The 72089-nt window shown below is 36.8% G+C and overlaps 5 protein-coding genes across 6 annotated transcripts; 2 read left to right on the forward strand and 3 right to left on the reverse strand.

The window, feature by feature from the left end:
• Positions 1-3038: 3038 nt before the first annotated feature.
• LOC139902438 (putative 1-phosphatidylinositol-3-phosphate 5-kinase FAB1C) lies at positions 3039-10240 on the forward strand. The gene is made up of 11 exons (XM_071885064.1): positions 3039-4049; positions 4192-4923; positions 5217-5370; positions 5498-5842; positions 6202-6732; positions 6826-7157; positions 7238-7364; positions 7447-7590; positions 7684-8976; positions 9052-9309; positions 9695-10240. Exons 1-11 carry the CDS (start codon positions 3595-3597, stop codon positions 9947-9949), a joined length of 4626 nt encoding a protein of 1541 aa, XP_071741165.1. The 5' UTR covers positions 3039-3594; the 3' UTR covers positions 9950-10240.
• A 1758-nt stretch (positions 10241-11998) lies between these two features.
• LOC139896852 (uncharacterized) lies at positions 11999-14556 on the reverse strand. Its single transcript, XM_071879496.1, has 9 exons — positions 14368-14556; positions 14141-14275; positions 13760-13876; positions 13535-13663; positions 13276-13452; positions 12968-13108; positions 12668-12850; positions 12492-12563; positions 11999-12390 (listed from the first exon to the last, which is right to left on the reverse strand). The coding sequence occupies exons 1-9, from the start codon at positions 14506-14508 to the stop codon at positions 12226-12228; spliced, it is 1260 nt and encodes a 419-aa protein (XP_071735597.1). The 5' UTR covers positions 14509-14556; the 3' UTR covers positions 11999-12225.
• Positions 14557-15186: 630 nt separating this feature from the next.
• Positions 15187-16845, reverse strand: LOC139896854 (heavy metal-associated isoprenylated plant protein 37-like). The gene is made up of 3 exons (XM_071879497.1): positions 16779-16845; positions 16609-16684; positions 15187-16043 (listed from the first exon to the last, which is right to left on the reverse strand). Exons 1-3 carry the CDS (start codon positions 16815-16817, stop codon positions 15187-15189), a joined length of 972 nt encoding a protein of 323 aa, XP_071735598.1. The 5' UTR covers positions 16818-16845.
• Positions 16846-31693: 14848 nt separating this feature from the next.
• On the reverse strand, positions 31694-35082 carry LOC139896855 (eukaryotic translation initiation factor 6-2). The gene is made up of 8 exons (XM_071879498.1): positions 34954-35082; positions 34363-34413; positions 33761-33857; positions 33538-33623; positions 33207-33251; positions 32835-32965; positions 32449-32559; positions 31694-32101 (listed from the first exon to the last, which is right to left on the reverse strand). The coding sequence occupies exons 2-8, from the start codon at positions 34370-34372 to the stop codon at positions 31844-31846; spliced, it is 738 nt and encodes a 245-aa protein (XP_071735599.1). The 5' UTR covers positions 34373-34413; positions 34954-35082; the 3' UTR covers positions 31694-31843.
• Positions 35083-36058: 976 nt separating this feature from the next.
• LOC139896856 (putative transcription elongation factor SPT5 homolog 1) lies at positions 36059-40720 on the forward strand. Of its 2 annotated transcripts, none has more exons than XM_071879499.1 (15): positions 36059-36557; positions 37117-37373; positions 37501-37647; positions 37782-37943; positions 38045-38128; positions 38278-38348; positions 38438-38819; positions 38948-39106; positions 39231-39305; positions 39446-39527; positions 39663-39809; positions 39947-40004; positions 40101-40168; positions 40307-40373; positions 40479-40720. In XM_071879499.1, exons 1-15 carry the CDS (start codon positions 36260-36262, stop codon positions 40498-40500), a joined length of 2079 nt encoding a protein of 692 aa, XP_071735600.1. In that variant the 5' UTR covers positions 36059-36259; the 3' UTR covers positions 40501-40720. The 2 variants fall into 2 exon arrangements, with proteins under 2 accessions (XP_071735600.1, XP_071735601.1); XM_071879500.1 differs by having other exon boundaries at positions 38951-39106.
• Positions 40721-72089: the final 31369 nt, after the last annotated feature.

The raw sequence follows: 72089 nt of genomic DNA on the forward strand, positions 1-72089 counted from the left end.
GACTTATGTCTCGGTTCCGGTTTTTCGAATGTCCTTTCGTACGCTGAGAAAACTTGTACATTACATTTTGGGACACGTACCTTAGTCAAAATATAGCCTTAAATTATCCCTAAATTATATCACTCGAAATATAACTTATACATTTGAGTGTTTTGGTCATTTAAAGTTACTGTAGCAAAGTCAATTTTTTACTGTAGCAATTCATTGTAGCAAATAGTGATTTTTACTGTAGCAATTCACTGTAGCAAATAGTGATTTTCGAAAACACTGTAGCATTTTGGGTACTGTAGCAATTTGAAAATACTGTAGCAAATTAGTGTTTTAGTGGTTCATCTTAAACGCTTTAGTTAACTTATCTAAATATCAATCGAATCAATAAACGAATGTTACTATCGTTTACTAAATAACTTGAAATTATATATATATGTATATATCTTTTTAATATACATAAATCAGTTTTTAAATACACATTGGAAGTTATTTATAAATAAATTTTAATAATAAATATTTCAACTTATCATATATATTCAAATAGATATTTAAACCAATAAGTTTAATGTACGGTATCAAACAATTAATACATTGTTACCTTTTCAAGTTATAGTATATATGTATCTATTTACATATAATTGTTCGCGAAACGTCGAAAACAACCGAAGGGTATTTAAATATATAAAAGTAGTTCAAAAATTTTGAGATTCAACTTCATAGACTTTGCTTATCGTGTCAGAAACGTTAAAGATTAAGTTTAAATTTGGTAAAAAATTTCCGGGTCATCACATTGTACATATGATCCAAGGACCTCATTCTAGCGCACCACACATTCCATCTTCCGAAGAAAATTTAAAGACAAAAAGCCCTTCGAATTCATCATTGCTTTTTCCAAACCATATTTCTTCCAAACATGTAAAACAAAATTTTCCATAACTAGATATCCAATATGTTTACCCAGAAAATACTCATATAGTGTGTATTTATACCTTTCAATAGCCTTTAGAAACGACTATAAAGGAATCTCTACATTAACATCCACTTCTAGTGAGGTAGTCGATTCATAGTATCCAAAGTTTACTGTGTTATTAATCTGTTCACCATGCATTTTAAACGCAAATGAAGGCTTCACTGTAAATAAATGAGTATCGTCCCTATTCATCAAATCTTGGCCTCGGGGAGAGGAAATATTCTCAACAGTTGTTGGATATTGGCTGCCGCCCCTTTCATGACCATCCTCTTCCTTATTAATGCTCAATGGTGACGTCTGATGCGAACGAATAGAGTCCTCATCGTTGTATTTAACGTTATCATCCCCACCAATAGCCTGACTACGTAAAACCCTGGCTTGGGTTATCGGTGTGTGCTTCTTTTTTCCGTCCGAGTTTTTTTCCATCAAACGCATACCACGTGAATAGTAAAAATCAATTAAAGTGCAAGAACAATTATTGAGGCTCGATCAATCGTTTGAAGAAACATGTTATCGCCGTATTCAGCATAGAAACTCAGAATAAAAAGTTGGACAACTATTAGTATTTTAGCTCTTCCATGAAAAAACTCAGACTTGATTAATGAATGGTAATTAAAAGAGATCATTTATATCTCTTAAGAATCTTTATTTATAATTTTATATTATTTTTTTTCTTGGGGTTGTAGGTATTTTGTTTATTGACGTTTATGACGACTTAACCTTTATAATATTTATAATATATTATTGAAATCTAAAATCTTTATTTTCTTTAGATGGAAATTTCTAATTGTAGTGTTTTGCCTTTATCAATTATATGAGAATTATTATATTGTTGACTTTTTTTATGCGAAAAGACGAGAACTATATAAACGAGAATTTTCTAAAAAAGAGAAAATAACTAAACGAAGATTTCTTGCACTAAGCGATCCGGCTCACAAGTATTAAACACCAAACAAGCTACACAAACTAACCAAACAAAACAAAAAGAGCCGAGATGCTAAAAGCTATACCTCTAAAAAGACCACACCGATACATAAGAGATAATTACAAAACAACAAGCTAACTAACCAAAAACACCTAATCAAGTAACGAAATAACGAATTACACCACCAAAGACTTACCCTTGAGAGATTTTGAACCCGGGGAGACAGTCGATCCATCACCCTTGTTGTCAATGACCGGGTATTTATACTGTTGATGTGATTTTTATATACTATTTATTTATATTTATGATTTTAATTAACCTTTATTGAGAAAGTATACTTCAATATGAAGATGCTATTTTCCTTTCAAGAAGTACACTTAGCTTCAAGTTTCACGTTTTAATTTTCGTTTGATTTTGATGTTGTATCGACTCGACTATACCCTAATATAATAAAGATAAAATAATAAATAAACATATACATGTAATAATAATAATAATATTATATTATATTAATAATTAATAATTAATAATTAAAAAAAAGTGAAAGCTTAAGGCGTTTAAAGAAAAATAACAAAATGGAAAGTTATCACTTTCAATTGAAAAGTGCAAAGGGTCATTAGTCATTAAAAATCCTTGTATAAAATATTCTAATAAGATTAGATAACGATAGCGACAGTCTAAAAAGCAGACCCAATTAAAAAAAAACAAACTGAAAATTAGGGTTAGAAAACACAGACTTCTTACAACTTACAATATAATAATAATATAATAATAATAATAATAATAATAATAATAATAGCAATTCCAGTTACACGGCTGTATGCGTATACAATACATACACAAATATATTTTTATTTATTTATATTTGTGTTCATATATTATATATTATATATATATATATCTCATTTAGTTGAGTACTAAAAATTAAAGCATTGCCGCAAAATTAGGGTAAAGCAAGAAGAAAAAGTGTTGAAATAAATCTAAATTTTAATTAATATTGTTTAGCATTCAATTCAATTTTCAATTTTCAATTACATATGGAAATACGAGCCCTAATTTCTTCAATTTCATCTTCCATTAAAGATGGAACTAATTCCGTACTCTATCTCTTCCTACTTTTTATTCTCCTTCTCTGTGTTCTTTAAATTCAAACTCTAATTTACAAAAAAGTTAAAGCTTCTTGTTTCTGTGTGTGTGTGTCTTTAGTGTGTGACTTATGGAGGTTTGTTACTTTTTGTCCAGACCTCTGTTACTTCAAATTGAATTAGGGTTTCTTAATATCATTTGATAGATTATATCAATTTGGTGATCAAGTTCTGGATCTTGTTTGATGCTCCAGTTGAGTTTAGGAGCTTGTGATGTTGATGATTCTGGTATTGGTTAGTTAGCTGGAGTTGGTTTTGGTGAAGAAAGGAGATAGATTTGTTGTATGTTTGGCTATAGATACAAGATCTGTGTATATACATTTACTAATTTTAGGTGTTTTTGTGATTTCAAGGAGACCTTTTAGTTCCTTACTTGAATCTTCATATTTACAAAACATAAACAAAAAAAATTTAATTTTTTTATTTTCAGGATGTGTAACTTCATAGGCTAATTAATTGTAGCCTGTAAAGTTTACAAAAGAACCCAATAGTTTTATCAGTTTTTGGGTTTTATAGTTTTTTTCTGTTTGGTAGTTTTTTGACTTATGATTGTGATCTAATTGATGGGAGTAGTACCTGATAGTTCACTACTAGATTTGATTGAAAAGGTTAGATCTTGGGTTTATTGGGGAACTAGTGATATGAATTCTTTGTCTGGTGAAGTCAAAATGGATGATGGTGGTCAAAAAATCATGTGTTTTGAATGCGAAATGAGAATTTCGGAGGCCTGTATCGGTTATCGATGTGGGAAGTGTAGCCGGATGTTTTGTGAGGGCTGTGTGCAAAGTTATGGTTCATTTGTTGTTGTGGAATCGAAAAGTGGTGCAGAAGCTGGCCTTGATATTAGATCTTGCAAATTTTGTGCTAATTTTGATGTCAAACAAAAATTTGGTGGCAAATTTAGTCATAAGATACATCCTACTGATTCACCTGGACAAAGCCCGAAAGCAGCGTCACCGTATTGTACTGGTGACAGGCTCGATCTTAAAGCGGTATCTGTTCGTCACTCAACTGGCAGGTAAAGATTCCACCTTTCGTTGGACTTTTTTGTATCTGTGGTATGATTTTGTGTAATTTGAATGTTTTGATGATGTGTGTTAAACTTTTTTATTTTGTCTTGAATAATATCAAAATTTGTGAAATTATATTCTGAATTGTAGGAGTGATGAAGATGAGGGAGATGATTCTTTAAGAAGCATTGTGAGCCCGTATAGTCTTGATACGTCAGATCTAGATTCGAGTAGTGTCAATACGAGGCATGAATTTTACAGTTTTTTGTCTTTCGGTTCGAGTCCTACTGACAGCCCAAATGGGACCGAGTTTACTTACACTAGACTTAGGAATTGTGTACAGCCCGATGATCAGGGAACTCGTACGTCTCTAACCGATGGTTCCTTCGACCACGAACCAACGGTGGCTGTTTTGGAAGGCCACCAACGTGGGACCGAAGAACATGAAAACGTTACTAACGATAATTTAATAAACCAATACGAGCCATTAGATCTTGAAAACAATGGTCTCATTTGGTTTCCTCTGCCATTAGACGATGAAGAAAGTAGTTTCTTTTCGTATGCTGACGATGATGATGACATGATCCCGGCGGGTGACGTTTTCTCGTCTAGTGAAAACCTTATGAGTGTTATTTCAGAAAATGGTAAAAACTTCGAGCATAAGAAGCCGTTGGAGAATGTTGTTCAGGGTCATTTTAGAGCTCTTGTATCGCAACTATTGCAATCGGAATACACGGCAGCAGATGATTGGCTCGATATAATAACGTCGTTAGCCTGGCAAGCAGCTAACTATGTGAAACCCGATACTAGCAGAGGTGGCAGCATGGATCCTGGTGATTACGTAAAGATCAAATGTATAGCTACAGGAAGCCCTAATGAAAGGTAACTACGCTTTATACGTATATTGTTTCTATTTTTAATAATTTATGATAATATAACCACTTGGGCATAGCCCAAGTGGCCACCGAGTTCCCTGTGAAGCTGGAGACCAAGGTTCGAATCTTGGTAACGCCCAAGATCGAATTAAAATCGTCTCTTGACCGGAGGACCGGGTCTCGTCGCTCGGGGGCTCGTCACCCCGTTGTCGCTAGGGAGGTTTCCTCTGGGAACCCAAATTTTTTTTTTAATGATCATATGAAGATGCATTGTTAGTTACACATTTTTCTTCTTTGCAGCATGTTCGTCAAAGGAGTAGTTTGTACGAAAAATATAAAGCACAAACGCATGACATCACAGTACAAGAACCCTAGGTTGCTTATTTTAGGTGGAGCCCTTGAGTATCAGCGTGCTAACAATCAGCTGGCTTCTATGGAGACACTACTGCAACAGGTTTGTTACTAAGTTATCGTTTTGTTAGATCTTTTTGAGAGTAATAATTACTTTATATCTAATTTCACAGTATAAAAATTGTTTGTGAGGTGAGCATTATTAGTAAAACAACTGTGCATCCATACAGGAAATTGATCATCTGAAGACGATCGTGTCAAGGATAGAGTCCCGTCGTCCGAATGTGCTTCTGGTCGAAAAGAGCGTATCTTCGTACGCTCAAGAATATCTTCTGGCTAAGGATATTTCGTTGGTTTCAAATGTTAAACGCCCGTTATTGGAGCGTATAGCCCGGTGCACCGGTACACCTATTACTCCATCTACAGATAAGATCTCCACCACTCGATTAGGCCAATGCGAGTTATTCTGTTTGGAAAAATTCTCTGAACACCATGAACCAACCAATCAATCCACAAAGAAACCGTCCAAGACCTTGATGTTCTTTGAAGGTTGCCCTAGACGTTTAGGTTGCACGGTAATTCCATCTCCTGTTTCGGTATTTGCATTTACAAATTGGGCGGTCGGGGGGTGGGTTAGATGTCAAAACGGTTGGATCACGGGTATGGGTCAAAATGGTTCTTTTTCTTGTGATACGCTTTCTATTTTCTTTATTAGCGTGTTAAATATGATTATCAAAGCTATATTGTTTTAGTAATTCTAATTATATTACTATACTGAATGTTTGCGTTACACGTTGGTCTGCTTTTCGACCAGTTGATCAGTTCAATCTATTTGATCTGTTAGATATTATATTCAACCCAAATTGACCAGTTCAAAAGTTGATCAGTGCCACACATTGTTGATTTGATTGATGTTTAAAATATGTTCTTGTAGGTCTTGCTAAAAGGATCATGTCGGGAAGAACTTAAAAAAGTCAAACATGTTGTTCAGTATGCAGTCTTTGCTGCGTATCATCTATCTCTAGAAACTTCTTTTTTGGCCGATGAGGGTGCTACTTTACCTAAAATGACCATAATACCCTCAATAACAGTGCCTGAAAAGGCAAATGACGAGAACACTTTACTGACTACCTCAGACGATATCGACTCCCCCAAACCTGAAGAACATGATGATGTAACTGTTGATAATCAAAATCTTCAACCGATGATGAATGCAAGTGTCGTATCGATCCCTGTTGCAGAAGAAAGTGTATCGTATGCTTCAACTGAAAGAACTGAAATAACGGATGACTCGATAGAATATTATTCAGCAACTGATGGCAATCAGAGCATACTAGTATCGTTTTCTAGTCGATGCGTGTTAACCGGTAACGTATGTGAACGATCAAGACTCTTGCGAATAAAATTTTATGGCTGCTTCGATAAACCACTCGGGAGGTACCTACAAGATGACCTTTTCGATCAGGTAAACTAAATTTTTTAATTATATGTTCCACTTGTTAAAAATTAAAATAGTTAAATTATTTAACTGTTGGATTGATCTGGGATTTTTGTTCAGTCGTCATCGTGTAGATCTTGTGACAAACCAGCTGAAACCCATGTGATATGCTACACTCACCCACAGGGGAATTTAACAATTAACGTTAAACGACTTCCGTCATTGAACCTACCCGGAGAAAAAGACGGAAAGATCTGGATGTGGCACAGGTGTCTACGGTGTGCCCCCGTAAACGGGGTCCCGCCAGCGACTCGTAGGGTGGTTATGTCTGATGCTGCGTGGGGCCTATCTTTTGGCAAATTTTTGGAACTTAGTTTTTCAAATCACGCTACTGCTAATCGTATCGCAGGTTGTGGTCATTCTTTGCAACGAGACTGCCTTCGTTTCTACGGGTAACAACATTTTCTTGTTATTTTATAACCACTTTTTTTTTTTGTCAATATAAGTTAAATATAACTAATTTGACCTACAGATTGGGAAGTATGGTTGTGTTTTTCCGTTACTCGCCTATCGATATTCTTTCTGTTCGTTTACCGCCGTCTGTCTTACAATTTAGCGGTCACGTTCAACAGAGTTGGTTAAAGAAAGAATTAGCCGAGGTGCGATTATATAATTTGCGATTATATGCTTTATAACATGTAAAGATGCTAACTTTTTTTATTTTCTTTTTGTGGTGATTAGCTTTTGAACAAGACAAAAGCGTTTTACGATGAGATATCAGATGTATTACATCGGACCGAAGATAAGGTTTCAGATACAAGTGAAGTATATAAACACGTCGAGGAGTTGAAAGAATTGCTAATTAAAGAAAAAGATGTTTACATTGTAAGTAACTATCTTGTAAAAGTAAAAAGTTTATCTGCTTTTTATCCGATTTTTAATTAATACTTGATACTCGTGTTTTGTTTCTTGAAATAGGATCTGCTTGGTGTAGAAGGTTCGACCGAAATTGATGTTTTTGAATTGAACCGTTTAAGACATTCTCTCACGATTGGTTTGCATGTTTGGGATCGAAGGCTTTTGTCTTTAAATTCTATCTCAAAACCGAGTTCTGTTGTGGAGGCCAATCACCGAAGATGTTATTCAACCCTTGAACCTATTGTTGATGATAGTCAACCAACTGTTGACCTGGAAACCAATAAATTTGACTCGATGGATTCGCTTGCAGGATCGGTTCATAATTTCGGTTTAGCCTTTGAGGAATCTAATTCGATGTCTTCTGATGGGTTCGATGAAGAACACGCGTTGGCTGCATCGTTTCTTTCCGACAAGATCGACTCCGCATGGACCGGACCGTTAAGACAACCGTTAGATGACGGACGAAGGACCCGACTCGAAAACCGAAACTTTAGAAGGCTAACTTCTTCGCCCGCTAGGGTCCATTCATTTGATTCCGCCATTACCTTTCAAGAGAAAATCAAGAGTCAAGAATCAAGACAACATATGAATATGGTCAAAGTCAAAGATCCGATTTGCAACTTACACAGGAGTTACTCGCAAGTTTTCTCCTATGAAGATTTAAAAATGGACTTTTTTTGGAGGACGAAAACGTTACTCATTTCCCGAACAACGTCTTTTCTCCCTGTCGGTGCCCACTTAATGCTTCCTAACGGTAGTCAAAACACGGTGATTGCGGTTTATGACAACGAGCCGACGAGTATAATTTGTTATGCCCTTGCATCTAAGGAATACGAAGAATGGTTTACTGATAAACCGTATCTTAATCGAAACCATTCGGTTGCTTCAAAGCTTTCTTGGCAATCGTTCGGTTCTAACGATTTCGACTACATGCAATTTTCTAACTACGGATCAGATGATCATTCAACTGCAATCGGGTCGTTATTTACAGATCCCAAAAGTTCCCATCATTTAACGATTCCGTTTGAGGACGAATCGGGACCCGGTGGAAAAGTCAAATATTCGGTCACGTGTTATTTTGCAAAGCAGTTTGATAGTCTTAGAAAGAAATGTTGTCCTAGTGAAGTCGATTATATGCGTTCTTTGAGCCGATGTAAACGGTGGTGTGCACAAGGCGGGAAAAGTAACGCCGATTTTGCAAAATCGTTAGACGAACGGTTTATTATAAAGGGTGTTACTAAAACGGAGTTAGATTCGTTTGAGGAATTCGCCCCGCAGTATTTCAAATACTTGACGGATTCACTTAACTCTGGAAGTCCAACTTGTCTTGCTAAAATCGTCGGCATTTATCAGGTTGACTTTTTTCTTTAATCAAAGGTCAATGTTTGTTATATGTGTTAATCTTGACATTTTTTTTTGTCATGATAGGTGAATGTGAAGCATATGAGAGGCGGGAAAGAAACAAAAACGCACGTGATGGTGATGGAGAATCTGTTTTTTAAGAAAAATATTTCTAGGGTTTATGATCTTAAGGGGTCCGCAAGGTCTCGTTATAATTCGGATTTGACGGGTACGATGCTAGATATGAACTTATTGGAGGCTTTACGTACGAATCCCATCTTACTTGGAAGCAAAGCTAAGAGAAATCTTGAACGAGCCGTTTGGAACGACACATCTTTCTTAGCGGTACGACCTTTCCCAAATTAGTTCTTTCCTTTTCCCAATCTAAGGATTTCGCTAAATGGTTGTCGTTAACGTGCTTTATTTAATTGTACATGGCGGTTAATTAGTTATTTTTTGACTCGCGGTTATCAAATTGTACAGCAATATAAAACTCGTTAACGACAGTCCCTAGTCGTTAGCAAAACTCTATATATAATCGGTTTCCCCACAAAGCCAACAAGTATGAAATTGTGTAAAATGTCCCTTGAATAGTCAAATAATGAGTTTCATAACACACATCTAAACATCTTTTAGTTGCATTGGCTTGATCAAGAAATAAAATTTAGCAAAGTTCTAGTCTTTTTCGAGGATCCTTGCATTAAAAGTTGTACGTTTGATTGTTGTGCAGTCGATTGACGTGATGGATTACTCATTACTGGTTGGAGTGGACGAGAATAGTAAAGAGTTGGTTCTTGGTATCATTGATTTTATGAGACAGTATACATGGGACAAACAGCTCGAGACATGGGTGAAAGCGTCCGGGATTCTTGGTGGGCCCAAGAACGCGTCTCCGACCATTATTTCTCCGAAACAGTACAAGAGAAGGTTCCGGAAAGCCATGACGAGTTACTTTCTAACAGTCCCAGATCAATGGTCGTTATGAAATGCAAGTGTTGTTCTTGTTTAGTTTCGATTAGCATCTATTCATTAATAAGAAACAAACTTAGATATCGAAATTTAAACCCGATTTATTGGTTAATATGGGGGTAGAATTTACCCTTTGATTTGTTATTTTGTATACAAATCTAGGCGCATCAGGGATAATTTTCTTGTTTTTTGTTCTAAGAAAGAACCTGTACATGTGAGGCTTCTGCCTGGAAATTTACTTGCACATGAATTATTCCCTGTAGATGCTCTCCTACTTATTATATGAAAAAACTAATGTTCAAGATTCTGATTTTTCTTTAACTTGTAGTTCAAGTAAAAATTGTCTTTTTCAGAGTTTATTTTAATTGTACAAGTATTTTGGAGCAATGTACAATTCTTTATTGCATGACAGCCATGAACTGAGGCTTCTGTGTGTAAATGTTCTGGCCCATTGGACAACTATCACACGTGAAATTATTCTATTGTCTTTTATGAAAGTTCCTTGTTTACAATAGTATGTGATCGTACCCTTTTGCATGTACTAACATTAATTTATTATTCTTGTGTGATCTACAAGTTACTCATATATTATTGCATGAGAATGAGGATTAATATTTTATATAACATATATAGTAAGTCAAATCATTCAGGCTTTAGCCTTGAAATTTCCTTGCACGTGAATACTCTCAATGTAAATACTCCTGATTAAGTGGAACTTGTTGGTTCATAAATGCTTGCAAGCTGTTGTAGCTTTTGGATCACTTAAATGGAGTCTTTTTCTAGGAAAAATCTTGATTAGTGTCAATTTAGGATATCATCCATTTTAAGTTTGTGTTATGAACATCACATGCGTCTCAAATGCCAACTACAATTCACTTAGCACGCGTTATCGGCAGTGGAGAAACTAGGATTTTTTTCACCGGGGGCAAAAAAAAAAAAATTTAAACCGTAGCAATTTTTTTGGACAAAATTTAAAGATTTTTGGGCAAAAGTTGGAGATTTTGAGGCAAAATTTGAAGATTTTTGGGCAAAAGTTGGAGAATTTGGGGCAAAATTTGAAGGTTTTGAGGCAAAACATGTAGGTTTTGGGGCAAAAAAAAAAAACCCACCAAGGGGCAAAGTCGAAAAATCCAAAAGTTTTACACTGAAAAAAAAAATCCACTGGGGGTGGCCGCCCCCTGCCCCACACAGTTTCGCCTCTGGTTGTTGGGTTTGGCAGGAAGGTTAGTTACTTTTTTTTTTTTTTTTTTACTCAGGAACCCCCTACGAACGAATCTTTTGACTCCCCCGCAGAGGGTAAACCTGGGGGAACGAGCCCGCTGAGTGCCAGACCCGCTACCGGCTGAATTGTCTTTCGACATCCCTCCAGTCATCTCCCTTTTTGAACAAGCCGAGGCGGAACTCAAACTCGAACCCGGGTGGATGCTATCATGGGGATAGCTCAGTGGCCATCCAGGCTAACCCGGGTGGATGCTAAGGTTAGTTACTTCTGAAGTGGTTAAACGCTCATTCTATAACAGAAGCGCTTTTATTAGTTTGTAGCTTGGTATTATAAATAAGAAACATTAGAAGATAGAAGTCATTTTTTGGATTGTAATCTTCTTTTCTCTGTTCAATCTATTCAGTTCGTATAATTAGCAATAAACGTTCGAAATCGATTTGTAAAGTTTTCAGATTGATCTCAATTTCTTCTTCGAGTTGTTTTGAATTCAAGAAGTATATATCAGTTAGTGTTTTGCAAGCAAATCTTGAACCTAATCTATGCTGTATGCTATTTAGATAAACTACAAAAAGGAAAGTACTTAGTAGTACGATATAGCGAGGTCTAGATCTAAGCTCTTGCTTAGCCAGGAAAGGGTTACAAATTATTGCACAACTTAACCAAACAAGTCTAATGCATCACGTTATTGTAATGTGTAGTAGAGTCTAATGCATCACGTTATTGTAATGTGTAGTAGTTTATGTATGTTCGAGATACATCAATTTCAGCTTCGACTAGGTAAAGAAAACAGTTGTAAACATTATTCGCTTCCATTTGTAGTAATTTAGGTAAACCAAATTTGAGTCAAATCTAGCGTAAATACTAGTAATTAGTTCTTACAGATATATCAGAAGGTAACAACGGAGTATTTCTCGAACATAGGGACTAGAAAATAACATAAGTGGCTAAAGGCTAAAGCTATTTACCTTAAACCTAATTTAATCAAATAATGGAGTCAAAAATATATCTTTCCCCCTCAGAAACATGGTACAAAACCTGTACCTGATTCTGAAAGAATCAAGACTGGTTGATCAAACAAATGTTCTACTACTAGAAGCGACACAATTGTTAAAACTGAGTAAAGAAGTTGTACTAGTAATATTCTTGATCCCATCCCTTCTGAGTGAATTCGGGTCTACTCCTGCCTTATGAGCTGCAACCACTCCTATAGCCTCCCAATAGTTTGAAACCTTCACCTACAAATACGAAAATTTACGGATGACATTTCGGAACGGCATGATACATGATGTATGATTCATAAACATCAATTCTAAATTTTGAAATCTTTCAGACATACCACATCAATCCCGAGTTTATCAGGAGTATCGTTGAGCACAGTCTCGTTTTCTTGCACACATATAATTAAAGGCTGCATAAGGCATAAACATAATATCATATGAATTAGAGCCGAGGAACCGAATATAAAATAAAAATGGCAAAAGAAGGAAAAAAAAAAAAAGTTAGCTATTTTACCTTAATTCTTTTATTAGCAAATGCAAGAACAGCGTCTCCTCCGCAAGCGTCGGCGGGAATAATTACACTATCGACGTCACTTGCCACTATGCAGCCGCTCTTTTGCAGCTCAGAATTATCAGTGAGGTACTGGGGTGCACTAGCTAAACCAGCAAGCACACATGGCAAGAATGTATATCCCAACTGTTTATACCAATTAAAAAAAATATAAACCAATTTTAGACGTATGTCTATAACTATATGTATATTGCAGGCACACATGAATAGTGTAAGTAGAGTAATTAGAGAGAAGCAACTCACTTCTTCAGCAGCAGATTTTGGACATAAAGATTTGGTTAGTGGAGGCGGTAATAGGGCCGGTGCATGTGCACAAGGGATTCTAAAATTCTTCACTACTAAATGGCTTATTATGGCTTCTACTCCTGCTAGTAAATCAATTCCCTGTAGATTAATCAGTTAAATACACATTAAATAGAATAAAAATTTATATATGTGACTGTAATAGGATAGGTTGTATGCTTGTTGTTTAAAAACATAAACTTTTATATAATTAACATGAGTAGTTCTATAACCTTAAATTATACATGTATACAATAGTGTTAAAATACCTTTCCTTGCCTATAATCATCCACATCTTCAATATCATCATCTGGAAAGCGGGCCACCACAGCAACCGCATCCACCATAGATCGATCAGACAAAGCATGTACTGCCCTTAATAGGGAATCGGGATGCTTTATCCTCCCCGTTGCCTGACTGCTCTTTGGATCAATCCATTTCTCAACCTGCATTTCTCTCAAAAACATATTTTTCTGTAATTTTTTTAAGTAAGTTGTTGACGATATATTACTTGAGAAACAGGACTACCTCTAAAGGTGTGTCGGTGATAATATAATCGACAACTGGCAAACCAAGAGAGGCTCGTGTTGCATCGACTACTTGTAGATGGCGAATGCGTAGCTCTTCCTCTATTCCTGCATCAAGAACCAATCCCACCTGCTTACATGAAAATGTAACCATATGTCACATTAACAAGTACAGAATTAAACATTAAACATAATAATAATAATTCTATAAATATATATATGAAACCTTGTTGTGGTGAACTGGTTGCAGTGCCCATAGGTCTTCAGCAAATCTATCAAGAGCATAACCTTCCACATACAAAACATTTTCCATTGGCCAGTAAAGCATTGCTGCATTTAGAACCTGTAAACTTTCAATTTCAATTTTTTTATTATATAAATTAAAAATTAATTAATAAAACCTAAATAGATTTTTTTTTTTAAGTAAATTTGTAGCTAACAACTAGTATTATTACACTTGACAGATTACTGGAAGCTAATTACACATACAAATCACTAGCAGGCTCATTTTGTTACAACCAAATATTTTATTAGTAATTGATTAATTAATTACTTCTGATTATTTTATTCTATAGTCAATTTGAAAATTAAATGCGAAAAAACGTACATTAGGGTGAGAAATCACACAGTCGGCAACGGAAGCTAGGGTTCGGGCAACCGGTAAAGCATCACCGGCGTAACCACCAATTGAAGCACCAACGCCTGTTGGTACAATCAATACACTAGTGTACTGTCTCTTAAACTGTCAAATATATAATATTTATATACATAACAGATTATAATTATAATAAAAACAGAAATTGAGAGTGTGTTCAGTTAAGCATATAAACTGACCTTGTTTGGTGTAATATACGAATTGGAACATGAGATTTGAAATTTAATGTGTTTTGACTTTTTAAGTAAGTCAAACCGTAGCGGAAGTTTCAGGCCGGCGGTGGTGGAGAAGATTGTGGTGTGGTTTAGAAGTGACATCATCGCCGGCGGGAAAATTCCAGCGAGTTAAAGGATAGGACACTCCAGACATTGGTTGTATGTTTTTTTGAAGATTAGTGTAATTTACAATTTGACTACTCGTACTTTAACTTTTAGCACATTTCGACCCATTTATAATTTATCATTTTTACATTTGTTATATAACATTAGATATGCAACTTTTCTTCTTTAATGGATGTATCTTGTTTATATTTGTTGTTATTCCAAGTAAAAATTATTAGCTAAAATGAAACATATATCGTTGCAACACACTGTGTCGTGACATGTATTCTCACGATAGTTGTAAGAATACACTATGTCTTGACATGTATTCTTGCGATAGTTGTAAGAATACACTATGTCATGACATGTATTCTCGCGATAGTTGTAAGACATGCAGCATAAAACGATAATAGCTTAATAGTCGACGACGACGACATGTTAGTATATTGATTGCGGTTTAAGTGAATTGGTGACCATAAAAAATGTGTCAACACTTAAACCACTCTCTTTAAGACATAAAATCTAAAACTTCATGCCAATTTAAACACAAATTTTAAGGATCAACCATTAAACTAGTCATTTCAACATGGTTAACAAAAGATCCATCAAGAGCATCTTCAATTACATAAAAACAAACTTCTACAACAAAAAAGACCTAAACTTTTTCCACTTTTGCCCTCACATAATTGAACAACTGCTTGTGTTCTCATCATTCAACATGTTGGCATCACCACCATTGTTACTAGGATAGTAGTACCCATGATGTGGCTCATTGTAAGGGTAAGAGTAAGGGGCAGGATTGTAATTGTAGTAGTAGTATCCAGTGCTTGGTGGCATGATAGGAGACCTCTGATACATTGCTTGCCTGTTTTGCAGGTTCATCATCATTGATGCAGCAGCAGCAGCAGCAGCAGAATGTGGGTTGTACTCTTGTGCCTGCTGGTTGTACCCTAACCCATTCATGTTCATCAGCATTTGTGGACCACCAGTAGCCATTTCAAACCCACCAAGATTATTACCACCACCACCACTTCCACCATTACCAAGGCTGTTCATTAATGAACTAAAGTCATTTACTTTTTTGCCCTCATTCAAATTCTCAACCTCAGTTTTTTCCCCTTCTGCATTTTGACTTTTTTTCCCATTGGGTTGACTTTTATTTTTGGGAGTATTAGCAGGATTTGCAGCTGCTTCTTGTTGTTTCTGTTTCATAAACCCTAATTGGTTTACTTTTCCTCTGAGAAACTTCAAATCTTCATCATCTTCAAAAGGATCATCATTTTGCTGTTTTTTCAAGGATTCCAGGCCTTTGATGAAATTTTCAGTCTGGGTCTTGTTTTTCTTGTCTTCTTTCTTGCAAGAACCCTTCTGATTTTGCTGATTTTGACTTTGACTTTGGTTATTGTTTGACTTGTTTGACCAAATTTCAGCATGTTTACCAGCTTTCACAAGCTTCTTTATCAAAGTTGCTGAGGCTACACTTCCTGAAACAGTCACCTTCTGTTGCTCTGCATCTATGCTCACTTGATAAACACCTGCATAATTTACAATTATCACTACAATAACTAGTACTTTGTGCATCAAAACTGATACATCACAAACACAATGAATATTTGCATTGCTTTGTTACCATAACAAGTTAATTGCTTAAAAGATAATGATAGCAATTTAGCAATTGTACTCCGTATTTCTTTTCCTACAACTGACAATCCAAGAAAAATTGCAAACATGACTTGCACATCATGCATTAAGATATGTACATTATTAGTGAAATCATAAAAGCAGCCTATCTTTGCATAAATACTTGCGATCTTTATCAACATCCCATTTCACTATCTACATGAAAATTTGAGAACTGTAGCACAAGATACATCTAGTTCACAGAACATATATGCTCCACTACTCGTACATTATGTACAAAAAGTTGTACATATCTCTGAATGTACAAATTCTAGCAATGAAAATTGGTTTGACAATGCAATAATTTGCAACAGCAGCATATTTTTGCATAAAGTTTTAAACTTTATGAAACCCCATATTATAATTTGCTAACTTACTACTGAAAACACAAACCCCAAAAGAAATAATTAGAAATATCACCTTCAATTCTTTGAAGAATTTTCTTGACTTTGTGCTTGCAACCATCACAGTGCAGGTTGACTCTCAGAGTACAAGTCTATGTGTCAAAATCAAAAAAATAAAAATAATAATTAACAGTTAGCATGAAGTACCATTAATCAAGAATGTTAATGATGAAATGAAAACAAGACCTGGATCTTGAGAAGCTTAAAATCTTCATCTTTAGCCATTTCTTGAGTAGTGCTTTGGATACTACACCCCTTTACAGAATAGCAGAAAGAAAGATGCAAGAAAGCTAATGTAGTGTAGTAGTGTGACTGAAGTGAGGGGTAAAAATGACAATTTATAAAGAAAAGGGTGATGATATGTACACAACTAATTTTTACAAATACACAACCAAACATGTTTTACATTATTGTACAGTACAACACTGTAAAGTATGTTTGGTTGTGTATGTGTAAAAATTGGTTGTGTACATATCACTCCGCGAAAAAGGAAGATACTAGATTTATGAAATAACAAATTTCAAGCTTTCCTTGGTAGTGAAAGGAAAAAGAGAATTTAATTTGTCAAATACCAAAAGAGTTCCTTTTTCTCTACTTCTTGAGCTATGAACTACTCAAAAGTACTTTAAAAGAATCAAAATGGAGGCACTTGTGATTTTTTTTAAGTTAAATACATTTTCCAAAGCTAAATTGTGTGAGCATTGATTTATTAATTTTTTTGTCTAATGTCTTCTAAGGTATTGGAATCCGCTAGTTTTTGTTAAGTTATTAGGATAATAATATAGAATAGAATGGGGCAATAAAGTTTGTAAATTAAATATTATTAAATAAATAAATAATTGATGATTTTTTTTTAAATAAAAAAATAATTATTAAATAAATAAATAATTGATGATTGATCAACGTTCAAATGTAGCATTGTGGTCAAAAATGAGGAACAATTATAGAGTACGTGTATTTTAGTTGTCTACAATTTGATGGTATTGTCCGTTGTGCATATGTGATGATATAAGACGTGAGTTTTGTAATCTACGGAGTAATAAAAAAAGAATATATTCGAAATAAAAGAGTGGTGATAAGACCATATATAACCCTGCCTGTGACGTCACAGGCAGATTGTCCACTTTTTGGCCAAAAAGTGCAATCTGCCTCTGACGTGGCAGTGTCAACCTCTGACACCAAACACCAAAATAACCCTGACGCCCCTCCAGTGTCAAATAGGTCCCACCAGTTTTATTTTTTCTTTTTATTTTTTATTTTATTATGCATACAAATTATATTACATATAATTAAAAAACATATAAAAATTAACCATTACATAAAAAATTAACCATTACATAAAATTTAACCATTACATAAATTATTGAGTTTGATGTGTTAAAAATGATAGGTTTTGATGGGTTTATATAGAAAAGAATATAAATAATTCAAATAAAAAAACAAAACAAAACAAAACAAAAATCATTTGAATGAAAGTGTTAAAATGAGAGAAAAAATTGAGTTTGATGTGTTAAAAATGATAGGTTTTGATGGTTATATATAAAAGAAAATAAATAATTTAAATAAATAAAAAAAACAAAAACAAAAAAAAATATTTGAATGAAAGTGTTAAAATGAGAGAAAATATTGAGTTTGATGGGTTAAAAATGATAGGTTTTGATGTGTTTATATAGAAAAGAATATAAATAATTTAAATAAAAAAAACAAAAACAAAATTAAAATCATTAAAATACGTGGACCAATCAGAAATCCTGACGCATTTTTTTTCGTGAAAAAGTTGACTGACGCCCCTCCCGCGTCAGCCGTAACGCCCCACTAGGGGCGTCAGGGGGCGTCACCCACTGCCAGCGCGTCTGACAGGACCCCTCTGACGCCGCGTTAAAAATGGTCTAATGATTAATTTGAAGAAAATAAAAGGTGATGTTAACTTAACGTACGAAAAACAAAAAGCGTCTGGGTCACATCATGCAAGAAGGAAAGTAGTCCTACTCTACCTACATCCTCCCACAAGAAACCATTAATACGTCCCAAACAAAATAATAATGAATGTAATTTCTTCACGAAAAATACAATAACAATATCCAAATGTTCGAGAAAATAAATAAAGTAGTACTACGTATATAGTATTACGGAGTATATGATAGGTATAGCATACGAGAAAATAATATATAAATAGTCATGTTCAGTTGCACAAGAAGTCGATTCTTTTTCCAGGATAATTAAGGATGATGTTCCAAATAACTAGATTTCAACTGTTTCAAGATAATAAATCAACTTATGATATGAATTGAAGACTGTAAATTAAAAGATTGGTCTTCTCTCTTTTCATCAAAGGAAGAAGTAAAAAACACATCTTTGGATTGAACAAATTAAGAATATTCCCACCGACAAGGGCCGCCGCCACTATTCCCACCGCCGCTGGAAACAAGTCCCGCAGGCTTCAGGTTAGCTGATCGACCCGATCTTCTATTTCAATTTAAACAAAGGTTATGGGTAAGAGCTCGGCAGGAAACAAAAAGAAAAAAGCGAATCAAACCCAACCTAGGGTTTTGCGGAGTCGTACAATAGGTGGTGATGATCCAAGCGATACGAGTGAAAACGATGATGCTACATCTAAAAGGAATATAGGGAACCCTACGCCGTTTGATCTTAATATGGATTCAAGCGATGGTCATCCGGAACCTCAAGGTAACCCTAACATGGATGATCAGGTTAAGGAGGATGGGATACATGTGCACGATCAGTCAGACTACGATGCTGTCAGTGTCAATTCTGTTGATACCTCGATCAATGAGGATGATGGTCGTAAATCTCAAGAAAAGCCAAAAGTGACTGAAAAGGACTCTGGTACGCAGAAGGACATGGAACAAGGGAATAAGCCGAAGCAGGTATCATATGTTAATGCTTTGAATGGTGCTTCGAATAAACGTAAAGTTCACTTTCGTCTAATGGAGACTGGAATTGAGGCAGATGACGATGCAGATGTTGAACTGCCTATTTCATCAGTGCGTGAAGCTTCGGCTAGGTATAGCAATACTCTGTATGGCTATTTTATTGGTAAAAGAGTTGCCTACCCTGTAGTCAAGAACTATGTTCTGAATGTTTGGAAGAAGTATGGCGTTGACAAGATAATGATGAATTCTCAAGGTTTCTTCTTCTTTAAATTTGATTCAGAAAAAGGGTTGAATGAGGTTTTGGAGAATGGTCCTTGGATGATAAGGACTATTCCGATTATTTTGAATCGTTGGTCCCCAGATATCTCACTTACTAAGGAGAATTTGGTTAAAGTGCCTGTATGGGTGAAGATCCACGACATTCCTCTCGCTGGGTTCACGGAGGATGGGCTGAGCGTAATTGCATCAAAAATTGGTAGACCGATGATGTTGGATTCTTTTACGAGCACTATGTGTATGGAAGCTTGGGGTAGACCGAATTACGCGCGTGCTATGGTGGAGGTGTCTTCTGAATCTGATCTTAAGGAAACCTTGAAAGTAGCCACCCCAAGTTTAAAGGGTAAAGACCGTACAATTGATATTGTAAGGGTTGAGTACGAGTGGAAACCTCCACGTTGTTCGGGATGTAATGTTTTCGGTCACAAGGACTCGCAGTGTCCCAAGAATGTTCCTGTTGTGGCGGCTAAAAACAAAGTAGATGAGGAAGGATTTCAAACTGTGGGAAAGAAGCAAGCTAAGCCTGTTGTTGTTAACACAAAGCAAAAGGAAGGTTTTAATGTTGGTAAGCCTAAACCGAAGATGGTATATAGACCAAAGGTGTCTGCTTCTGCTGGTAAAACGGTTAACGGTGGTGGTGGGCAGAGTGGGCCTAATACAGAGGCTCGATCGAGTAGAAATATCCCTAGGAGCAATAAATACAGCTTGTTGGATGATCTGGACGATGGATTAACGAGTATGGATCCTAATGCTGAAGATCATATTTCGTTAAAAGGTGATAGCGATGTAGAAGATGACTTAAATGAAACCTCTGCTTATATGGCGAGTAAAAATCCTGAGGGGGCAAGCACTCCCGGTTTGAGGGGTACTCATGATTAGCGTCGCTTCTTGGAATATAAGGGGATTGAACCGCGTCCCCAAGCAAAACGAGGTTCAAGATATTGTGCAAGGTAACCATCTGTGTATGTGCGGTGTTCTAGAATCGCACGTGGCTTCTAAGAAACTCAACTCCGTTTGTAATTTTGTTTTCCCTAAGTGGCAGTGGATGTCTAATAGTAGTGTTTGCCACGGGGGCACTCGTATTATTCTTGGTTGGGATCCGGCTATTGTTACGGTTATGGTTCTTGCTATGACGGATCAATGCATTCACTGCCAAGTCGCAAATAATAGTGACAATACTCAGATGTTTGTGTCGTTTGTTTATGCGCATAATAGCTATATTAAAAGACGGTCTCTTTGGTCGGATCTGGAAACTCATTACAGCTACGTTGGTCATATGCCTTGGGTAATGCTCGGAGACTTCAATGTTTCGCTGTCTTTGGATGACTCTTCCACAGGCACTTCTAAAGTTTCTATTGCTATGCGAGAGTTCAAGGAGTGTGTAGACAATATTGGTATGATGGATGTGAATGCTACAGGGCTTCAATTCACTTGGAATCAACGCCCTAATTCCACGTCTGGGGTCCTGAAGAAGATTGATAGAATTATGGCGAACGATGTGTTTTTGGGCAGATTCATCAATTCTTATGCCGTCTTTCAACCATATCGCATCTCAGATCATTGCCCGGCCGTGTTAAAAATTCCAGCTCATGTCGTCAACAGGGTAAAACCTTTTAAATTTTGTAATTTTATTACGGGTCATGAGCAATACAAGGAAGTTGTCAAGGAGGGTTGGAATACAAATGTGGAGGGTTATAAAATGTTCCAGGTGGTTAAAAAACTCCGTGGGTTGAAAAAACCGCTCCGTAAGTTAGCTTGGCGTAAAGGTAATCTTCATGAGCGTGTTTTGAAGCTTCGTAGCGACCTGGAGTCGGCTCAGAAAGAGCTAGATAAAAATCCGGATTCGATTCAGTGTAGACTCAACGAAGCTACTGTTTTAGCAGACTACACTGATTCCCTTTTGGAAGAAGAAAAGTTGCTTAAACAAAAGTCGAAAATTGAGTGGTTAAAAGTTGGAGATTCGAACTCTCGGTACTTTCACCAAGTAGTTAAAGGCCGTGCGCATCGGAGTCGTATTCAAGCTGTTGAAGCGGATGGGTCGATGGTTGAAGGTAATGCAGTTGCTGCTGTTTTTGTTAAACATTACGAATGCTTTCTTGGAATAGCAGAAAATACGAATAATATCACTCAACCAGAAGCATTATTTCAAAGTTTTGTTCAAACAAATAAGGCTCTGTCAATGATAAGTGAGGTCTCGGTTCAAGAAGTTAAGGATGCAATGTTTTCTATTGGGACGAATAAGTCCCCGGGACCGGATGGATATAATGCGGAATTCTTCAAGTCGGCTTGGGACGTGATTGGTGCTGATGTAACTGCGGCCATCATTGATTTTTTCACAAACGGGAAATTGCTGACTGAAATAAATCATACAGTTATCGCTCTCCTTCCAAAAGTTCATACTCCGAGCAAAGTTACTGATTATAGGCCGATTTCTTGCTGCAACGTGCTCTATAAGTGCATTAGTAAAATCATTACTAATCGTATCAAGGACAGTCTTGATGATATAGTGAGCATTAATCAGTCTGCTTTTATTCCTGAAAGGCGTATTTCGGATAACACTCTTCTTACTCAGGAAATTATGAAAAATTATCATCTTCAGAATGGTACGGCGAGATGTGCTTTCAAGGTCGATATTCAGAAAGCGTACGATACTGTTGACTGGGATTTCTTGAAGACTATTCTTACTTGGTTCGGGTTTCCTAATGTGATGGTTGGGTGGATTATGAGTTGTGTTTCTTCCACTTCGTTTTCTATAAACGTGAACGGTGAGCTTCATGGTTACTTTAAAGGGAAACGGGGTCTGAGACAAGGTGACCCAATGTCTCCATACCTTTACACGCTTGTGATGGAGGTGTTGACTCTTATGCTTAATCGGAGGGTCAGAGACGCTGCCGGGTTTAGATATCATCCGTTGTGTAAGAAGCTTGATATTGTTAACGTATGTTTTGCTGATGATTTATTTCTCTTTTGCCATGCGGATACTGCGTCTGTTCGGGTTATTGCCGATGCTTTGGATGAGTTTAAACTTTGTTCAGGTTTAGTCCCAAGTATGGCCAAGAGCACGGCTTTCTTTGCCAACGTTCCTAATCATGTCAAGGAAGCCATTCTCTCTATTCTCCCATTCGAGGAAGGGAAACTTCCTGTCAGGTACCTGGGTGTTCCGTTGGTGTCATCGAGCTTGTTACATAGTGATTGCAAGCCTTTAGTGGAAAGGGTGAAAAGTAGGATCGAAGATTGGAAAAATAAACACTTGTCTTTTGCTGGTCGAGTTCAGCTAATTATGTCGGTCCTAACCTCCATGCAGGTGTATTGGCAATCCGTCTTTATAATTCCGACTGCTATTATTAATGATATTGAGGCGTTGATGCGCGGATTTCTTTGGTGTCAAGGCCCAATGAAACGCGGAAAAGCCAAAGTGAAATGGTCCACTGTTTGCTTAACTAAGGAGGAAGGCGGTTTGGGAATTAAGAGACTTAAGGACTGGAACTTGGCTCTTATGACTACTCACATTTGGCGCTTGCTCCAGAATAAACACTCCCTTTGGGTTAAGTGGATTCATGCGTACAGGTTAATGGGTCGCAGTTTCTGGGATGTTTCTGCTGTGGCTAATGCGAGTGTTGGCTGGAGAAAGATCCTTTCAATCAGAGCAAATGTTAGACATAACTTTATCTACCAGGTTGGGGATGGAACAAATATTTTTGCCTGGCATGACGGATGGTGCGATTTCAGTCCATTATCTACTGTCATCACTAGCCGTATGATTCATCAAGCAGGTTTCTCTATTAATACTAAGGTGAATGAACTCATGGGTGAGTCTGAGTGGAGGTGGCCTTCTGAATGGCTTGACCGTTTTCCACTTCTTAATCAGATTAATTTTCCTGCTTCTTCAAATACTTTCGATAGGCTTCGCTGGAGGGATTATACGGGCTGTCTTCAAGATTTCTCGGTCAGGGCTGCTTGGCATTGTCTTCGTAGTTCTGCTGCTAAAGTCGAATGGTTTTCGGTTGTCTGGTTCGCTCACTGTGTTCCAAGGCATGCGTTTATAGTGTGGCTTCTAATGGGAGAAAATCTTAAAACTCAAGACAAGCTTAAAGCTTGGGATACTCGCGCTAATTCAGGTGCCATGGTTTGTTCGTTGTGTAAGTTGATGCCCGATTCTCATGATCATTTATTTTTTGAATGCTCGTATTCTTCGAAAGTTTGGTCTTATGTCATGCCGTTTGTTATGTTGCCTGTGGGGAATGGGTGGAAAGGCTTCGTCCAGCAGATCAATCCTACCGCTAATTCGAAATCGGCTAAGGTGATCGTCTCTAAGCTCTTGTTTGCCGCTTCAGTGTACTTTATATGGCAAGAAAGAAATTGTAGACTTTTTAAGAAGCAAGTTCGATCGTGTGAGAAGTTGTTTGAGCTTATCTTTTCAACGGTAAGACTTAAAATTATGTCTCTAAAATGGAAGAATACGGGGCAAGCTCGTCTAATGAAAGACACTTGGAAGGTGCCGTAATGGGTCGTGTTTTCGTTTGTTGGCTGCATCGATTTAGGCTGCTTTTTTGATGTAGTGTGTTTGTTTGGTCGTTTCTTGTGGCTCGTTGGCTTGTGAGGCATGTCTCAAAGCCGTTTTTTGTTCTGCATTGTAACGTTTTTCATTCATTAATTCATTCTTCACCGGGTATTTATTACCCTTTACCAAAAAAAGAAGTCGATTCTAGCGAACAATGTCTCGTGTGGTCAATTTCAAAGTCAGTCGAGAAGTAGCCGTATAAAAAGCAAGGTTTATGCAGGTAGTGAGTCGGGTTTTGATGGTTCAAGAACTTGGGTGAGGCCGGTGAGTGTTGTGACCCTGATCCATAATTTGGAATTTCCGTCTCTTCTCGATCAAGTAAAGTTATTAGATTTTTTAAAGTGGATGATAAATTCCTTAAGCCGATTGGTAAGAATAAGAAAGTCAGTGTCGAATTGGAGAGACTTCAAAAATGTATGAACAACTTATTTGGAAAGTCCGACTCGTGGGATACTTATGTTAGGAAGAGGGGATCGCCTGGACGTTGTGAGATATAAATTTGAGAGAAAAACAACTCTATTACTCACAAGAATAGATTTACAGAGTATTACAAAACTCTTACAAAAAAACTCTCAAACTCACACACACTCTCTAGGTTGTGATTACACTTCTCTGAGTGATTTAGGATGATTTACAACTGAGGTTTGCACCTCTATTTATAGTAAAAATTCTATGGCGGTGGAATGGTGTGAACGGAGAAGGTTGGCGGCCGTCATCGTCATCAACTTTGCTACCTCCATATGAGTTGTCAAGGTTGCCTACTTTGAATATCTAGAAGGTGGGCTTCTAGATTGTAGGCTGGAAATCTTCAATTCTCCCCCTCCAGCCGAATCCACAAACATTCCAGTTATGTCTCTGCATAACTCCAACTTCTCTCGAGTCACCACCTTTGTTAACATATCCGCAGAATTCTCCTTTGTATGGATCTTCACTAGTCTCAACAGTTGTCGATCAATTACCTCGCGTATCCAATGATAGCGAATATCAATATGTTTTGTACGAGAATGGTACATGGAGTTCTTGCTCAAATCTATAGCACTTTGACTGTCACAATATACCTTGTACTCCTTTTGCTTGATTCCAAATTCTTGAAGAAAACGCTTTAACCACAACATTTCTTTTCCAGCTTCTGCGGCAGCAATATACTCTGCTTCAGTTGTGGATAATGCAGCACACCTCTGTAGTCTTGACTGCCATGAAACAGCTCCCCTGCAAAAGTGTAAATGAATCCTGAAGTAGATTTCCTACTATCAGGATCTCCGGCCATATCCGCATCTGTATAGCCTTCCAAGATTGGATCAGTTCTCCCGTAACAAAGACATAGATTCTTTGTACCTTTAAGATATCTGAGAATCCATTTTACCGCCTCCCAATGCTCTTTCCCTGGGTTCGAGAGAAAACGACTCACCGTTCCCACTGCATGAGCAATATCGGGCCTTGTACACACCATCGCATACATCAAACTTCCAACTGCTGAAGAATATGGTACTGAAGACATCTCCCCGATCTCTTCCTTGGATGAGGGACAAGAACTCTTGCTTAACTTGAAATGGTTAGCTAATGGAATGCTAACAGGTTTGGCATTGTTCATATTGAAACGTGAAAGCACTCGTTCAATATACTTCTCCTGAGATAGCCATAACCTTTTATTCTTCCTATCTCGGGTTATCTGCATTCCCAAAATCTGTTGAGCCTGTCCTAAGTCTTTCATGTCAAAAGACTTAGAGAGTTCCTTCTTCAGCTGGTTGATCTTCGTTACGTCTTTCCCTACGATCAAAATATCGTCTACATAAAGTAGAAGAGCAACGAAATCTCCTTCAGAAAACTTCTGAATGTAGACACATTCATCTGCTGCAGTTTTCTTGTACCCGTGACTCACCATGCACGAGTCAAACTTCTTGTACCACTGCCTAGGTGCCTGCTTCAAACCGTACAAACTTTTCTTCAGCCTGCATACGAGGTTATCTCCTGAAACCTCAAAACCTTCTGGCTGCTCCATGTAAATTTCTTCATGTAAATCTCCATGAAGAAAAGCTGTCTTTACATCCATCTGTTCAAGCTCCAAGTTCATACTTGCGACCAATCCAAGTATGACTCTAATTGAAGTCATCTTGACTACTGGTGAAAATATCTCGTCAAAATCAATCCATTTCTTCTGTTGGAATCCTTTGACTACAAGTCGTGCTTTGTATTTCACCACTTTTCCACTACCATCCTTTTTCAGCTTGAACACCCATTTATTTTTCAGTGCCTTCTTCCCGCGTGGAAGTTCTACAATCTCATAAGTTTGATTTTTCTGCAGAGAATCCATCTCATCCTGCATTGCGAGCAACCATTTTTCTTTATCCTTATGAGTTACTGCTTCATGAAAACTCTCCGGTTCTCCATCTTCAGTAAGTAGAAGGTACTCGGATTCTGGATATCTACTCGATGGAATCCGACCTCGTTCAGATCTACGAACTTCTGTAACATTCTGAGGAGATCCACCATCATCTTGACCTTGTGATGGTTCTGGAACGTCTGGCAGATGGGGTTGTGGCTCCCCCTGCTCGGCACCGTCATTTTCCTCATTATCTTCTACTTCTGGAATTTCTTCCTGCACTGAAAATTCATTTCTCATGAATGATTCCGTTGTTGCCTCTGGCACCTGAGCAGCAACATTTGTCTTCTGAGATATTGTGGGCTTTTCAATATATTCTATTGTCTGGCTTTCATGGAACACTACGTCCCTACTTCTGATCACCTTTTTCTCCTTTGGATCCCATAATCTGTATCCAAATTCTTCATCTCCATAGCCTATGAATATGCATGGAGTGGTCCTTGCATCCAGCTTCTGCCTGAGCTCCTTGGATACATGTGCGTACGCCAAACATCCAAATACTCTTAAGTGAGAGTATGATGGATCCTTTCCAGACCAAAGTTTCTCCGGAACTTCAAAATTCAGTGGTACTGATGGAGATCGGTTGATCAAATAACAAGCGGCTCTGACTGCTTCTCCCCAGAATGGATTTGGCAGCTTAGCCATACTGAGCATGCTCCGAACACGTTCCATGATTGTTCGGTTCATTCTTTCTGCTATACCATTATGTTGAGGGGTACGTGGGACCGTCTTCTCATGTCGGATGCCATTTGATCTGCAATAGGCATCGAACTGCCTGGAAGAGTATTCACCGCCGTTGTCGGATCGAAGACACTTTAACTTCTTTCCTGTCTCACGTTCTACCATGATATGGAACTGTTTGAAGTAATCGAACACCTGGTCCTTCGTCCGTAAGAAATATACCCACACCTTTCGAGAAGTATCATCGATAAACGTCAGAAAGTATCGATTGCCGCCAATTGATTCAACCTCCAAGGGACCGCAAACATCAGAGTGTACCAGACTGAGTAACTCTGAATTTTTCGTTGAAGAGGAATTAAACGAGACTCTATGCTGCTTACCAAACAGACAATGATTGCAAGGATCTAGTGCAGCATCCTTGTCTACATTGATAAGCTCCTTCTTTATTAGGGTAGAGTGGTAGACAACCCTTTCTCACTCATGTGACCGAGTCTCTGGTGCTATAAATTTTGTGAAGCCTCCTTTTCTGCAACATTAATACTGTCTGTGCAGATCTTCACATGAGTCTTGTAAAGTGTGCCACAAATGTGTCCCCGAGCGAATATCATAGCGCCTCTTGACAATTTCCATGTGCCTCTATTGAAATGACTATCATAGCCCTGTTTATCGAGAGCTACTCCGGAAAGTAAATTCAGCCGAAGATCTGGCACATGGCGGACATCCTTCAAAGTGATTGTGCTCCCGGAACTTGTGTTTATCTTGACATCACCAATTCCGACAATCTCAGCGGAACTGGAATTTCCCATCTTCACAGCTCCAAAGTCTCCAGCTTTGTATGTTGTGAAGTATTCCTTGTATGGAGTCACGTGGTAGGAAGCTGCAGTATCTACCACCCATTCTGTGTCTTCTCGTGAGACGTGAAGGCATGTCTCATCATGGGTTGAACAATAAGCTACATCACCTGTGATAGCAACTAATGTTTCTCCACCCTTATTCTTCGGCTGTGAACTGCTTTGACCTTGTTCCTCTTTTAATCTATAGCAGTTCTTCTTCATATGTCCCTTTAATCCACAATGATGACATTTATATGTTGGTTTTCTGCCATCAGCTGACCTGCCCCTGCTCTTACTTCTGCCTCTCCATTTATTTTTGCTACTCATTCGCTGTCTCCCCCGATTCTCTGTGACAAAGGCATGGGTCTGATCTGTGCCCATGTCTTTTCTCCTTGCCTCTTCACTGAATAGGGCATCCTTGACCATTGACACGGTAAGTTTGCCATTCGGGGCTGAGTTGCTGAGTGTTACTACCAGCGTTTCCCAACTATCGGGAAGGGAACTAAGTAGCAGTAGCGCCTGAACTTCATCGCCAAGCGGTATCTCTACAGACGATAACTGGTTGACCAAGTTCTGGAACTCACTGGTATGCTCGGCAACTGAAGTTCCACTTTTGAGCTTCATGTTGACTAAACGCCTCATCAGCAGGGCTTTATTCCGAGCAGTCTTGGCCTGGTACATGTCCTCCAACTTTTTCCAGAGGACATATGCGTCTGTTTCTTGTGCAACATGGTGGAAGACACTATGATCAATCCATTGACGGATCTGACCAATAGTTTTTCGGTTTGATTTCTTCCACTCTTTCTCTTTGGCAGAATCAGGGTTTATACCCTTCAATTCAATAGGATCGAACAAATCTTTACAGCTGAGGAGATCTTCCATCCGAGGTTTCCACAGCGTGTAGTTTGTGGCTGTGAGCATAATCATAGCTCCGGAAGATGATGTTGACTCTTCTGTGGACATTATCACCTTACAAATAATTTTTCAACACAAACGGGGTTGAATTGTAGAAAACAGAGATCACCGTTGTGTCCGGAACAGTTGAAAATGGTGGAATAGACACTTCGCGGCTTAAATACCACTTACGGGGCAAAATTATAATTTGTTATAAACTTTAGGGACCAAAAAAATGAAATTCTGAAAATTTCAGGGACCAAATTGTAAAATTTCAGAAATGCTACAGTACCGCTACAGTACAGCTACAGTGACTTGCTACAGTGACTTGCTACAGTGCTGCCGGCTGCTACAGTGAATTGCTACAGTGATCGTCTTCTCCGGCAAAATTCCGGCACCGGTCGTCTTCTCCGGCGAGATTCCGGCGAGTTGACCAAACTTTGACCGAGTTTTCTGGGCTCGTTATAACTCCGTTTAAGTCACCGTTTTTTGCGTTGGACTCGGTTCGACGAGACGAATCCAATGGTACACTCAAAATTGGATTTTGAGAAAACTTCAGAAAACCCAAAACTCGACCAACGTCTCTAACCTGGCTCTGATACCACTTGTTAGGAAGAGGGGATCGCCTGGACGTTGGGAGATATAAATTTGAGAGAAAAACAACTCTGTTACTCACAAGAATAGATTTACAGAGTATTACAAAACTCTTACAAAAAAACTCTCAAACTCACACACACTCTCTAGGTTGCGATTACACTTCTCTGAGTGATTTAGGATGATTTACAACTGAGGTTTGCACCTCTATTTATAGTAAAAATTCTATGGCGGTGGAATGGTGTGAACGGAGAAGGTTGGCGGCCGTCATCGTCATCAACTTTGCTACCTCCATATGAGTTGTCAAGGTTGCCTACTTTGAATATCTAGAAGGTGGGCTTCTAGATTGTAGGCTGGAAATCTTCAACTTAGACAGACGAGCTTGCTTTATTCTCTTTTCTTATTTTGTCTGTTAGGTTGCTTGTTTTGTTTCTTTTAGTTTCTTTCACGTTTGCTTCTTTAGTTGTCTTGCTTGTTGTTAGTTTATACTTTTGTTGCGTTTCAGTTTGGGTGTATGGCCGAAAAGCTTTTGAGAGCTTATAAGTTTATGATTATAATAAGCTCTAAAACATAAGCTTTGTTAGGCATGTACGAAAAGTAGAGCTTATAAATAAAATAAGCTCTTGAAAGTAGCTTCTTAAAAAATGTAAAGCTTATGATACTAAAATTACTAAAGTACCATTTATTATATTATTTTACACTTTATACTTGAATTCTTTTAAGTCAATTTACATCCATAAGTTCCAGCTACTTTATTAAACACTAATAAAAATCAATAAGCTTCTACTTTAAAAATAAGCTCCAGTTCCAGCTCCATCTAAAATAACTAAAATACCATTTATTATATTCTTTTAAATTTATATACTTGAATTCTTTTAGGTCAATTTGCATCTATAAGCTCAAGCTACTTTATTAAATACTAATAAAAATCAATAAGCTCCAACTTTAAAAATAAGCTCCAGCTCCAGCTAGATCCATCACAAACACAACCATTAGTCCGTGTCTTGTATGTTTAAAGTCACATTTGTATAACATAGTTCACTTTTTTGAACGAAAAAAATAATTATGCCTCGTGTAAAGAGACGGTTCTAGTAAGACCGCTAATATCAATAATGTCTTTGAGCGGGGTTGGGAGCCTGGTTGCAAGCAACTGTTACTAGCGAGCTCCGTTGGAGCGCAGTTGGGAGACCGTGATACAATATGTCAATGTTCAACATATTGAAGGACAGAGTTGTTAGCTTTATTTGTTTGTACATAATGCACTAAAAGTTATATATTTTATTAATTATTTAAAGTGGGTCTATGTGATGGTAAATGAGTATTTCATGAATACTAGTGATTGTGATGAATTTAGTGACAGGAAGAAGGTGCTGAGTGACGCTGATGTGACACAATGTGATTATTTGACATGTGTCATGGATAAGAGTACTCTAAAACTTCTGATAGAAAGGAAAAGCTTTATCAACCAAAAACACAAGTTCCAAAATTTGTAGTGTTAAGTGAATGTTTTTTTAAAAGTCATTTTAAAGTTTAACTCACATAAGCTTTAACTGTTAGCTGGATTGCAAGGTCTTCTCAAAACTTTTTTTAGTGAGATGTCACGAATAAAACTTTGAAAAGCTTTGGGATGCTCTTCATCCAATCCATATGTCTCACAGTCACAACACATCAGATTTTTACATGCATTTTAAGTTAACTGAACATTTGTTAACAAGTGCTTTTAACACAACTATTAGCACTTTATCAGCCCCTGTAACTTATCATCATGAGGTAAAATAAAATGAATGGTACCCTTACCATTTCCAACAGTTCAAACATGTAATTTGCAAAAGCAATTTTGTCATAAAATTGGAATGTTGTTTATGTGATGCATCCTTTCTCATCTCTCTAACGAGGCTGTGTGCCTGTGTTGGGGTGAAAAGACTATATTGACCTTGGGCCTGTGCCAGTGCCACACTATAAAAATCCCACCCTAACTAGATAAGATATTGTCAATAGTAATGGATTTTTAACCGTAAAAAGCAACGTAACCATACAAACTGTAAGATCTCACATGAAACAACAGAAAAAACAAACATAAAACCGAACAACAATTCAAGATAAGTAGCAATATTAGTGTTGATCTTGAGAACACCTTATCAGACATAGGTATCGATCAACGACCTCCTCATCTCATCAACAATGGCACTAGGCTGGGCTTCTCTAAGCTTGAAAACACTTTCGATAACCGACAATTCCGTTGCCGTAGTATCGGACCCACAAAACGCACTCCAATCATTAGCCGTTAAACCCGCCGCTATCACCTCACTACCACGGTTAACCGTTCCTGCCACCAAAGGAACCTGAAGGAGAGTTGACAGCTCATCCAAATCTTCAATTGAGGTATGAGGGTGCACCTGCACAACCCACCATTTCCATATTATTTGTCAACGGGTCAATTAGAGACACCATTACTTCTAATGGGTTTTGCTCGTATCATTGTTGTACTAATATATCCAGGGTTGCAAAAATCGCAACTCGGGTGTGATTCAGATTGAGCTTTTTATACATTTAATTTGTAAATTTCAATATCATATGTGTTATTATACAAGAAATCCATAAACAAAAAACATAAAAGTTAGCACAATTGTCTGGACACATAAAGATAATCCATACTCTGGGTTACTCAAACCCGCCCATTTTGCAAACTCTAAACTGTAAATATTAGAAGACCAGCTATTGTTTATAACAGAATGTTTCTTACCAGGCCACCTCTATTTGAGAACGTGCAGTAGCTGCCGACAAGAATATTGCCAGCAATCGTCTGCCTGAACACTTCCACACCAAGAACATCGGCTATCATTTCCTCAGTTTCCTAATTTAACAATATTCGTATGTTAGCATCATTTACAAGACCACCTTCGAAACTCTCATTGCACGGTAAAATACTAAAAAATCATGAAATATAGCCAACGAATAAAACAAATTTTTGCGTTTTTTTCTCCCTCTATCCTATCGGTGTACAAAATGATTCCACAATCCGTAACTTCATTAAATGGAAAGGAGTTCATAATTATATATCATTACATTTTACAATGATGTAATAGGAATTGGGACTAAAAATGTTACAGAATCTAGAAATGATCTTACCCTGTCAAGATCAGTATGCGTAAGGGCAACATGGTCATTGCATGCAATGCAATTTCCAAGGGCAGATAGTCTCTCATCTATGCGCTGAACCACCACTGCATCAGGCAAACTGTTCCTCAAATGTTGAAGCTCTGAATGTATACAACCAAGTGATCAATAAAAAAATTACAACATAACATTTTAGATATAGTATAATGAATGTTTCTCTTTCTTTTTTATTGTGAGTTTTATTTAAGTTCTATATAGCCTTTAATTTAGTGACAAAACCCCTTGAAAGTAGATGTTGCTCAACCAATAATCAAGACTATGCACGTATGGCACAAATCGCAGGATAATAAAAAACATTAAAGGAAAAAATTAAAAAAAAATTACCTTGGTCAGTAGTAGTATGAGGCAAGAGAAGCCCATTTTTGTTACCTGCAAATAATATATAGCATAAGTGTTCAAAACTGTATGAGGGGCTGATAAAACAAGCTAAAAAATAGGCTAAAGAGAAGACTTGGTGTTAATATGAATTATGAAATTAACCAAGTGTGATATGTGAGAAAGTAATGTTGGTAAGTAACGATATGATGATAATCATGTACATGCATATCGTTTGACTTGTGTACTCACTTTTCAAATCGTCAGACAAATTAAAGTAAATCGAAAAAAATTATTCTATTATTTGTAGATGAAAATGAAAAAAGTCTAAGATCTTTACCAACACAAAGCCGTCCAATTATTCTTGTCCCACCAATGGAAGTCTTAACCACTGGTATAACATCTGCAAGCTCGGACTCAAAAGTGCTGCAAAAAATAAAATAAATATAATAATAATAAATAAAAATTTAATTAAATAAATAAACCGAACTGCTGGTAACATGCTCTACAGTCACAGACTATGCGTTATATAGCAAAGTAAAAAACGAAAAAAAGAAATAAACCTGTAGAAATTTTCAGAGCCTCCGATTGCTACCAGACAGTAAGCATTTGTCAGCTTTGAAAACACCCCAATTTCGCAATTATTTTCAAACTGAAGTCCTGTATATATCCAAGTAAAATCAAGAAATATAAAAATTAAGATTTGACAAAATAAAATGCCTCACTTGCAAAGCTTAATTGTTTCTGAGCTTTGTTATACAAATGTTTAGCATAAAAGAGGTTCATCAACAATGTTGGACTACTAGTGACAAAGCAATACACATTGCAACTTGAAAAAAGAGTAAAAACAAGACGTTCTTTTTAATAGATGATGATGAATGATGACGTCCTCGATACATTCAAACTACCCTGCTAAAAATATTAATATTTATATTCAATAAAAAAGAGCATTGCTCAAATCAGAGTTGAATGCAAAGATATTTTGTTTAACGTCTATCTCAAGAACAATAAACCGAGTGATTGCTTGGTGATAATGTATTAACAAATGATACATCCACCCACATAAACAACTAATTTACATGTCATTTGATAGACTAAAGAGAACTGGAGACATAAATAAAATGAAACGATGAAAGAGTCACAAATGAAGGTACAAATTACTTACTTGTTGCCATTTGATACGCTGTGAGTGAAAAGTTTATGAGAGAAATGGTATCTGTCAAACGTACATAATACGCACATATGTGTTAGAGAGCGATTACAAAAATTTATGACAACAAACAGGATACACTAAAATACAATACAACTGCTATAAGCCTATAATACAATAAAACACCCCAAAGTAGTTACTTCACCTTTTTCATCATGCACAGCTTAAAATGAGTAAACTTAGTATTCATTTCTTATTATCATTTCATCCACATACAACGCAATTTCAGACAGGAAAACATTAAAAATTATAACAGCTACAGCCAAAAATTCCCTAATTAATATCAAAACACAAATTAATCTTATTTTAGGGTTAAGATACAAGGATGTCTATATACGACAAGAATTATAATACAGAATCACATATCTTAATTTTCAGTTTACATGCTTAATTTATCGGATTATAACTCCTATAATTACCTCAATATTTACGAAAATGCGGATTACTAACCTTTTACCTTTTTTTTTTTTTTTGAAAGGCAAATGATAGGTAACAATATTTTACCTTTTATTTACGTAAATGATAGAAGAAAAGGGATATATATACCTTGATGCAAGATCTAGATGAAGGATAATTGAGGGTCAACGGAGAATATTAGAGAGCTGCCTTTCAATTTGACAATTTTAGGGTTCTAAATATTTTAGGGTTTTAGTATTTAGGGTTTGTTAGTTGAATACAGAAAAGATATTTGTTGGGCAGTTATATACCACCGCTTCTTCTTTTTACAGGATTCACCTCTTAATTTTGTTGGGTATCCATAAAACTTAGGAGAATGCTACGGAGTATTACTAATTAATTACTAATTACTAATAACAGAGTGATAGTAATAGTAACTTTAAATGGTTTCTAATTTTGTATGGATTAAATTAATATACACCAAGGTTAATATAATTAAGTAATAAGGGCATTTGGAACGAATGTATGATTTAGGATAATGTATTTGCGCCTGACAAACACATATACATTATGGTCAATCATACGAATGTTCTCGAGAACCGGAGGAGATTTAGAATGTGGAGGGGTTTCAGATGTAAGTTATGTAACTTGAGAATCCGCACATTCTAGCGAGTTTTGTAAAGTGTCACAAACGAGAATATTACTGTGTATAGGGTGTAGAATTGCCTGCAGTGAAATGGTGTTGGAATTAAAGCGATTGACAGTCTGATGTTGATTGTATGACGATGCTTATTATAAATGATTGGAAACTTTTTCGAGGAGGAAGACTAAGTGTGTAAAAAAAATTGTAGTCTAACCCGTGAATGAATTGAAAAGAAAATTAACGATAATTTTATGTGAATTAGAGGTGTATTACGACGCACCTGAGTAGTTGAATTTGATAATGTGAAGAAGTTGTCCTTTTAAGAATTTTGAAAGTTTGATTGTATGTTCAAGGAAGTAGTACATAAGTGAATGAAGACTCGAAATGTTTATACTAGAGTTGATTGTGAAAATGGAAAATTAAACGGCAAATACACGAATGGAAGTCCGTCATTAAAAGTTACAACCACAAGGACGAATTTTGCAAAAAAAATAATTTTAGGGATGAAAAGTGAAACTTGAGTATAAGTCAAGGGTCAAACCTCGTAATTATGTCTAAATTAAACGACTATAAGATTTACCGAGTACATCATTATTTGCAGAGAACGACTCACTCCTCAATCAGCAATGTCGACCGCCTCAAAATCAAAAGAGGGGCCGTTACCCCTTATTTCGCACGCATTACACAATTCAATTGCTAGGGTCATTCCCCGAATTCTATTGCTAGGGTTTCATATATGTGTATATATATACACACACTCGATAAGAAATAAGAATTTCAATTCGTCTCAAAACTTCTGACGCTAAAATTACAATGGCTGGTGGGCGATACGATTACGACGATGACGTTGCGGAAGAGTATGACGATGCAATTGGCGAGGATTACGACAGTAGACGTGGTGGTGATGAACGTAAAAGAAGGAGATCTGATTTTATTGATGATGTTGCTGCTGAGGAATATGAAGATGAAGAGTACGATGAAGATTATGGCGGTAGTCGCCGTCGTGGTGGAAAAGCAGTGAAAAAGGCATCTGGTGCTTCTGATTTCTTTGAACTTGAAGCGGATGTGGATGCCGATGCTGATGAAGACGAGGAAGAAGACGGCGAAGACGGTTAGGGTTTCTTATTTCCTTTTTATTTTTAGAATTTATTTATATTATTTATTTAGAATTTTATCTGTATTCTTTTAATCATTGTTTTTACAATTCATTACATATGGCTAGGGTTCTTCATTCCAGTAAGAATCTAAGTAAATTAACAATTAATATCTATATTCTTTTGATCATTGTTTTTATTTTAATTCATTATTCATTACATCTGGCTTTTTGTTTAGGGTTCCAACTTTCAGTAAGTACTAATTAATTTAATAACCATGTCAAAGGGAAAAAGCAGGAAAAAATATTTATTCATATGCATATGCATTGCATCTAATTTCTACAGTTTAGTTTATTAATGGTCTGGCCTAAATATGTTATTCTCAGCACATTCAACAGTGAATATGTAAAGAAGAAGATTGATCGTTCTTAAGTTTCATTCAACACCTTTATTTCTACCTTATATAAGGATGCATGTTGGCGCACTTTTCCACACATTTATCTCTTCGATTCACTCTGAATTTTCATGGTCGATGACTTGTTTCTTTGATTTGCTGTTGGGCTTTTTGATGAGCAGACTTCATAGTGAATGAGAGAGATGATGTAGATGATGAAGAGGGTGGTAGAAGGATGCATCGTCGTCCTTTGCTTTCACGTGAAGATGACCAGGAAGATGTTGAAGCTCTCGAGAGAATAATTCAAGAGAGATTTGGCAGGAATCATATAGAGGAAGAAGATGATGATGATTATGATGATGATGATCAGACCCAGGTGGAACAGCAAGCTCTCTTGCCATCGGTTCGTGACCCAAAGTTGTGGATGGTGAAATGCGCGGTATGCTATATAGCCGTGTCTCTAGTATCTTAATGTTAATATTACTATAATCATGTATTATTTATGTAAAACTAATAATTAGTTCATTAATAATCTTGTGTTCTCCGGCCTCTATGTTATGTACCAGATTGGCCATGAGAGAGAGGTAGCCGCTTGCTTAATGCAGAAGTGTATAGATATGGGTCCCGAGTTGCAGATCAGATCTGCCATTGCTCTTGACCATCTGAAGAGCTATATCTATATTGAAGCAGATAAAGAATCCCATGTGAAACAGGTTGGTATTATTGTTGCCATTGCTCTTCATCATGTTTTTGCAATGATGAAGATTCATCTGCTGATATAACTTTCAAAATTTTAATATCATGTTATGTTAACTGTGCCTTATATAAAGTGAGTATATGTTTTTAGGCATGCAAGGGTATGCGCAATATATATACTGGCAGCAAGATTTTGCTAGTCCCTATAAAGGAAATGACTGATGTTCTATCAGTTGAGAGCAAAGCAATTGATATTTCAAGGGACACTTGGGTCAGAATGAAGATTGGAATATACAAAGGAGACCTTGCCAAGGTAACAAAGCTTGATTATTTTTTTAACTGGTGAACATATAATTTTTAGCGTTACAATGTGAATGAAGTAAAAAAGCATTTATTTTTTATTTATTTATGTAGGTTGTGGATGTGGATAATATACGACAGAGAGTAACAGTGAAACTAATTCCACGGATCAACTTGCAGGCCTTGGCAAACAAATTGGTGTGTCTAATACGTCATCAGTTTTGAATTTCATTGCTTTTCTACCTGCTAATTTGCAACTATATTTTATTATATATACTGTTACTGTTATTAAATTGAAGTCATCTTAGTTTATTGCAAAAATGAAATCGATACATTATTAATGCCAGGTTGGTAGGCAAGATGAGAAGAAAAAGACATTCACACCTCCACCACGCTTTATGAACCTTGATGAAGCTAGGTGGTTTTTTTTTATTAATTTATTTAGTGCTGGTCATTTATCATTATCTTTTCTGAATTGCTATATTGCTAATAAATAAATGTTGTCAGAGAAATGAATGTACGTGTTGAGCGTGGACGGGATCCAGTGACGGGTGATTACTATGATAAGATAAATGGGATGATGTTCAAGGATGGTTTCTTGTATAAGACTGTATCCCTGAAATCGATAATCACTCAAGATATACAGCCTTCTAGTTTTGATGAAGTTGAAAAGTTCCAAAGAAAATTACCTAATAATGAAAATGGGGATGGTGGTGAGATTGCAAGTTTGTCAAGACTTTTTGAAAACAGCAGAATGAAGAAAGGATCTTTTGTGAAAGGTGATGTAGTTATTGTTACCAAAGGGGACCTGAAAACTATAAAGGGACGGGTTGCGAAAGTCGAACAAGGGATTGTTCATATTAAACCCAATACAACTACTGATCTTCCAGTAAGTGTGTATTTATTTGTCTCTGTTTGTTTGCTTATTGTTTCTGTTTGTTTGCTGTGGGAAATGAATATTTTTTATTATTATATAAAATAATAGTTTTTATTTATTTATTGTTTTTTTTTGTGCAGCAGGAAACCCTTGCTGTAAGTGAAAGGGAGGTCTGCAAGTATTTTGAGCCGGGAAATCACGTGAAAGTTGTTTCTGGTGCTCAAGAAGGTGCAACTGGAATGGTTGTATCAGTTGACAGACAATTCGTTAACATCGTGTCAGATATTACCAAGGAAGTTGTAAGTGCCCGCCTGCTCATTTTTTTTATTTAAAAAAATGTTGGTATCGTATTTTTTGATAACATAATAATATAAGTGGAACTGCTACTACTACTGACCTGTACACTTGATGATGTGATTCTAGATGCGTGTATTCTCCAACAATGTTGTGGAGACTTCTCAAGTGACATCTGTCATTACCAAAATTGGCGATCGGAATGTATGTATTTGTTTGACTCTGGTTTTCTAAATAATGATTACCGTAGACAACTTTGTTATTTTTTTTTTATGTTTCTTATAATGTTGATTGATTGATTGATTGATTGATTGATCGTTTAATTTCTTCATCAACTTGTGTAGGTCAATCCATTGCAATCAAGGGTTGCTCAACGTAGGACTCCCACTTCTCTTCTAGGAACATCTCCATGTCCACCACTAATAGGTAATGTTACACTCTTGTGTGTGTATTTGTATGTGTGTGTGTGTGCGTGTGTGTTTGTGTGTGTAATTGTTTATGTTCTATGGTGATATGATTGGGTAGGGTTCATCTAATCAGCACTTGATTTGATTGATGTAGGTGGTGGAAGAGCTAAAAAAGATTGTTTAGTTGGAAGAAACATAAAGATTCGATTGGGTCCGTATAAAGGATACAAAGGACGGGTTGTTAAAGTCAATGGAACATCAATCCGGGTTGAATTAGAGTCACAAATGAAGATTGTTGCAGGCAATTTTCTTCTCTCTCTCTCTCTCTTTTTTTTTTTTTTTGTTAATTCTCTGTATCTCTCTGTTTACTACGGTATTATCATTGGTGATGAGTAGTAGTACTAAATATTCTGCTCCCATTACTTTCTATACTTGCAGTTGATCGCTCTCAAATATCTGATATTCTGAATAAGTCTTCTACTACGGTCCCGTATCGGTAGTATACTTGGAATACCTTTTTGCATTGTTTTTTTTTTGTCTTACTACTGTAAATCATGACTTCTAATGTTTATTATATACATATTGTTACCAGCGAATCACATATGCATCCTTTACGAACTCCGCTCCATCCGTTCATGACGCCTATGAGAGATCTTGGAGGTTGGTTTGTTTGTTAATGTACCATGCATTCCAGTTATATTGAGTTAAAATTTTCTTTATCATGTTTTATTAATATTAATATTAATATTAATATTTTATATTTTATTTTATTTAACTGTTATTTTTTATTATTATTAGCAACGCCTATTCATTCTGGCATGAGGACTCCTATCCGTGACACAGCATGGATTCCCAGTCCTCCAAGGTTGGTCTTTCTTGTATGATATGTGATTAAAATATAAATTTTAATCTCAATCTTAGCTTATTGCTAATTAAGTACATGTTTTTAACCTAGTTTGGTTTTGTGCAGACCTGATTCTATTTGTATCTAGATTGCTCTGCTGTGTTGCTGTCTTGAGATATAGATGTGTATCTGAGAATGGTGATAACTAGTGTTCGAACCCTCGCTTCGCGCCGGGGGTTCGGTTTTCAATGTAATTTATTGCGTTTAGTTTGTAAAATTATTTCGTGGCTAACGATTATGTCGTTGAAGCGCAACTCGAGTTGAACTAAAAGGTATAATCCGTGAAAGATTTAAATGTTATTTTAAATTAACAATATATGTGCATTTTCACGTTTCGCTATAGAATTGTCGACTTTTAAATATTTAACGCAAAATCAACGTGTATGAAAAGTACCTCAAATATTTAGCTTTTTTAAAAAGCGTCCGTTTTGCGTATGGTTAGTGACATTTTGTTTCTAAAATTACTCCGAGTTTAACGATGGTGTCGGAAAAATTTAACTCGTTGTTAGCGAGAAGATACGGCCCGTTGAATATTTGAGTGGAGTTTCTTTAAGATTTTTTATGAAAATGAGTATTCGACACTTTACCCCCTGTTTGGGGGGTCGATTTTAATATTTGAACAAAGTATGGGGGCTTTTTTTTGAAAAAAAGGTGGAAAAAAAAGTGAGGACGAAAACCCTCATAGTTACTATTCATTATTTTTGTCTATTAGATAGTGTCATCGATTTATAATGAATGAAAAGTTGAATGGTTAAATTATAAAATGTAGAAAGTGTGGCTTAATTAGGAAAAAAATAAAAAGTTGAGGGTGGGTTTGTGAGGAGTTAGAAAGTTACTGTTCATTTAAAAAAATAAAAAGTTGAGGGTAGGTTTGTGAAGATTTAGAAAGTTACTATTCATTTCTCCAATATGTTTTAGATGTACAGATTAATAATTAATAGTTGAGTTGATAAAGTAGTAGTCTCAAATATTTTTGTTGAAATGTTTTCTTAAAATGACTTCTAGTGTTCAACTGTTTATAGCCCAAAAAAATGAAGTCTTCTTGTCTATAAGTTTATTTATTTATTTTTTTTCGAAAAAATAAATACTCATATAGAAACGAGGAGGTCGTTTTTCAAAGAAAAACGCGCTTAACAAGAATACAAAAGGACAACGGAAAAACGGAAAAACTAGCGTCTAGAAAGCAACCCACTGAACATAAAACTATTTATAAGCGAGCATCCATAACATTTCGATAAAAGTTTTTACAAAACATATCAACCAAACAAGAAACTGAATAATAGACGAAAATACAGGAACGACATCGACCGAAGAAAAACAAGACGGATCATAACAATCAACATGGAGGATCCACCATTTTCAATTTTTCATTGACCGTCTCTTTCAAATAATTTTTCTCGGACCGATTCTCAATTTTGTAAGATAACACGTTAGCGGTGCGCTCTCCCCGGCCAACCGTGTCATCATAACATTGAATGCCCCAAAAGTCTCTGTGGACATATTTCCTCTCCTAAATGTCGATGAGCCACCATCTCTTCCATCTTGATGGCCCATAAACATGTTTCGAATTGCGTCCCCGTAATCCAAGTCTTTGATGTTACTGTAGCGACCCGACCAAATCATGTTTGACGGCGCCGACTACTTAGGTCCCGTTACGTGGTCATAAGTCTTTAACATGACGTTTGACCAAAATATGTCGCATTCATTTCATAAGTAAAAGGATGTTTCAAGTTTACAAAAGTAGTTCAAAGACTAGTTACATTACAAAGTTTAACGTACGAATGAAACCTATGCGACACAATTTAAAAGTTGTCAAAAGACGCTCCAACTATGCATGTATACTCGACATCCAAGCAAGTATCAAAAAGAGTGCGGAAGCATGTATCAAGTAGCGTTCAAGGACCTGAGAAAACATATAGAAAACTGTCAACGAAAACGTTGGTAAAATCATAGGTGTTTTAGTAAGCGTTGCATTTGATCCACAAGATTTAATATAATATGATTATCAAAATCATTTGCATTCCAAAGTTGTTATTTGTTTCGCGGGCACCCAATTATCAAACTTAACTGTTTTGCACCCTTTGCATAGTGTTAGAACATACACTAGACCCGAAAATATATTTCATCCGCTAACGGTAGCGAACCGTCCGAATGAGGCTCGTCAAGCCCATGTGATCACATAATATAAGTTCACGTTTACACCCTGCAAGTGTAACTAATGATAATCGAATTGAGGATTTTTGTTCAAACCCGTACGTGGAATGTTCGTTTTCGTACTTGTGTTCAAAGTGTAAAAGCATGATACGTATATGTTTCTCATCCCATAGTTTAAAGCATAAAAGTTGTTTGAAAGGTGGGACTATGATCTCACCTTGAGTGCACGAGCAATAAGTACTTCAACAAGTAACGTGTGCAAAGAACAATGCTAGTCTTGACCTAAACAAATAGGTCATATCAATAACGGTAAACGCGATAGGTCAAAGATGTTCAATTAGTCCTATGGCTCGTTACGACTCGATTATGTAGCATGTGAATCAAATTGTCCAAGTTTCATGCAAGATACAAGTATAGAAACAAGTTAGAAAGATTGCATAATCATTTGGTTAAGTTTGACAAAAAGTCAAACTTTGGCCGGTCAAAGTCAACGAAAAAGTCAACACGTTCGGGTCGGGTCCCGAACTATTTTTCTGAGGTTTTTATTCATATATAAGCATGTTAGAACAAGTTACATGTGAATCGGAGGTGCGTATCATAGCAAACATTTTTCGTATTTTGGACAAGAAGGTCAGAATAAAACTACGCCTATTGTCGCGCCGCGACAAAGGCTAGCCGCGCCGCGGCGAATAGCGGGTGCTGGTACCTGGTCAGTCTCAATTGTCTAAGTCCCAAACCAAAATTCAAACAAACATAAAACGCAAACCGTAAACACTTAGAACTCGTATCTTATATCGTTAGAAAGGTAATTTGACAAAGAACACAACTAAATACATTTCACCAACCAAAAACATCATTTGCAATAACCGAATTTCCAGCATTTAATGCTCAATTAATGCTCAAGTTCATCAATGCACGTTTTTGATTCGGGAATTAAATGCATCCATATAACGCGCCGTTTCGTAGGTAATCAAGCATACAATACAACTAACTACTTACTAACAACAATTCATGGCATTCAATACATTAAATGTTCACATTCAATTCTATCAAACCCTAACCAATAACATCAAAATCACTAATCATGTTTATGAAGTTTTCTAAAACAACCTACACATCAAATTGAAGCTAGTGATGTTAGGAACACATTTAATACATGCATTTATAACATTTAACAACATTTAAGCAACCAAATCATCAATCAAACACACCAAACTTTCAAGTTCATGCTAGTTATCAAAAATAACAAGATCGAACATATAAATTATATATTCATGTTAGACTTGAGCCATAGACACTAATTAACAACTTTATAAGTTAAAAACATCAAGAACACAAAATCTAGTGATTTTAGAAAGTTACCCAAATGTAATGAAATCGGTATGGAATCGAAGAGGAAGTTGCAAGGATTCCAAATATGCAATTTGTTTGGATTGAAGCTTGCTCGATTGGAATTAGATGATGATTCTTGTAATGGAGATTTGAAAGAAATTAAGGAAGTAATGAAAGAAAAGAGAAATGAAATGAAAAAGATGGGAGGTGGGGTTGACTAGTCAAAAGCTAGTCACCTCCTTGGCACTTTGGTGAAACTAGTCCCTCGAGTTTGGTTGCGGTTGCGTGAATTACCTAAACGAGATATTTTAAAACGCGTATTAACGAGGGATGTTATAATCATATAACGGAATTTAAATAATTAAACGGAAAAGTAAACGAAAAAAGGCGGGATGTTACATTACCTACTCCTTAAAAGAAATTTCGTCCCGAAATTTAAGTAGGCTTAGTAGTCGTTGTTTCTTCCTCGAAATCTTGCGTTTCCGGGACCGGGAATAAGTGAGGGTATTTCTTTTGCAGTTGATCTTGTCTTTCCCAAGTAAACTCGGGTCCCCTTTTGGCGTTTCAACGGACTTTAACAATCGGAATTCGGCTTTGTTTCAACGTCTTAACGGAGGTGTCCACAATTTCAACCGGTTCTTCCACAAAATGAAGTTTGTCATCAATAGTAAGTTCCTCGAGAGGGATGACGATATCAGATTCGGCAAGACACTTTTTCAAGTTAGACACATGGAAGGTAGGATGAACGGAGCTCAATTGAGGTGGAAGATCTAAACGATAAGCAACGGTTCCAATACGCTCCAAGATTTCGAAAGGACCAATATACCACGGATTTAGCTTCCCGTGTTTCCCAAAACGGATTACACCTTTCCAAGGTGAGACTTTTAACATTACTCGGTCACCGAATTGAAATTCGAGGTCGTTGCGTCTTTTGTCGGTGTAGCACTTTTGACGACTCCGGGCCATCCGAAGCCTATCTCGGATTTGTACGATCTTCTCGGTGGTTTCGTGAATGAGTTCGGGTCCGGTGATTTGCACGTCGCCTACCTCGGCCCAACAAAGAGGTGAACGACATTTTCGACCATATAACGCTTCAAAAGGTGCGGCTTTTATACTCGCGTGATAACTATTATTGTAAGATAACTCGGCGAGAGGTAAGTGCTTGTCCCAAGCTTTTCCAAAATCGACAACACAAGCCCGTAACATGTCCTCTAAGGTTTGAATTGTGCATTCGTTTTGACCATCGGTTTGAGGATGATATGCGGTGCTCATGTCTAAACGCGTTCCCAACGCTTCTTGCAAGGTACGCCAAAATCTAGAAACAAAACGGCCATCTCGGTCGGAGATAATCGATAAAGGTACACCGTGTCGGGCTACGATCTCCTTAATGTAAAGTTGTGCAAGTTTCTCCATTTTGTCGGTTTCTTTCATAGCGAGAAAGTGTGCGGATTTTGTGAGACGGTCAACAATAACCCAAATGGTATCATAACCGCCCGTTGTCTTTGGTAACTTGGTGATGAAGTCCATCGTTATTCTTTCCCACTTCCATTGCGGGATTTCGGGTTGTTGAAGTAACCCGGACGGTCTTTGGTGTTCGGCTTTGACTTTGGAACATGTCAAACACTTGGCAACATAAGTAGCTACGTCCCTTTTGATGTTCGGCCACCAATATTGTTCTTTAAGGTCGTGGTACATCTTATTGGCACCGGGGTGAATCGAGTATCGTGATTTATGGGCTTCATCTAAAATAAGGTTTCGTAGGTCCCCATATCTAGGCCCCCAAATCCTTCCGGCGAAATATCGGAGTCCGGTCTCCCTAATTTCGAATCGAGAGACGAGAATGTTCAAGAGCTCGTGTGAAACGTTTTCATCCTTGAGAGCCTCATCTTGGGCTTGTAGTGACCCGAACTTTTCCATGTTTATATATATATATGTTAAATGAAATTGTTATTTTACATGATTAAGTGTTTCCAACATGTTAAGCAATCAAACTTTTTAAGACTTGATTAATTGAAATAGGTTTCATATAGACAATTGACCACCCAAGTTGACCGGTGATTCACGAACGTTAAAACTTGTAAAAACTATATGATGACATATATATGGTTATATATATAGTTAACATGATATTATGATAAGTAAACATATCATTAAGTATATTAACAATGAACTACATATGTAAAAGCAAGACTACTAACTTAATGATTTTGAAACGAGACATATATGTAACGATTATCGTTGTAACGACATTTAATGTATATATATCATATTAAGAGATATTCGTACATCATAATATCATGATAATATAATAATTTAAAATCTCTTTTAATATTATAAACATTGGGTTAACAACATTTAACAAGATCGTTAACCTAAAGGTTTCAAAACAACACTTACATGTAACGACTAACGATGACTTAACGACTCAGTTAAAATGTATATACATGTAGTGTTTTAATATGTATTCATACACTTTTGAAAGACTTCAAGACACTTATCAAAATACTTCTACTTAACAAAAATGCTTACAATTACATCCTCGTTCAGTTTCATCAACAATTCTACTCGTATGCACCCGTATTTGTACTCGTACAATACACAGCTTTTAGATGTATGTACTATTAGTATATACACTCCAATGATCAGCTCTTAGCAGCCCATGTGAGTCACCTAACACATGTGGGAACCATCATTTGGCAACTAGCATGAAATATCTCATAAAATTACAAAAATATGAGTAATCATTCATGACTTATTTACATGAAAATAAAATTACATATCCTTTATATCTAATCCATACACCAACGACCAAAAACACCTACAAACACTTTCATTCTTCAATTTTCTTCATCTAATTGATCTCTCTCAAGTTCTATCTTCAAGTTCTAAGTGTTCTTCATAAATTCCAAAAGTTCTAGTTTCATAAAATCAAGAATACTTCCAAGATTGCAAGTTTACTTCTAAGTTTTCTAAATCCATTCCAAGTAATCATCCAAGATCAAGAAACCTTTGTTACTTACAGCAGGTTATCTTTCTAATACAAGGTAATAATCATATTCAAACTTTAATTCAATTTCTATAACTATAACAATCTTATTTCGAGTGGAAATCTTACTTGAAATTGTTTTCGTGCCATGATTCTGCTTCAAGAACTTTCAAGCCATCCAAGGATCCTTTGAAGCTAGATCCATTTTTCTCATTTCCAGTAGGTTTATCCAAGGAACTTGAGGTAGTAATGATGTTCATAACATCATTCGATTCATACATAAAAAGCTGTCTTATTCAACGTTATAAACTTGTAATCACTAGAACATAGTTTAGTTAATTCTAAACTTGTTCGCAAATAAAGTTAATCCTTCTAACTAGACATTTAAAATTAACTAAACACATGTTCTATATCTATATGATATGCTAACTTAATGATTTAAAACCCGGAAACACGATAAACACCATAAAACTGGATATACGCCGTCGTAGTAAAACCGGGGGCTGTTTTGGTTGGGATAATTAAAAGCTAAGAAGAACTTTGATTTAAAATCTATACTTCTGGAAAAAATGATTTTTCTTATGAACATGAAACTATATCCAAAAATCATGGTTAAACTCAAAGTGAAAGTATGCTTTTTTTCAAAATGGTCATCAAGATGTCGTTCTTTCGACGGAAATGACTACCTCTTTCAAAAACGACTTATAACTTGTATTTACGACTATAAACTTATACTTTTTCTGTTTAGATTCATAAAGTTAAGTTCAATACGAAACCGTGGCCACTGGAATCACTCAAAACGGATTAGAAACGAAGAAATGGCGAGTAAAACAAGATTGATAAAAACTACTCATTTTACCTACGTGAAAGTTAGTAATAAATCTATTCCAACCATAACCTAATCAACTTATATTGTATATTATGTAATCTTGAGATACCATAGACACGTATACAATGTTTCGACCTATCATTTCGACCCATCTATATATATATTGCGGAACAACCATAGACACTCTATATGTGAATGTTGGAGTTAGCTATACAGGGTTGAGGTTGATTCCAAAATATATATATAGTTTGAGTTGTGATCAATACTGAGATACGTATACACTGGGTCGTGGATTGATTCAAGATAATATTTATCGATTTATTTCTGTACATCTAACTGTGGACAACTAGTTGTAGGTTACTAACGAGGACAGCTGACTTAATAAACTTAAAACATCAAAATGTATTAAAAGTTTTGCAAATATATTTTGAACATACTTTGATATATATGTATATATTTTTATAGGTTTGTGAATCAACCAGTGGCCAAGTCTTACTTCCCGACGAAGTAAAAATCTGTGAAAGTGAGTTATAGTCCCACTTTTAAAATCTAATATTTTTGGGATGAGAATACATGCAGGTTTTATAAATGATTTACAAAATAGACACAAGTACGTGAAACTACATTCTATGGTTGAATTATCGAAATTGAATATGCCCCTTTTTATTAAGTCTGGTAATCTAAGAATTAGGGAACAGACACCCTAATTGACGTGAATCCTAAAGATAGATCTATTGGGCCTAACAAACCCCATCCAAAGTACCGGATGCTTTAGTACTTCGAAATTTATATCATATCCGAAGGGTGTCCCGAAATGATGGGGATATTCTTATATATGCATCTTGTTAATGTCGATTACCAGGTGTTCACCATATGAATGATTTTTATCTCTATGTATGGGATGTGTATTGAAATATGAAATCTTGTGGTCTATTGTTACGATTTGATATATATAGGTTAAACCTATAACTCACCAACATTTTTATTGACGTTTAAAGCATGTTTATTCTCAGGTGAATACTAAGAGCTTCCGCTGTTGCATACTAAAATAAGGACAAGATTTGGAGTCCATGTTTGTATGATATTGTGTAAAAACTGCATTCAAGAAACTGATTTCGATGTAACATATTTGTATTGTAAACCATTATGTAATGGTCGTGTGTAAACAGGATATTTTAGATTATCATTATTTGATAATCTACGTAAAGCTTTTTAAACCTTTATTTATGAAATAAAGGTTATGGTTTGTTTTAAAAATGAATGCAGTCTTTGAAAAACGTCTCATATAGAGGTCAAAACCTCGCAACGAAATCAATTAATATGGAACGTTTTTAATCAATAAGAACGGTGTAGCGACCCCGACAAATCGTCAAGTGACGGCGTCGGCTACGTGGGTCCCATTACCTGATTATAAGTCTTTAAGATAACGTTTGACCAAAATATGTCGCCTTCATTTCAAAATAAAGATTGTTTCAAAGTTTACAAGAATTGTTCAACCAAAAGTTAAGTTACAACGTTATAAGTACGATTGAAATCTAGGCGACACGGTTTAAAGTAAAGTCAAAAGACGCTCCATGAAAAGCATGTATACTCGACATCCAAAGCAAGTATCAAATAATGAGCGGAAGCATGTATCACATATCGTGCAAGACCTGAGAAAAACATAGAAATCTGTCAACGAAAAACGTTGGTGAAATCATAGGTTTAGTAAGTAAATTGTATTGAACCACAAGGTTCTTTAAGAATTTCTCAACCAGAATCATTCACATTCCAAAATAGTATTTGTATCACGAGCACCCAATTATCAAGGCTTAACCGAATCTTCCCTCTGAATTTTGAATTTAGTGTTAGAACTTACACTATACATTGTTGAAATTATATTTCATTCACTAACGGTAGCGAACCGTCTGAATGAGGGTTTGTTAAACCCGTATGGCCACACAACATAATTACACGCTTACACTTACACCCTGCAAGTGGAACTAATGATAATTGGATTGAGGACTTTTGTTCAAACTCGTACGCATCTTTGTATTCGTATTTGTTCACAATGTAAAAGCATGAAAAGTAAATAAGTATGAAATGTATGTGTTTCTCAGCCCACGATGTAAAGAATAAAAGTGATTGAAAAAGTGGGACTATGATCTCACCTTGAGTACAAGAGTTAATAAAGTACTTCAACAAGTAACCGTGTGCAAGGACAAGGCTAGTCTTGACCTAAACATATAGGTTATATCAATAACGGTAACACAAACGGTCAAAGATGTTCAATTAGTCCTATGGCTCGTTACGACTCGATTATGAAGCATGTGAGTCAAATTGTCAAGTTTCATGCAAGATACAAGTATAGAATCATGTTAGAAAGATTGCATAATTAATTGGTTAAGTTTGACAAAAAGTCAAACTTGGTCAAAGTCAACGAAAAAGTCAACATGTTCGGGTCGGGTCTCGGACAAATTTTCTATGCTAGTTATTCATATATAAGCATGTTAGAACAAGTTGCATGCGAATTGGAAGTCTAAAACATGGCAAACATTTCACGTGAAATGGACATTGGAGACAGAAGCTGGGCACGGCTTATGCCGCGCCGCGGCCAGGCCTGTCGCGCCGCGACAATGGCCGTGGCCTGGTCCCAGGCCTGTTTCACTTGTTCAAGACTTGGTCAATTTTCAAACAAACGCAAAACTCAAACCGTAAACAACTAGAAGACGTATCTTATACCGTTGGAAAGCTCTTTTGACAAGGAACACAACTAAACATGTTTCACCAAACAAAAACATCATTTATAATAGCCGAAAACTCATCAAGTGATCATTAAACGTTCATTTTTAAGGTTTCAAGTTCTTCAAATGCAATTTGAGTTTCGGGAAACCAATTCACACATATAATATGCCGTTTTGAAGGTAATGAAACATACATTACAACTAAACACTAATAATTAACATTCCATGGCATTCAAGCATCCAAAAATTCATGTCAAGAACTATCAAACCCTAGTCAAACATCTCAAAATCAATAATCATATTTTTGGAGTTTCCTTAATCAACCTATACATCAAAATGAAGCTAATGATACTAGTAACACTTTTAAAACATGCACTTTAACAATCTAACAACATTTGTTCATCCAAAATCAAGGATTTAGCAAGTAATTTCATATTGAACTAGTTACACCAAAAATAACGAATCGAGCATACAAATTACATACACGACATCACAATGAGCCATAGACACTAATTAACAACTTTATAACTCAAAAATCTCAAGAACACATAAAATTAGTGATTTTAGAAAGTTACCCAAACGAGATGAGGTTGGTATGAAATCGAAGAGGAAGATGCAAGGATTCCAAATATGTAATTTGTTTTGTTGTAAGTCTCCTAGATCGAATTTAGATGATGATTTATGAAGTTGGGGTTTGTGTGTGTGTTCTTGCTAGAGAGAAAGAGAGAGAGAGGGAGATGGTTGAATGGTGGTGATTGGGGTGGACTAGTTGACCTAGTCAACTAGTTTGCCCCGTGTCAATTTTAGTCCCTCGAGTTTAGAAGTGGGTGCGGGATTTAACCGATCGAATATTTTTAAAACGCAAGTTAACGAGAGATGTTATAATTAAATAACGAGAATATTATGAACGTTCGTCAACGGAGTCGACGAATTTAAATACGAAAGATATTATTTAAAAAAAAAACGGTGTTAAAATAAATTTAACGGAAAAACGCGGGATGTTACATTATCCACAACTCAAAAGAAATTTCGTCCCGAAATTTAGTTGGAAGTAGTAGTCGATATCTCTTACTCGAGACTTTACGTTGTCCATGCAATGAATAAGTGAAAGTACGTCCTTGAGTGTTCTCATGAGTTGGATAGTCAGGGTTTTACGTTGTATTTGGGTTTGGTTTTACGATCTCCGGTTTCAACTGGTTTTTCCCTATGAAGAGAAGTTGTCATCGATAGTTGATGTATCTAGCAGGATTGCACGCTCCTGTTCCGCAGGACACGTTTCTAAGTTTGTTACTCGTAATGTAAGGTAAACGGAAACTTAATTGAGTCGGAAGTTCTAAACGATAGGAAGCGGTTCCAATACGCCCCAAGGTTTCAAAAGGTTCGATATTGCGGATATAGCCTTTCTCGATTTCTCAAATTGGATTACACCCTTCCAAGGTGCGGTTTCTCAATATTACGCGGTTACACACTGGGATTTGTGAGGTTTTCATCTAAGTTTGGTATGACTCTTTTGGGCGACTACGGGTCGTCTCGAGCCCTTCTCGGACTTGGATTATCTCAATTGTTGTTTCTTGATGGAGTTCAGATTTGGCGATTTGCTTGCCGCATGCTTTGGTTAAATGAACAGGGGTATGACATTTGCGGTCATATAGGGTTTCGGAAGTGCTGCATTAATATACGAGTGATAGCTGTCGCAGTAAGGGGAACTACTAAAGGTGACAATACCAGTCTGTAACATGTCTTTCCAAGATTGAATCGTACGTTTGCTCGGTTCGTCGGTTGTGGAAGATACGCGGTACATATGTCTAAGCGGGTTCCCAAGGTCTCTTGCAACGCTAGAGGTGAAACGAGTATTTCAATACAGGATAAATGACGAAGATACACCGTGTTGGAATAGAATTTCTTAAGATATGTTTGAACAAGTCAGTTAGGGTTCGAAAAATGTTCGTTAGGACTATTCACCCTCGTGGTGAATACTAATGTAATATGAGGAGTTTCTCTATCCATGAAGAAATGTCACAAGGAGTTTCCTTAACGGAAATGCGAGCGATGAGGATAGGAGTGAAATGAGGACTTTGAATAGGATGAGCTTACATCTCGAGGTTGCCATAACGTGCCTCTAGTTGTAAAAAAAAAATGAAGCCTGAAAGAGAAACGAGATAGTACACGTAATTGTATAGTTCGGGGTTGAATAATGGTTGGACGATTATCAGCAACGCAAGGGCGTTAAGTCAAAGAAGAGTGAAGTATCGTTGGATTGTGTGCTATCTTAAATTTCAGTAATATCAGACGGTAACGGTGAAATATCAGAGGTGTGTAGTGTGGTACGTGATGACGAGAAAATTGATCGGATCCACAATTTAGTATTCGACTTCTTCGTGCAAACTAACGAATTTTAGTTACGTTAATTTTTGAGTCGAGAGAGTATGCCTTTCGGCGTTCATGTAGAAATATTTCCATGTTTGAGTTCCATCTGTTGCTATACGATTTTAACTAGAAATGTTGGTGTGAAGAATCACGCTCAAGGTTCGAACACGGAGAGGTTTAAAGTTTTCCCTTAGTGAGTTAACGAGTTTAAAAGTCGGGTAACACGAGAAAAGTCAGAAATGAATCTTCGGTGATAACAGGCGAGTTCTAAGATTTTACGAATACAAGTCTGAGTTGAGAGAGTTTCATGATCACGTGTGGCTTGATTTCGAGATTGATTGTAATGCCTTGACCATTAACATCATGGTCTAGAAAATTTGACTTCGTTTAACAGAAATTCTCACTCGGAGAATTTGGTATAGAGTTGCTCTTTTCTCAAAGTTCGAGCGTAAGATGATGATGTTGTTCGTTTGCCTTCTTTACTTGAATAAGTTAAGATGTCATCTATAAATGTGATAACAGATTTGTCTAGATTAGTTGCATACGTGGTTTAGGAGGTTCATGAATACGGACGAGCCTTGGATAAATCGAATGGTACTAAGAGGGATTTACAACTAACGTTGCGAGTTCGGAAAAGACTCAGGAGACATCGTCTCCCTTAACCCCCAATTGATGATAACCGGAACGGAGGTCGTTTTGGAATACACACGGGATTCATGCAAGAAATCATGAGGTCATGGATGCGAGGGAGAGGGTATCGGTTTCCAACCGAAAATTACTCAGTTCACGATAATCTATACAAGATGATGGGGAAACATTTTTTTTTTTTTTTTTTTTTTTTTTTTAACGAATAGGTTCCGAGCTCCCTAGTTCTATAGGTGTCAAGTCAAAAGTCTTAACGTATATCCTCCAATAAAATTTATAGGCACACAATATTTTCCGTTGGTCACTTAAATCGTCTAAGTAATATCTAGGGGAAAAAAAGTGGAATGTAAAGAGCACGAGTCAAAGACTTGGTTAATAAACATCTAGCGGTAATCGAATCGAATAAGTATGAAATATACTGTTTGTTGTGAAGAAACGTACCCGTGACTAGTCCATCGTCATCTCGGGCATCCTAGGTGTCGATGTTGAAAGTTCAACGGCGTGCGTTGGGGTTGATTTTCTTGTTTGGGCACGCACTCCTAAAATGACCCGGTTGGCCACATTCAAAACAAACACCCGTCTTGGGTGCATTGTGCTCCTTTTGGGCGACGGGAGCGGTATTCCTACAATCGTGGGCTACATGGCCACTTCTTTGACACTTCAAGCAAAATGGTTTGCCACATTCACCTAAATGATGTTTGTAGCACTCGTTACAATACGGTAGGTGTCCGGTATAACCTTTCTTGCCGTTGGGGATGAAGGGCTTCTTGGCGGGGTTGTTGTAATTGCTTGATTGGGGGGCTTCCCATTTTCTTTTGTTGTCACCCGACTTATCCTCGGCTTTACGTGCCGGCACTTCAATCTCGTCCACTGTTTCAATCAATTGGCGGGCCATATTCAAAGCCTCTTGGTGGTTAGCGGGTTTGGATGACATTACTCCTTGTTTGATGCTCTTGGGGAGACCATCCATGTAAAGTTCAACCCTTAAAGATTCGGGGTTCACAAGATTTGGGCACATCAAAGCAAGTTCGGAGAATCGTTGATTATAGGCCTTAAGGTCATTCCCGACCGCTTTTAAAGTTCTTAGTTCGTGTTCGAGCTTACGGGTCTCTTCGCGCGGGAAGTATTCGGTGATCATCTTTTTCTTTAAGTCGGCCCATGAGAGTGTGTGGGCTTCATCGATACCCACCGACAGCACATATGTATTCCACCATGTGAGGGCGATACCGGCAAAAGTGTGGGTGGAATATTTGACTTTGTCTTGGTCCCGACAACCGCTTATGCTAAAAACGGCTTCTGTTTGCTCAAACCATCGGGTGAGCACAACCGGTCCTCCGGTCCCATCGAAGGTGTGAGGTTTGCACCCCATGAAAGTTTTGTAGGAGCAACCCTCGTTTGAATTTCCGGCTCCATGGTTGTTGTGGTTGTGGTTGTTATTGATGTCGGAGGAGGTACTAGCCATAGCCGCACCTATGGCGGCAGCTATCATGCGTTGAAAAGCTTGTTCGGAAGTTTCATTACGTGGCCCGCGACGGGGAGGCATTGTTCCTTCAAGACACAAGAATATCTTTGATTAGTATTCTCAATAATACTAATCATGATATGGAATGATGATGTAGAGAAAATTTTCCTTGACTCGCCTTAAATTCTTTATGTCATAATGTCGGAATGTCCATATGAATCACCGTAATATAATCCCGGAAATTATATTACCCTGATTCTCATGTGCATTTAACATTACTTCATAAAGTCAAGGTGGCGCGTCAACAAAATTTATCAACGTAAGATCAAGATCGAATACGAGTTAGATATGATAGAAGAGTTCGAGTATAAATGCACAAATAGTCAAGTAATTCCTACTTCAGTCTATATGCCGGTTGTAGTCTAGATTCACCTATGTACCCTATGACTCGGGGTGGACACAAATGAACTCTAAATCCCTACAACCAAGGCTCTGATACCACCTGTAGCGACCCCGACAAATCGTCAAGTGACGGCGTCGGCTACGTGGGTCCCATTACCTGATTATAAGTCTTTAAGATAACGTTTGACCAAAATATGTCGCCTTCATTTCAAAATAAAGATTGTTTCAAAGTTTACAAGAATTGTTCAACCAAAAGTTAAGTTACAACGTTATAAGTACGATTGAAATCTAGGCGACACGGTTTAAAGTAAAGTCAAAAGACGCTCCATGAAAAGCATGTATACTCGACATCCAAAGCAAGTATCAAATAATGAGCGGAAGCATGTATCACATATCGTGCAAGACCTGAGAAAAACATAGAAATCTGTCAACGAAAAACGTTGGTGAAATCATAGGTTTAGTAAGTAAATTGTATTGAACCACAAGGTTCTTTAAGAATTTCTCAACCAGAATCATTCACATTCCAAAATAGTATTTGTATCACGAGCACCCAATTATCAAGGCTTAACCGAATCTTCCCTCTGAATTTTGAATTTAGTGTTAGAACTTACACTATACATTGTTGAAATTATATTTCATTCACTAACGGTAGCGAACCGTCTGAATGAGGGTTTGTTAAACCCGTATGGCCACACAACATAATTACACGCTTACACTTACACCCTGCAAGTGGAACTAATGATAATTGGATTGAGGACTTTTGTTCAAACTCGTATGCATCTTTGTATTCGTATTTGTTCACAATGTAAAAGCATGAAAAGTAAATAAGTATGAAATGTATGTGTTTCTCAGCCCACGATGTAAAGAATAAAAGTGATTGAAAAAGTGGGACTATGATCTCACCTTGAGTACAAGAGTTAATAAAGTACTTCAACAAGTAACCGTGTGCAAGGACAAGGCTAGTCTTGACCTAAACATATAGGTTATATCAATAACGGTAACACAAACGGTCAAAGATGTTCAATTAGTCCTATGGCTCGTTACGACTCGATTATGAAGCATGTGAGTCAAATTGTCAAGTTTCATGCAAGATACAAGTATAGAATCATGTTAGAAAGATTGCATAATTAATTGGTTAAGTTTGACAAAAAGTCAAACTTGGTCAAAGTCAACGAAAAAGTCAACATGTTCGGGTCGGGTCTCGGACAAATTTTCTATGCTAGTTATTCATATATAAGCATGTTAGAACAAGTTGCATGCGAATTGGAAGTCTAAAACATGACAAACATTTCACGTGAAATGGACATTGGAGACAGAAGCTGGGCACGGCTTATGCCGCGCCGCGGCCAGGCCTGTCGCGCCGCGACAATGGCCGTGGCCTGGTCCCAGGCCTGTTTCACTTGTTCAAGACTTGGTCAATTTTCAAACAAACGCAAAACTCAAACCGTAAACAACTAGAAGACGTATCTTATACCGTTGGAAAGCTCTTTTGACAAGGAACACAACTAAACATGTTTCACCAAACAAAAACATCATTTATAATAGCCGAAAACTCATCAAGTGATCATTAAACGTTCATTTTTAAGGTTTCAAGTTCTTCAAATGCAATTTGAGTTTCGGGAAACCAATTCACACATATAATATGCCGTTTTGAAGGTAATGAAACATACATTACAACTAAACACTAATAATTAACATTCCATGGCATTCAAGCATCCAAAAATTCATGTCAAGAACTATCAAACCCTAGTCAAACATCTCAAAATCAATAATCATATTTTTGGAGTTTCCTTAATCAACCTATACATCAAAATGAAGCTAATGATACTAGTAACACTTTTAAAACATGCACTTTAACAATCTAACAACATTTGTTCATCCAAAATCAAGGATTTAGCAAGTAATTTCATATTGAACTAGTTACACCAAAAATAACGAATCGAGCATACAAATTACATACACGACATCACAATGAGCCATAGACACTAATTAACAACTTTATAACTCAAAAATCTCAAGAACACATAAAATTAGTGATTTTAGAAAGTTACCCAAACGAGATGAGGTTGGTATGAAATCGAAGAGGAAGATGCAAGGATTCCAAATATGTAATTTGTTTTGTTGTAAGTCTCCTAGATCGAATTTAGATGATGATTTATGAAGTTGGGGTTTGTGTGTGTGTTCTTGCTAGAGAGAAAGAGAGAGAGAGGGAGATGGTTGAATGGTGGTGATTGGGGTGGACTAGTTGACCTAGTCAACTAGTTTGCCCCGTGTCAATTTTAGTCCCTCGAGTTTAGAAGCGGGTGCGGGATTTAACCGATCGAATATTTTTAAAACGCAAGTTAACGAGAGATGTTATAATTAAATAACGAGAATATTATGAACGTTCGTCAACGGAGTCGACGAATTTAAATACGAAAGATATTATTTAAAAAAAAAACGGTGTTAAAATAAATTTAACGGAAAAACGCGGGATGTTACAAACGGGACATTTCAGGGCTACCCGAATTTGGCTATTAAGGTTGGTGTGGATGGTGATGTTTAAAGCTCGGACACGAAGAGGCACCACTCTTTTTTTTCGACTTAAGGCATCGGCTACTACGTTTGCCTTCCCGGGATGGTAACGAAGCTCGCAATCGTAATCGTTTAAGGTTTCAATCCACCTTCGTTGTCTCATGTTTAGTTACTTTTGGTCGAAGATGTGTTGGAGACCTTTGTGATCGGTGAAGATGGTACTCTTGGTTCCATAAAGATAGTGTCTCCACATTTTAAGTGCAAAGAGAACGGCTCCGAGTTCGAGATCATGTGTCGTGTAGTTTCGTTCATGAATTTTGAGTTGTCGAGAAGCATAAGAAATGACTTTCGTTCGTTGCATCAAAACACACCCAAAACCATGTTTCGAGGCGTCGCAATACACAACAAAATCATCGTTGCCTTCGGGAAGTGACAAGATAGGAGCGGTGGTTAGCTTCGTTTTCAAGATTTGAAATGCGGATTCCTGTTCGGTTGCCCAAGCGAATTTTCTTCCCTTATGAGTTAACGCGGTTAGAGGACGAGCGACCAAAGAGAAATCTTTGATGAATCTACGATAGTATCCGGCGAGACCCAAGAATTGACGAATGTGAGTAGGAGTAGTAGGAGTCTCCCATTTACTAATGGCTTCGATTTTTGATGGATCGACTTTAATACCTTGGTCACTTATAACATGACCAAGAAATTGAACTTCCTTCAACCAAAATTCACACTTGGAGAATTTGGCATAGAGTCGTTCTTGTCTTAAAAGTTCAAGCACAAGTCGGAGGTGTTCCTCGTGTTCTTCTTCACTTTTAGAATAAACCAAAATATCATCGATGAACACGATAACGAATTTGTCAAGATACGGTTTGCACACGCGGTTCATAAGATCCATGAACACCGCCGGTGCGTTAGTGAGACCAAACGGCATGACAAGGAATTCATAACTACCATAACGAGTTCGGAAAGCGGTTTTGGAGACATCTTCCCCCTTAACCCTTAATTGATGATAACCCGAGCGGAGATCGATTTTCGAATATACACAAGACCCTTGTAGTTGATCAAAGAGGTCATCGATGCGAGGAAGAGGATATCGGTTCTTAACCGTCAATTTGTTTAGTTCACGATAATCAATGCACATTCGTAGGGATCCGTCTTTCTTTTTAACAAACAAAATCGGAGCACCCCAAGGTGAATGGCTAGGTTGGATAAAACCACGATCAAGTAGTTCTTGGATTTGACTTTGCAATTCTTACATTTTGGATGGAGTGAGTCTATATGGTGCACGTGCTACGGGTACGGCTCCCGGAATAAGATCGATTTGGAATTCAACCGGTCGATGAGGTGGAAGACCCGGTAATTCGTCGGGAAATACATCGGAATAGTCACTAACAATCGGCATATCATCGATGTGCTTTGATATCGCGTATTTTATACACATTTTCATTAGCGATATCGGTCACATTTTGGTCCATTCGGATACGATTTGGCGGTTATATTGATCATATTGAGATTTGTTCGAGTTTGAAAAGCTAAGTGTTGAAACGTGGTGTTTTATGGAGTTTATGAGGCGTTTTGTTAGTTTGTTATTGCTAAAGGCGCACCGAGGATGAAAACGTTAAGTATTTATCGGGTATATTGGGTTTTGAGTGAAGAAAGAGTGTAAAAAGTCGAAGGAACCAGACGCAGTGTATCGTCGCGGCGCGGAAAGGGGCCTCGCGGCGCGACATAGTACTAGTTTCCAGATCAGAAAGTGAGTTAAGAAGGTAATTATTTTATGAGTATCTCCGCGGCGCGACCAATAACGTCGCGGCGCGACACCTCTGGCTGTTCAGCTATTTTGGCAAGTATAAAAGGCCCGAATTTAACCCTAAATAATTCATTATCGTATCCAGACGAATTCCAGCCACTTTTTGACGAACTTAGGTGATTTTTGGGGATCTTCAAGGTCATTCTAAGGTACCAATCATTCCGGGAACAAGTCTCGATTCGTTTATCTTTCAGGATTCAATCTTTGATTAGGTTTATTCTTTTGTTATCAACAATGAATTTCTCTATTTCTTTGATTGTTATTTTGGTTTTAGCCATGATTGTAGGCTAAGCTTTTAATGTTTGTCTAGACTGAATATTTGCAAGTGTTTGGATGAAACCTTGATGTTTTATTAATTGATGCATGATAATTATGAGTTTTGATTAAGAACCATTCTTGTGGGTGTTGATTATTGTTACTAGGTTGATTAGTGAATCTTGTTTGAACAAAGGGAACCCTGTTTCAATTTAGTGATCTAATTTCCAATTGATTTGTCTTAACCGATTGGGTGCTTACTGGACCAAGGGGGTAAACCGGGTAACGTAATTGAACAAAATAGGGGTGAATTGTGTGGAGCGAACGCGTAACCAATTGAATCTTAATCTTATAATTAGCTAGTTACTAAGTCACAAACGAAAGATGGTATTTGGTGAAAGGGAACCCTAAGCCAATTAATCCTAGTTTGACGTGTTTGCTAAAAGAGAACTCTGGGTAAACCGACTCTGTAATTGCGTGCATTGATTAATAGAACTAGTGCTTAATAACAAATCATCCAACACTGCGAATAGGATATCTAGGCGAACATTCTTTTATCCATTGAATTCAAATATCTTTACTTTTCCGTTGAGTCTGCATTTCTTTTACTTAAACTTAAAAACACAAAAATATTGTCTTTTACTTTTTAAAGCTATCTTGATTTGGCTAATCGTTAAATAGCCGCAAAACAAACTATCTCGTACTTTCAATTTTCATAGTTTAACTTAGTTTACTTTTATTTGCAAACTTAATTCTCACGTTAATACTGTCCTTGGAACGATACTTGAAATTACCATTTTTATACTATTGCACGATCGGGTACACTGCCCGTAAGTGTGTAGTAATCTTTAACCAGGCATATTTCCAAAGATAATTTATATACTAGATTTCACACATCAAGTTTTTGGCGCCGCTGCCGGGGACAGTTGTGTTGAAAATTAAGTTTGATAATTAAGTTCGAAAATTAAGTTTGTTCTTAGTTAATTTTAACTGTTTATTTTAGTTTAATTCTAATTGAGTCGGTGCGTTTAATCGGTTTGTTAGCTGTGTTCTTGCAGTTACAGGTAGTGTATGCCACACACGCGTTCTTCAAGTTCTCCGATTTTAACACCGTTTGACGAGCCTGAAAGAGAGTTGTTCAAAGCCTTAAGTCAAGAGCAAAAATCTAAAGTGGATTCATCACCGTCTTCGAGTGAAATAGTAGTCAATTTGTTCAGTAACACAGACATTGTGGTGCCCGAGACACCACCAGAAGTTAACTCAGAAGAAGATTCTTACATTTCGTCTGACACCTCAGATACTGAAGAAATGGCCGAAGAACCACCTCGTCCTCAGACTATGGCAGAAAAATTGAAGGCCACCCGAGGAGGCCAAGGCAATTCGATTACTCAGCCGGATATTAATCAGCCTTTTCAAATCACAGGGCCGATCCTGAATTTGATTTCTTCTGATTGCCGATTCTATGGAAAAGATATCGAGGATGCTAACGAGCATCTTCGTAATTTTAATGATGTTTGTAACTTGTTTAAACTACATGAGGTTGCCGACACTTCAATCAAGACAAGGCTTTTCCCTTGGACTCTTAAGGGAGAAGCCAAGAGATGGTTAGATAAGCAACTAGAAGGTACGATTACATCTTGGGCGACTTTGGAAGATAAGTTTTTGTCGAAGTTTTTCCCTGCTTCTCGAGCTGCTCGACTTCAAGCAGATATTTCTCAATTTAGACAAAAGAGCAGTGAGACATTGTTTGATGCTTGGGACCGTTTTGCTACTTTGTTACGCTCGTGTCCGCAACACGGGTTGAATGATTTACAGAAGGTTCAGATTTTCTACAAAGGTTGTGATATTCCTACGCGTCAAAGTATTGATCAAGCAGCAGGTGGAACGTTAATGGATAAGACCGAAGAAGAGGCATTAGCGATTATTGAAAAGCAAGCTGCTTATTCTCATGAGTGGCATCAGGATCATGAGTCTTTCCATTCAGCTTCAGTTAAGAGAACAGAGACTACAGGTACAGGTGCTTATGATGATTTTGGGTCTTTCAGTGCTAAGTTGGATTCGTTTGGTAGGAATTTGGAGAAGATGAACAAAGACATTCATGGTATGAAGGTTGGTTGTGAATACTGTGGAGGTTTACATCTGGGCAAAGATTGTGATGCAGGTTTGACTATGAATCAGAAAGAAGAGATTAATTACATTAGTCAGCAGAATAACAATCAGTTTCAGGGACGTGCTCAGTTTAACAGGAATTTCAACAATCCTTATAATCCGCAAGGTAATCAGGGTTCGAGGTTCCAACCGGGTTCTAGTGGAGGTTTTCAGCAGCAAGCTCCCGGTTATTTTCAGAAACCACAGGTCGAAGAGAAAAAGTCCAACCTTGAGGCTATGATCGAGAAGTTAGTGATATCTCAGACTCAACTTGTCACTACCGTTACTCAGAATAATGAAAAGAATGACCAAATGTTTCGAAATCAACAAGCAGCTATTCATAACCTTGAACAGCAGATTGGTCAACTTGCTAATAAGAGTAGTGAGAGGAAACCGGGAGAGTTACCGAGCAAGACGGATACTAACCCGAAAAACGGGCATGTTAATGCTATCACCACCCGAAGTGGTTTAGCATATTATCCACCGAGGAAGCCCGACGAGTATGATTTGAGGGTACCGTTAGTTAATGATAGTGAGCCGGTTGTTGAAAGTGAACCGGAAAGGGAAAAGGAGCCGGAACAGGTGGCTGAAAAAGTTGTTAAGGAACCGGTTACTGTTGCTGCTAAACCGGTAGTTAGAGAGTATCAACCACCGCTCCCATTCCCGAGGAAACAGCGATTGGAGAAGCTAGAGGCCGAAAAGTCCAAGTTCATGGACTTGATTAAAAAAGTTAATATAAATATGCCTTTTATTGATGTTATTGCAGGTATGCCTAAGTATGCGAGGTTTCTCAAAGATTTGGTGACTAACAGGCAGAAGCTGGAGAACGTGTCTTCAGTCAGGTTGAATGCCGCATGCTCAGCGGTTGTTGCAAACAAGCTTCCCGAGAAGCTTGAAGATCCTGGAAGTTTTACCATTCCTTGTTTACTTGGTAATTTGGACTGTATGAGGGCTTTGGCGGATTTGGGGGCTAGCATTAATTTAATGCCTTATTCTATTTACTTAAAGCTAGACCCCGGGGAGTTAAAACCCACGCGTATGGCTGTGCAGCTAGCTGACCGCTCTATTAAATTCCCTCGTGGAATCATAGAGAATATGCTAGTGAAGACCGGGTCGTTAGTTTTTCCGGCGGATTTTGTGGTTTTGGATATGGAAGTGGATGAAAGGATTCCACTAATTTTGGGTCGGCCATTCTTAAATACTGCTAGGTGTATGATTGATGTGTGTAGTGACCCGAACTTTTCCATGTTTATATATATTAATTGAGATTGATATTTACATGATTAAATGTTTCCAACATGTTAAGCAATCAAACTTGTTAAGACTTGATTAATTGAAATATGTTTCATATAGACAATTGACCACCCAAGTTGACCGGTGATTCACGAACGTTAAAACTTGTAAAAACTATACGATGACATATATATGGTTATATATATAGTTAACATGTTTTTATTATAAGTATGTATCTCATTAGGTATTTTAACAATGAGTTATATACATAAAAATGAGACTATTAATTTAAGAAACTCGAAAACGATATATATAACGATTATCGTTATAACAACGTCTTACTAGGTACATATGAATCATATTAAGATATTGATACACTTGGTTAATTATGTTAAATGATAAGTAAATATATTATTAAGTGTATTAACAATGAAATACATATGTAAAAATAAGACTACTAAGTTAATGATTTCGAAATGAGACATATATGTAACGATTATCGTTGTAACGACATTTAACTGTATATACATCATACTGAGATATATTATATATCATAATATCATGATAATATAATAATTTAAAATCTCTTTTGATATTATAAACATTGGGTTAACAACATTTAACAAGATCGTTAACCTAAAGGTTTCAAAACAACACTTACATGTAACGACTAACGATGACTTAACGACTCAGTTAAAATGTATATACATGTAGTGTTTTAATATGTATTTATACACTTTTGAAAGACTTCAATACACTTATCAAAATACTTCTACTTAACAAAAATGCTTACAATTACATTCTCGTTCAGTTTCATCAACAATTCTACTCGTATGCACCCGTATTCGTACTCGTACAATATACAGCTTTTAGATGTATGTACTATTGGTATATACACTCCAATGATCAGCTCTTAGCAGCCCATGTGAGTCACCTAACACATGTGGGAACCATCATTTGGCAACTAGCATGAAATATCTCATAAGATTACAAAAATATGAGTAATCATTCATGACTTATTTACATGAAAACAAAATTACATATCCTTTATATCTAATCCATACACCAACGACCAAAAACACCTACAAACACTTTCATTCTTCAATTTTCTTCATCTAATTGAACTCTCTCAAGTTCTATCTTCAAGTTCTAAGTGTTCTTCATAAATTCCAAAAGTTCTAGTTTCATAAAATCAAGAATACTTTCAAGTTTGCTAGCTCACTTCCAATCTTGTAAGGTGATCATCCAACCTCAAGAAATCTTTGTTTCTTACAGTAGGTTATCATTCTAATACAAGGTAATAATCATATTCAAACTTTGGTTCAATTTCTATAACTATAACAATCTTATTTCAAGTGATGATCTTACTTGAACTTGTTTTCGTGTCATGATTTTGCTTCAAGAACTTTGAGCCATCCAAGGATCCATTGAAGCTAGATCCATTTTTCTCTTTTCCAGTAGGTTCATCCAAGGAACTTAAGGTAGTAATGATGTTCATAACATCATTCGATTCATACATATAAAGCTATCTTATTCGAAGATTTAAACTTGTAATCACTAGAACATAGTTTAGTTAATTCTAAACTTGTTCGCAAACAAAAGTTAATCCTTCTAACTTGACTTTTAAAATCAACTAAACACATGTTCTATATCTATATGATATGCTAACTTAATGATTTAAAACCTGGAAACACGAAAAACACCGTAAAACCGGATTTACGCCGTCGTAGTAACACCGCGGGCTGTTTTGGGTTAGTTAATTAAAAACTATGATAAACTTTGATTTAAAAGTTGTTATTCTGAGAAAATGATTTTTATTATGAACATGAAACTAAATCCAAAAATTATGGTTAAACTCAAAGTGGAAGTGTGTTTTCTAAAATGGTCATCTAGACGTCGTTCTTTCGACTGAAATGACTACCTTTACAAAAACGACTTGTAACTTATTTTTCCGACTAGAAACCTATACTTTTTTTGTTTAGATTCATAAAATAGAGTTCAATATGAAACCATAGCAATTTGATTCACTCAAAACGGATTTAAAATGAAGAAGTTATGGGTAAAACAAGATTGGATAATTTTTCTCATTTTAGCTACGTGAAAATTGGTAACAAATCTATTCCAACCATAACTTAATCAACTTGTATTATATATTATGTAATCTTGAGATACCATAGACACGTATACAATGTTTCGACCTATCATGTCGACACATCTATATATATTTCGGAACAACCATAGACACTCTATATGTGAATGTTGGAGTTAGCTATACAGGGTTGAGGTTGATTCCAAAATATATATAGTTTGAGTTGTGATCAATACTGAGATACGTATACACTGGGTCGTGGATTGATTCAAGATAATATTTATCGATTTATTTCTGTACATCTAACTGTGGACAACTAGTTGTAGGTTACTAACGAGGACAGCTGACTTAATAAACTTAAAACATCAAAATATATTAAAAGTGTTGTAAATATATTTTGAACATACTTTGATATATATGTATATATTGTTATAGGTTCGTGAATCAACCAGTGGCCAAGTCTTACTTCCCGACGAAGTAAAAATCTGTGAAAGTGAGTTATAGTCCCACTTTTAAAATCTAATATTTTTGGGATGAGAATACATGCAGGTTTTATAAATGATTTACAAAATAGACACAAGTACGTGAAACTACATTCTATGGTTGAATTATCGAAATCGAATATGCCCCTTTTTATTGAGTCTGGTAATCTAAGAATTAGGGAACAGACACCCTAATTGACGCGAATCCTAAAGATAGATCTATTGGGCCTAACAAACCCCATCCAAAGTACCGGATGCTTTAGTACTTCGAAATTTATATCATATCCGAAGGGTGTCCCGGAAATGATGGGGATATTCTTATATATGCATCTTGTTATTGTCGGTTACCAGGTGTTCACCATATGAATGATTTTTATCTCTATGTATGAGATGTGTATTGAAATATGAAATCTTGTGGTCTATTGTTACGATTTGATATATATAGGTTAAACCTATAACTCACCAACATTTTTGTTGACGTTTTAAGCATGTTTATTCTCAGGTGATTATTAAGAGCTTCCGCTGTTGCATACTTAAATAAGGACAAGATTTGGAGTCCATGCTTGTATGATATTGTGTAAAAACTGCATTCAAGAAACTTATTTTGTTGTAACATATTTGTATTGTAAACCATTATGTAATGGTCGTGTGTAAACAGGATATTTTAGATTATCATTATTTGATAATCTACGTAAAGCTTTTTAAACCTTTATTGATGAAATAAAGGTTATGGTTTGTTTAAAAATGAATGCAGTCTTTGAAAAACGTCTCATATAGAGGTCAAAACCTCGCAACGAAATCAATTAATATGGAACGTTTTTAATCAATAAGAACGGGACATTTCAGTTGGTATCCGAGCGTTGGTCTTAGAGAACCAGAAAATTTGCATTAGTGTGTCTTATCGAGTTTGTTAGGATGCATTAGTGAGTCTGGACTTCGACCGTGTTTTCTTTAAAAATGATTGCTTAACATTTTTGTTGGAAACTATATATTTTTAACATATGAATATTATGTGATATATTAATCTCTTAACGTGTTTGATATTATGTGATAGATGTCTACCTCTAAAACAAGTCCCATTGACTCACCTAATAATAATGAAGAGTCAAATGTAAATTGGAATGATTTGTGGACTGATTCACAAGTTCCCGAAGAGGAACCGGAAGAAGAGTCGGAACCGGAAGAAGAATCGGAACCGGAAGAAGAATCGGAACCGGATGAAGAAATAGAACCGGTGGGGGAAATAATAAAACGGTTAAGTAAAAGAAAATCCTCAACCAACCGACCAAAGTTAATTATGGTCAATGGTGTTTCCGCCAAGGAAGCAAAATATTGGGAGGATTACCAATTCTCCGATGAATCGGATTCCGACGAGAATTCCGATGATGTTATAGAAATTACCCCAACTGAATTTAAAAAGGCTAAAGAAAATAATAAGGGAAAGGGCATAAAAATAGAGAAATCTAATTCCAACCCCGATGAACTTTATATGTATCGTCAACCCCCGAAGTCCTTAAGTTGTAACAATGACCCGGGAACCTCTAAACCACCAGGTTTTTCTAAACCAATGTGGACAACGACGGCTCGTATTAGGGGAACATCATATATCCCTAGAAACTTGGCAAAACGAACCAAAACCGAAGAAGAAGAAACGAGCGAGTCGGAATAAGATAGTTGTATTCGTGTGGTGTAATATATGGAATATAGTGTTCTTATGCTTTATGATATATGTAAAAATTGCTTGTATTAATAAGTATTTTTTTTTATGAATCTAACTCTTGTCTATTTTACAGTTTAAAAACACAAAATGGATAGACAACCCAATATTTTAAGAGACCTACCCGGAGACATGATTGATGAAATCTTGTCTAGAGTCGGCCAGAATTCTTCGGCACAACTATTTAAGGCGAGATCAGTTTGTAAGACATTCGAAGAACGTTCCAAGAATGTCTTGGTTTATAAGAGACTTTCGTTTGAAAGATGGGGGATATCACATTGGGAAACCCATAAGTTACGATGTGTTTACTTTGACGCATATATTGCGGGGAACCCAAATGCTATTTTACGCAACGGGTTAAGAAATTATTTTGACTCAATATATCCGAATATTGGACTTCGTGATTTAGAAAAAGCGGCTAACATGCAACATAAAGAAGCATGTTATGCTTACGGATTAGTAATGTTCGCTTCTCACCAAAGTGAGAACAAGAACATCGGGCTACAACTATTAAACAAAACGTTTCCACAAGTGACGGAGTCGGTAATTGGGGTAAGAAATGAGGTTTTTAGATTATTACGGGACTGTTGGACATTACGTAACCCTCGTCCCTTTGATGACGTTACAACACGCTGTCTTATCAACGGCCATAACGGTTATGTTGCACAAGACCAAGGATGGGAAGTAGTCCTAGTAAAACCAGAATGCATGACTTGTTTCTGGACGTATGAATTACGTGTCTTTATTGCCTTTGCTGAACGACTTGTGTACTAGCTAGAATTGTCTTCACAACTATCTTGTATCAAAGTTATTGTGTGCTATATTTCATGCTTTATGTAAAATAAGCGGTATTGTAAGTTTGTAAAATATTGTATAAAAGTTTGAACGCGAAATATTATTATAATCAGTTTTTCATATAGAATTGTAGTAGTTGAATTGTATATTAGCTACTAAGTATGAACTTAACGGGTAGGTACTACCCGAATTTAAACTTATAAAACGCTAATATGAAGAAAAAGCTTTTATAAATGAGTTCATATTATGCTACGAAATACTATTAACTACTCTTAATATTCTGTATGATTAACTTGTTCCATTTAACTATTTTGAAGGAAATGGCACCGACTACTCGACACACCGTGAATATGAATGAAGAGGAATTCCGTACTTTTCTAGCTTCAAACATAGCCGCAGTACAGGCTGCGCTACATACCAACAATAACCTTGGATCTAGCAGTACAGGAAATCGTGTAGGATGCACCTACAAAGAATTCACTGCCTGCAAACCTTTGGAATTTGATGGAACCGAAGGACCGATCGGATTGAAACGGTGGACCGAGAAGGTTGAATCGGTGTTTGCCATAAGTAAGTGTACTGAAGAGGACAAAGTGAAGTACGCTACGCATACCTTCACAGGTTCTGCGTTAACATGGTGGAATACCTATCTAGAGCAAGTGGGACAAGATGATGCGTACGCACTACCGTGGTCAGCATTCAAGCACTTGATGAACGAGAAGTACCGTCCCAGAACCGAGGTCAATAAGCTCAAGACAGAACTTAGAGGGTTACGAACCCAAGGATTTGATATTACCACGTACGAAAGACGATTCACAGAATTGTGCCTATTGTGTCCGGGAGCATTCGAAGATGAGGAAGAGAAGATCGACGCGTTTGTGAAAGGATTACCGGAAAGAATCCAAGAAGATATAAGTTCACACGAGCCCGCCTCCATACAACAGGCATGTAGAATGGCTCACAAACTAGTGAACCAGATTGAAGAAAGAATTAAAGAACAGACTGCTGAAGAGGCCAATGTGAAGCAAGTCAAAAGAAAGTGGGAGGAAAACGGTGATAAGAATCACCAATACAACAACAACAGCAATTACAACAATAATCGCAACAATTATCCCAACAATCGCAACATCAATCGCAACTACAACAAACGGCCCAACAACAACAACAACAACAACAACAACAACAACAACAGCAACTACAACAATCATCCCAACAACAATAATAACCGTAACAACAACAACAATCAGAAGCAACTATGCCAAAGGTGTGAAAAGAATCACTCGGGGTTCTGCACCAAATTTTGCAACAAGTGTAAAAGAAATGGTCATAGCGCGGCGAAGTGTGAGGTCTACGGACCAGGGGTTAATAGAACGAAAGGAACAAATGGTGTCGGAACGAGTAATGGCGGAGCAAGTAGTGTCGGAGCAAGTTATGCCAATGTAGTTTGTTATAAATGTGGAAAACCAGGCCACATTATTAGAAATTGCCCGAACCAGGAGAACACGAATGGACAAGGCCGTGGAAGAGTTTTCAATATTAATGCGGTAGAGGCACAGGAAGACCCGGAGCTTGTTACGGGTACGTTTCTTATTGACAATAAATCTGCTTACGTTTTATTTGATTCGGGTGCGGATAGAAGCTATATGAGTAGAGATTTTTGTGCTAAATTAAGTTGTCCATTGACGCCTTTGGATAGTAAATTTTTACTCGAATTAGCAAATGGTAAATTAATTTCAGCAGATAATATATGTCGGAATCGAGAAATTAAACTGGTTAGCGAAATATTTAAGATTGATTTGATACCAGTAGAGTTAGGGAGTTTTGATGTGATAATCGGTATGGACTGGTTGAAAGAAGTGAAAGCGGAGATCGTTTGTTACAAAAATGCAATTCGCATTATACGAGAAAAAGGAAAACCCTTAATGGTGTACGGAGAAAAGGGCAACACGAAGCTACATCTTATTAGTAATTTGAAGGCACAAAAACTAATAAGAAAAGGTTGCTATGCTGTTCTAGCACACGTCGAGAAAGTACAAACTGAAGAAAAGAGCATCAATGATGTTCCCATTGCAAAAGAATTTCCCGATGTATTTCCGAAAGAATTACCGGGATTACCCCCACATCGATCCGTTGAATTTCAAATAGATCTTGTACCAGGAGCTGCACCAATAGCTCGTGCTCCTTACAGACTCGCACCCAGCGAGATGAAAGAACTGCAAAGCCAATTACAAGAACTTTTAGAGCGTGGTTTCATTCGACCAAGCACATCACCGTGGGGAGCTCCTGTTTTGTTTGTCAAGAAGAAAGATGGTACATTCAGGTTGTGTATCGACTACCGAGAGTTGAACAAACTTACCATCAAGAACCGCTACCCACTACCAAGAATCGACGACTTATTTGATCAACTACAAGGCTCGTCTGTTTATTCAAAGATTGACTTACGTTCCGGGTATCATCAAATGCGGGTGAAAGAAGATGATATTCCAAAGACTGCTTTCAGAACACGTTACGGTCATTACGAGTTTATGGTCATGCCGTTTGGTTTAACTAATGCACCAGCTGTGTTCATGGACCTTATGAACCGAGTGTGTGGACCATACCTTGACAAGTTTGTCATTGTTTTCATTGATGACATACTTATTTACTCAAAGAATGACCAAGAACACGGTGAACATTTGAGAAAGGTGTTGGAAGTATTGAGGAAGGAAGAATTGTACGCTAAGTTTTCAAAGTGTGCATTTTGGTTGGAAGAAGTTCAATTCCTCGGTCACATAGTGAACAAAGAAGGTATTAAGGTGGATCCGGCAAAGATAGAAACTGTTGAAAAGTGGGAAACCCCGAAAACTCCGAAACACATACGCCAGTTTTTAGGACTAGCTGGTTACTACAGAAGGTTCATCCAAGACTTTTCCAGAATAGCAAAACCCTTGACTGCATTAACGCATAAAGGGAAGAAATTTGAATGGAATGATGAACAAGAGAAAGCGTTTCAGATATTGAAGAAAAAGCTAACTACGGCACCTATATTGTCATTGCCTGAAGGGAATGATGATTTTGTGATTTATTGTGACGCATCAAAGCAAGGTCTCGGTTGTGTATTAATGCAACGAACGAAGGTGATTGCTTATGCGTCTAGACAATTGAAGATTCACGAACAAAATTATACGACGCATGATTTGGAATTAGGCGCGGTTGTTTTTGCATTAAAGACTTGGAGGCACTACTTATATGGGGTCAAAAGTATTATATATACCGACCACAAAAGTCTTCAACACATATTTAATCAGAAACAACTGAATATGAGGCAGCGTAGGTGGATTGAATTATTGAATGATTACGATTTTGAGATTCGTTACCACCCGGGGAAGGCAAATGTGGTAGCCGATGCCTTGAGCAGGAAGGATAGAGAACCCATTCGAGTAAAATCTATGAATATAATGATTCATAATAACATTACTACTCAAATAAAGGAGGCGCAACAAGGAGTTTTAAAAGAGGGAAATTTAAAGGATGAAATACCCAAAGGATCGGAGAAGCATCTTAATATTCGGGAAGACGGAACCCGGTATAGGGCTGAAAGGATTTGGGTACCAAAATTTGGAGATATGAGAGAAATGGTACTTAGAGAAGCTCATAAAACCAGATACTCAATACATCCTGGAACGGGGAAGATGTACAAGGATCTCAAGAAACATTTTTGGTGGCCGGGTATGAAAGCCGATGTTGCTAAATAC

Source organism: Rutidosis leptorrhynchoides, chromosome 3 (genome assembly GCF_046630445.1).
Source record: "Rutidosis leptorrhynchoides isolate AG116_Rl617_1_P2 chromosome 3, CSIRO_AGI_Rlap_v1, whole genome shotgun sequence".
Taxonomy (NCBI): Eukaryota; Viridiplantae; Streptophyta; class Magnoliopsida; order Asterales; family Asteraceae; genus Rutidosis; species Rutidosis leptorrhynchoides.

Bases quoted from the DNA above. Each gene is read 5' to 3' on its own strand.
- LOC139902438 (XM_071885064.1), top strand. From the start codon at position 3,595: ATGGGAGTAGTACCTGATAGTTCACTACTAGATTTGATTGAAAAGGTT. The intron at 5,371-5,497 runs GTTTGTTACTAA...GCATCCATACAG, and splicing joins TGGAGACACTACTGCAACAG to GAAATTGATCATCTGAAGAC. The intron at 5,843-6,201 runs GTAATTCCATCT...ATGTTCTTGTAG, and splicing joins CTAGACGTTTAGGTTGCACG to GTCTTGCTAAAAGGATCATG.
- LOC139896852 (XM_071879496.1), bottom strand. From the start codon at position 14,508: ATGATGTCACTTCTAAACCACACCACAATCTTCTCCACCACCGCCGGC. The intron at 13,453-13,534 runs GTAGTCCTGTTT...AGAGAAATGCAG, and splicing joins TCACCGACACACCTTTAGAG to GTTGAGAAATGGATTGATCC. The intron at 12,391-12,491 runs GTATGTCTGAAA...TCGTATTTGTAG, and splicing joins ATAAACTCGGGATTGATGTG to GTGAAGGTTTCAAACTATTG.
- LOC139896854 (XM_071879497.1), bottom strand. From the start codon at position 16,817: ATGGCTAAAGATGAAGATTTTAAGCTTCTCAAGATCCAG. The intron at 16,685-16,778 runs GTCTTGTTTTCA...TTTGACACATAG, and splicing joins TTAAGCTTCTCAAGATCCAG to ACTTGTACTCTGAGAGTCAA. The intron at 16,044-16,608 runs GTGATATTTCTA...TAAATTATGCAG, and splicing joins AATTCTTCAAAGAATTGAAG to GTGTTTATCAAGTGAGCATA.
- LOC139896855 (XM_071879498.1), bottom strand. The intron at 33,624-33,760 runs GTTTATTTCTTT...TATTTTTTGCAG, and splicing joins GGCTCTGAAAATTTCTACAG to CACTTTTGAGTCCGAGCTTG. The intron at 32,966-33,206 runs GTAATTTTTTTT...GTATACATTCAG, and splicing joins TCATACTACTACTGACCAAG to AGCTTCAACATTTGAGGAAC.
- LOC139896856 (XM_071879499.1), top strand. From the start codon at position 36,260: ATGGCTGGTGGGCGATACGATTACGACGATGACGTTGCGGAAGAGTAT. The intron at 38,129-38,277 runs GTGTGTCTAATA...TATTAATGCCAG, and splicing joins AGGCCTTGGCAAACAAATTG to GTTGGTAGGCAAGATGAGAA. The intron at 40,005-40,100 runs GTAGTATACTTG...TATTGTTACCAG, and splicing joins TCTACTACGGTCCCGTATCG to CGAATCACATATGCATCCTT.